We start from the raw sequence: 53,007 nt of genomic DNA on the forward strand, positions 1-53,007 counted from the left end.
CTGGGCAAAAGATGGCCCTGAACTATTTTTATTTATTTATTTATTTATTACCATATTTATATCCCGCCCTTGTCACCCAACAGGGGACTCAGGGCAGCTTACAATAAAACACACATATAAAAACTGTACCATACATTATAAATTAGTTAAAAAATTAACTTACATAAGACATTCATAAAACGCATTATGTGATGGATGCCATGGGACATGTTATTATGAACTAGTGTGCAACAATATTAACATGAATACTGCTAATAATAATTTATTACAACCTCTCCTTGTGGTTCGAAGAGGGGTATAACATAATAAAACCAAACACAATTAAAATACTGTACATATAACAAAAATACACAGGTAAAATGCAGATTAAAATTACCAAAATGCAGGTTAAAATTCATAAGTTAAAATTGGCTGGGTTGGCCTGCCGGAGGAGATGAGTTTTTAATTTCAGAAGGTGATTTAGCTGTCAGATATATCCTGACAGATCACACATCCTATAAGTCTGCTCTCCTGAGCAACCAAATCCACTAAAGAATAGGACCAAAGCAATGGATGTCCTTGAGGAAGAATTCTTACCTCCATAGATTTCCAGGCTGAAGCACATACCATCGTGAACATGACAGGTAGCTTTCAGAGGAATGCATGGTGCCAGTGGCCAAGCAGACAAACAGTTTCGGCAAATCAAGGTGCCTGGTGCTAGAGAAACAGACATCTGTTTATATATATACTTGTATTGTAATTGCTCCCTGGGCACATCTTGCTTACCAAAAGTAAGCAAGGTGAGGCCACATACCACAAAAGTGTTTTCTCTACAGTGCATTTCCTACATTGTGTCTAATCAGAAGCATGTCCCATTGAGTTCAGTGGGGCTTATTCCAAAGGAAGTGGGTATAGTCTTAGAACTTCAAATTATCAATGAAAAATAGTTGAAATTTATAAAGGCAAATTTATTTCAAGACTTGGCAAAGTAGCACTGGAGCTTCACACGCATCTGAGGGTCTCATAACAGCAAAGCTGATCCTCCACATTCGCAGATTTGACTTTTACGTATCAGCAGACCTAGGAATCTCTAGGTTCTCTGGTATGATCTAGAAGAAATTGATCATTGAAAAAGTGGAAAAAGAAGTTGGTGAAAAAGAAGATATTCCAAGAGAGGTGATATATCGGGTAAAAACAAATAGCAATTTTATGAAATGTAGTTTCTCACTTTTGCATGGCTCCTGTGTTTCAAATGTGAAGGGTTGACTGGAGAGACCTTAACTGATGCCAACCAAGTATCCAAGCCAAAATGCATAGATAGATAGATTTCTGTTTTCCATAAGTATAACACAAAATTTAGAAAATGGAATGGAGGATTGGAATACACAATTGGAATATGAATTTTTGACATCTATAATTAGTGTGCTATAGATCTCTGACTGCATCAATCTGTGGGAAGAGGAAAGTGAAATAATAATGGTGGTGATGATGAATATTGAATATATTAGTTGCTACATCTATTTACAATATGGTTTTTTAAGGCAATGAATGGTTGGATATGATATACTGCAAAGAAATGTACGCATGTGGTTTGACAAAACCATGCCTTCCACTTTTGCTATTGTGGTCTTTCCTTCAGTGAGCCATTCCCACGATTTGGAAAAAGCAAGGAATTTAGTTATTGTTTGATTGGCTTTATTAAAATGTTTATATCCTGTTCTGTATCATAGTTCTCAAGGCAATATACAATAACAGATTAAACAAAGGCTTATGACCGCATAAGTCTCAGTCTTCTCTGTGTCTTCTCCCCATTTTCTGTGTCTCCGAAACCAAGTCCCATGGCATCCATCACATGATGCAAGGCAAGTTCCAGCAGGATTCATTGGGGCTCCGTTTCAACAGCATAGAGAAACGGAGCCCCGAATGCCTTTTGAGGAGGCAGAGAACACGAAGAGGAAGTGGGGAAAGGATAGGAAACAGCATGGGATGGGAGGCCATCTAAGAAGACAGGGAACAAAGGGGGACAATTCCGTTAATTTCCCTCCTGTTGTCCTCCTCTTTCCCCCTGCCCATCTGATGAGGTCCTAAGAGCATATTAAACAATTTAACATATTTAAACAGTCAGTGGCAGAGCAAGGAGTGATGGCATGGTAACAGAGACAGTCATGCTGGATCTGGGACTTTGCGATTTATGTAATCTGGGGCATACTTCCCACTTTTTTAATCTATAGAGTCCTTATTGGATGCCCTTCCATGGCATCCAATAATGATTAATTAAGCTGGGATTGTCTGTTGATTTATGGTGACCCCATGAATTTCTTATGGTTTTCTTAGACAATGAATATTCCAAAGTGTTTTTGCAAGTTTCTTCCTCTGAAATATAGCCCACAGCACCTGATCATTACTGGCGGTGTCCCATCTATATACTGACTTTGTTTATCTTCCAAGATCAGACAGAATCTGGTGCATTTTGGGTATACAGGTAGAGTATTTCCTATCTGAAATTCTTAGGGCCAGGGGTGGTTTAAATTCTAGAAGACCTGTATTTGTATATATGTACATAATGAGATAGCTTTGAGATGGAATCCAAGTCTCAAAATCCAAAACACTTCTGGTCCCTAGCATTCTGGATAAGGAATGCACTTCCCATAGTTCCCAGTAGCCCTAGATGTTAAGCTATGCCCTTATATCTATTCATAGATATGTTTGATATACATTCCATCTTTCTCACAGAACTGAGACCCAAGTTGGCTGAAATTATTGAGAGGTGGGTAACTGTACAGTGATAGAGTTGCATGGTAGTTGAAAAATGTACACTCAATAGTGAGGAGTGCATTAAAATATATACATGTATACGTCACCAATGGGAATTTACCAAAGTACAAGTGAAAATCTAGTAAATGTGAACATTAAAACACAGCTGAACAAACACAGTTTAAAAGCACCAATTAAAATAGTCACAAAAATTAACAAAGTATAATATAAACCAACAACACTCCAACTTTATCAGTTAGATAGTTGCTAAAAGCCTGTCTGAATAGACAATCGTGAATTACTGTTATTATTGTTCATAAAGAATCTAGGTAAGGGACAATATAACACATGGCCATCCCCTTCTTTGTCTTTCAGCTGAGACTTACCTCTTCTCAGGAGGCACAGGAAAATATAAAGTGAGAGTAGCCAGCCCTGAGCCATATGTCCTCCCATGTGGATAGACGAAGATCTACCCCATTCATCAGACCTTTGGCATTGAAGGAATGAACCACTGGCTGCTCCTTAAAAGCTGCTTTTTTATCTACAAAACTTGCCTATGCTCCAGAGATCAATGTGTCCACATGGAGGTGGAACAAGAATTGGGTTGATGGGCCATGATATCATTGCATGTCTTTTAAGAACTGCTTCACAGCGGAATAGACTGCCTCAGAGTCTCATTCTTTGTGGAAGTCTTTCTATAGAAGCTAGATGACCAGCTATTAGGATTATAGAGTTATAGAATCATAGAGTTAGAAGAGACCACAAAGGGCATCCAGTCCAACCCTTCGCCATTCAGGAAGACTCAATCAAAGCACCCCTGACAGATGGCCATCCACTCTGTTTAAACACCTCCAGAGAAGGAGATTCCACTACACTCCCAGGCAGCATATTCTACTGTTGAACAGCTCTTCCCATCAACAAGTTCTTCCTAGTGTTCAGGTGGAATCTTTTTTCCTGAAATTTGAATCCATTGCTCTGTGTCCTAGTCTCCAGAGCAGCATTTCTCAACCTGGGGGTCGGGACCCCTTGGGGGGTTGCAAGGGGGTATCAAAGGGTTGCTAAAGACCATCAGAAAACACATTCACATTTGGACATATTGAGTATTCATACCAAGTTTGGTCCAGATCCATCATTGTTTGAGCTCTCTGGATGTAGGTGAACTACAACTCCAAAACTCAAGGTCAGTGTCCACCAAATCCTTCCAGTATTTTCTGTTGGTCGTGGGAGTTTTGTATGCCAAGTTTGGATCAATTCCATCATTGGTGGATTTCAGAATGCTCTTTGATTGTAGGTGAACTATAAATCCCAGCAACTACATCTCCCAAATGACAAAATCTATCCCCCTCAACCAGGGCCATAGCCAGAAAAAAACTGGGGGGAGGGGGAATGAAACTTTTTTTTAGCAAACCATGAAGAGTGGTTCCATAAGGCAAAATAATTTAGAAATCAGGCTCCATCAATAAATTTCAGTGGACATTCAGGACAGATAAACTTCAGTGGACACTCATGGGGATTTGGTTAATTGGTTAAAATTCATGAGTAAACCAGTTTAAAAAAAAAACAAACCCTGGTTTACTCCACCACCACCACCACCCTTGGCTATAGCCCTGCCCTCAACCCCACCAGTATTCAAACTTGAGCATATCAGGTATTTGTGCCAAATTTGGTCCAGTGAATGAAAATACATCCTGCATATCACATATTTACATTGCTATTCATAACAGTAGCAAAATGACAGTTATGAAGTATCAACAAAAATAATTTTGTGGTTGGGGGTCACCACAACATGAGGAACTGTATCAAGGGATCATTGTATTAGGAAGGTTGAGAACCATCGCTCCAGAACAACAAACAAGCTTGCCCCCTCCTCAATGTTACATCATTTTAAATATTTCAACATGGCCATTATGACCCCTCTCAACCTTCTCTTCTCCAGGCTAAATATACCCAGCTTCCAAAACTGCTCCTCATAAGGCTTGGTTTCCAAACTGTTCGTCATGTTGATCACCCTTCTCTGAACATCTTCCAGCTTGTCAAGATCCTTCTTAAAGGGCTGTGCATGTTTAGCCTACAGAAGAGAAGGCTGAGAGGAGACATGATGACCATGTATACATATTTGAGAGTAAGTCACAGGGAGGAGGGAGCAAGCTTGTTTTCTGCTGTCCTGGAGACTAGGACTCGGAACAATGGCTTCAAACTACAGGAAAGGAGATTCCACCTGAACATCAGGAAGAACTTCCTCACTGTGAGAGCTGTTTGACAGTGGAATTCTCTCCCCCGGACTGTGGTGGAGGCTCCTTCTTTGGAGGCTTTTCAACAGAGGCTGGATGGCCATCTGTCAGGAATGCTTTGAATGCGATTTTCTGCTTTTTGGCAGTGGGTTGGACTGGAAGGCCCAAAAGGTCTCTTCCAACTCTATGATTCTATGATTCTTGAATTGTGATGCCCAGAACTGGACACAGTGTTATTTCAGATGAGGTTTGACCAAAGCATAATAGAGCAGGACTGTGACTTCCTTCGATCCTGACATTATACTTCTGCTGATGCAGCCTAGAATTGCTTTGACTTTTTAAGTTGCTGCATCACACTGTTGACTCATGTTCAGCTTGTGGTCTAGTACGGGCCCTTCCACACAGCCATATAACCCTGAATATCAAGGCAGAAAATCCCACAATATTTGTTTTGAACACGGTTATCTGAGTCCACACTTAGAGATTTAAGCCAGAGAGCTTCTCTAATGCCTCAGCAAACAGCAAATCCCATGATGGAACCATGGCAGTTAAAACGGAATAATAGCACTATCACTGTATAATGTGAATGGGCATCAGGTGAAACAGACTTAGGAGAGTGAGTTGGGCTATTCATTGAGAGCATGGAGTGTTATTTTGAAAAGAACCTACCGAAATTCATCAATTCTAAGATGCCATTGATTGTAAGACGCACACTAATTTCAGTACCCTCAATAGGATATTAAATCTTGATTTATAAATAACCTTGAGGCGAGACCGTTAAGAAATCATCATCATCACTGTCATCATCCACCTACAATTCTAAGACACACTCCATTTTTAGATATGTTTATATGGGGGGAGTGCGTCACAGGCCCCATCTGCACTGCTATTATAATGCAGATTGAACTGTATTATGTGGTCAGTGTAGACACATATAGTTTGGTTTAACTGCATTGAACTGGATTATATGACTCTGCATGAGTCTAATTTAGCTCCATCTGCATTATAATGGCAGTGTAGATGGGGCTGTAGAATCGAGGAAATACACTACAGTCAGTCCCCAAGTTCTTAAGATGAATTTGTTTGTAAATCAGAACAAGTGCACTTAAAAGTGTAACTCCATACACACACACACACACACACACACACACAGTAGTATTTATATTCCGCACTTCTCACCCCGAAGGGGAATCAGAGCGGATTACAATGAACATGTATGTGGCAAATATTCAATGCCATCAGACGAACATCATACAGTATAGATACACACAGAGGCAATTTTAACATTTCCAGCCTCATGAGGGTATCCTCGATTCTGGCCACAGGGGGAGCTGTTGCTTCATCATCCACAAGTGACACCGAGTGCTGTACTTCCTCATTCCTTTCCATGTTCAGCTGGCAGTTTTATGGTGTTGTAAATTAGTTAAATTAGCCTCTTGCCTAAAGCATACCTAAATTTCCTAGTTGACAGGTGCAACTGTCTTTTGGGCTGCTTAGGTAAACAGCAAGCTGAGCTATTTAATGGTCGGGGGCTTAACCTGACCCGGGCTTCGAACTCATGACCTCGGCCAGTAGTAATTTATTGCAGCTGGTTACTAGTCAGCTGCGCCACGGCCCGGCTTTCGATAGTTTGTTTTATTGATTGTGTCCCTGTTCAGAAGATTTCATCTCACTTTTTTTCCCTGTGAAAATTGGATTTTGAAAAATTTAGCTTATTGCGAAAACAAGGATTGGTGAGGAAGCTTCAGTAGAGATATCTTTCTCCCATGATAACCCTTTCTTGCCCCTTCATCACCTAACTTAAATACGACTGAGTTCTACACTTAAAATCTGGTATTCTGTGGATCCACTACATTCGTTTTGGTTAACGTGCAGTTCTTGAGTCTTTTAAATGTTGAGGGCAGCATTTTTTTCCCCAACGTATCAGAAAGAGGTGAGTAAATTGATTTTTCTCAAAACTCCGGATATTTTGCCAAATTTTGAATGAAGTAACCCTCATTGCTCTCAGGTTAGGATCACCCAATTTGTGGGAGGAAAAATTGGGGAGGAGTCAAAATAAACCTTTTTGGGCAATTTCCGCCATTTCCTTTTGCTCCCCAAGCAGGAAGGTTTGGTTGTAAGCTACCTCATAACACTTTTACTTTGCAAAAAAAAACAAAGTAGCCTTTTAGGGTACCTTTTTCCTTCCTTCCACGATTTGTCTGTGTCCTGTGTTGGGAGGGCCAGTGCTGTTGCTGTTCCAAATGGGATTCCCTCCCACCCCTTCTCTCTCCCCTCTCTCTCTGCTGTTGGAAATTGTGGGAGTTGCAGTCCAAAACACCATCTGAGCCTCTGCTGCTGCCATTCCAAATGGGATTCCCTTCTGTAATGAAGTGTGGTTTTTTAAAGTTATAAAATCCATGTTTAACTGTGTTTTAAAAGGGTTAATGGAGAAGTAGGCAAAGTCAACTGCGCTTATATGAAGAGAGAGCAGAATTTGGAGGGAAACTCAGTCTGTGGTCAGAGAACCATAGGGAAGTTTTTAGATTCGGTGCCCTTATGAGGTACCGGGAGACTGATTCTGGTTGAGGGATCAGGGTGGCTCAAATGTTTGATTTTTGAGTCAATTTTTAAATAAGTTTGGTGACTTATTTTAAGGTAGTCTGTTTCCAGATAAGGAACAGATAGTCTGTGACTGAAATTCACAGGGTGACTGCAGGTTAAAGCAGTGGAGAAAGAAGTGACATTTTAGGAAGTTTGAATCACCTCATTCTAGCTTTGCAACTGTCAATCAAAGTGCCTCTAAGTGAGAATTGTAACCATTAAGCTTGTGCCTCAATAAACGTGTTATTGTTCTCTGAAACATCTCAGTCTCTGTCATATATACACATATTCATCAAGAATAAACAAGCAGAAGAAAGAAGAAACATAGAATTTTAAAAGTCTCCTCTCTAAGTAGCCAGTAGCTACATCTTCCAATAGTGGTGGCAAGAGTGGATAATCCCCTTAACATTTGGTGGCCGCATTATAAACATCTTTACCTCTGGTGGCAGCTTTTAAATAAAACATCTTTAATAACTGGTGGCAACAGATATAAAATATATATATAATAATTAATAAAAACAACCTCCATCTCCACATCTCCGCTATCGGTGGCAGCAGTGGGATTTAAAAGGATTCCCCCCTGCCTGAGTTCTTTACGATTTGGTGGCAGCAGTGGGATAAAAAAGTTTTTCCCCCTGCCTAAAAGGAACCTCAGTCATTCATAGCTCTTTACACCTCCCATCTCTTTTCTCTCTCTCTCTCTGCTTTTGGGAATTGTGGGAGTTGAAGTACCAAAAAGCACCGAGAGGGATGGTCTGTTTAAGGGGCCAAATGTCTGCAGTGTGGAAACCTCTTCATTGAAAAATATGCAAGACAACTGAGTGCACTAAACAGTGTGATTGTAAGGTAGGAGAAAACTTTTTATTACGGAATGGAGTTAGACTGAACTCTCTTCTTCTGAACTCTTCTGAACACTTCGCAGTGTAATCTGATGAAGTCCATAGTTTAGGTCCAGGTTCCGTACAGGATCGCCTTCTCCTGCTCTTTAGGACACACAGGTCTTCTGGGGGATGGCTACTCCAACCAGCCCGAACCCGACTGGCGACAGTCACTCAGAGGACCTTTTATTCAGCCCCCCAATGAGTGGAGTAGTACCTGCCAAAAGAAATCCGACAGGTAAATTATCTACTGGAATTTAAAACGCAATTGAAGACCCATTTCTTCCAGCATGCCTTCTCAGTAAACTTTCAATCATGAATTTTGATTTGCCTTCTATTACCACTATTTGTCAATTTTGTAACGGTGTTTTGTGTAAGTTTTTATAAATGCGTTTGTGTGTGTGCACGCACGTTTATCTATGTAATTTAGAAATTTATTGCATATTTATGTTCATTTGTTTTTTCATCTGTTATTCCCTGGCTTGAGCCATCAAGAGAGGCAGGTAACAATTATTATTATTATTATTATTATTATTATTATTATTATTATTATTATTATTATTATTATTATTTCAGGAGTAGATTTCCTTTCTGAGGGGTAGATTTATCTCACTTCCTGTTGTCTTACCCCCGTTTGTAACTATGAGTCCTTTGTAAGATTGGAATAGTGTTCTCTACTATATTCTCTCATGCAGCAGCTGGTTGAGAAAATCAAGACAGGTTATGTGACTTGTACAGTCTGCCATTGGCAAATGCTAGGGTTTCGTTCCATGTAGGCTGGAAATGCAATAGCAGTAGGAATAGGGGTAGACAGTTTGAGGAATCTGAAGAATCCTCCTGTCTTTTGTCAAACAACAACAACAACAGCAGCAGCAGCAGCAGCAGCAGCAGCAATACATTTTTTTTGTATGCCACCTCCCATCTCCCCAGGCGGTGACTCGGGGCAGCTCACACGGAGAACAAGCCCAATATAGTCACATAAAATCATAAAATACAACAATTTAGACATAACAAAACAAATTAAAACAAATTAAACAGGTCATAGTTAAAATTAAATATAGTTAAAATGTTAAACAATCATCCAAGGCATTAAAAATCCAATATAGGATGACATCTGGGCGATTCTACTCACATCTGTGATGTAGACTGATACTCTCAGGGATTTTTCATTTCTCCACCCCTTCTCATTCCCAGGAGTTCTTTTTGTCTTCCAAAATGGTTTAGATTATCTCCATGAGTAACTTTCCTATCCTAGAATGGAGTTTCTACAATAAAGCTTAGTTTCCTACTCCAAGCCTTTGAGAAGTCGATCTCTATCACTTGTCCACCAAATGGCCATGCTAACAACATGGATACTAAAAGCTTATGTCCCGTTATATACAACGATTTAGTAAAATAGTATCCCTTAAATAAAATGGGGAAATCAAGTTTTGCTTCTGGGATTTTTTTTTAAGCAGAGAGGGAGAAGGGCATGGAGCCCCCAAAATAGGCATGATGTTATCCAGTCTACCTAATGCCTGTTAACCTTAGCCCCACTCATCCTATCCTCCTTTCACATTTAAGCAACATGAACCAAAGATCAGATATCTTACTTTTGATTTATATTAATCTGTGAAACACCACACTTCTTCAAAATACTTCTACAACAAAAAGGCTAGAAATTCACAACAGGTTTTGCAAGAAACATGGGGTGTATCTACAATGTAGAATTAATGCAGTTTGACATTACTTTAACTGCCGTGGCTCAATGCTGGTGAAATCATGAGATTTGGAGTTTGTCTTTAGCTTTCTCTGCCAGAGTGCCGATGCTCACCAAACTACAAACCCCAGGATTCCATAGCATTCAGCCACAGTTGTTAAAGGGCTGTCAAACTGTATTATTTCTGAAGTGCAGATGTACTATCCATGGTCATGTAAGAGTCTGTTTTTACTCAACTTAAACAGACCTGCAAACTTTGATGGATATATGTATCAAAACCAAAATGAAACAGGGCAGCAATCCAGTCACCAGTAAAAACTATTTAATCTTACTTGCTTCAATGGTTGAGTTAGTAAAGGTAAAAGTTTCCCCTTGACATTAAGTCTAGTCGTGTCCAACTCTGGGGGTTGGTGCTCATCTCCATTTCTAAGCTGAAGAGCCGACATTGTCTCTAGATGCCTCCAAGGTCATGTGGCCGGCATGACTGCATGGAACACCATTACCTTCCTGCTGAAGCAATACCTATTGCTCTATTCACATTTGCATACTTTCAAACTGCTAGCTTGGCAGAAGCTGGGGCTAACAACGGGAGCTCACCCCGTTCCACAGATTTGAACCGCCGACCTTCCGGTCAGCAAATTCTGCAGCTTAGCGGTTTAACCTGATGCACCATCACAGCCCCATGGTTGAGTTAAAGATGAGTTAAACATTGCAGATTTGAGCCCTGTGTTTATGTCAAGGTGTGCTTGTGCCTATCTCCAAGTCCATGCAAACAGACAAAGAACCAATATAAAATTTGGGAACCAACAGATAAATAAGATGATATCACTATACATTATTTTAGCCATTGACTACCTTGCATCCTCAAGATGTTGGGGACACAACCCTATCATTTTTATCTTTTATGCTAAACCAGGTGAGGATAATAACCCTAAACCTCTGGAGGTAACAATTTATTTTCCCTTGCACTTTATCAATTAATTTGCAATACTTGTGTTTTACTGCTGCCAGTAATTCCAAATATAATTGGGATCCCTTTTGCCCCATAAGAATCCCACAAAGAAGAAAGCAGAAACAAAAAAGAACCAGGCTGCCAAATTAAGTTAGGAACTACGTGGTTTTACCATTGTAGGTGTCATCATTGCAGAAATTTTTTTTAGAACAGCAGCTGTATATATACATTCTCCCAGTACGCTCATCCAGGTACCAGTCTGTACATTTTGGATTATCCACGTTGGTGCAGCTCATGACGACTTGCCACTGTTCATGATCTAGGGTGGGAGAGAAAGAGAATGAAAAAAAAATGCATCTGTTAGTATTTGAATTCAGCCTTTTTTGCTAGGATATTTCTGAACAAATGTGTCTATACTGCTTTTAATGACTTAACTGTACCGTTGTCTTAAACTGCTTTTTGTCATTTTAACACGTTTTAAATTGCTGCTTTAAAGTCAGTTGGGAGCTGTTGGTAATTTAATCTCATTTTAATCTTGAATTTTTAGCAAGTTTTAACTGGATTGCACCTTAACTAATAAGTCACCTTGAGTAAGAACAATGAAAATATGCAATAATATAGAATGGAGGAATTGTGTGAGCTTTACATGTAAAAACCCTGCTTCCCCAAGATCTGTTCCAGATGTATATTAAATGAAGTCCTTGTATTCTCAACATGTGTTCAGTCCCTTTTGAAAGTCGTCAAACTCCAATGTGAATGAATTTACCATCGTACTGACATCAGAGCCACCATTCTTTATAATCTCAAAAGTTGTTATTTTTACAATCATATTGCAGAAATTACGTCTATACACATAATAAAAGTGAAAATGTGTGTGTATGTGGCAAGGCTGTCCACTTACACATACAGCCTCCGGCCTGCACAAACAGCTTTAATGCACATTGCTGGGGAGCCAACAAAGCCCTCCCTTCAAGGACATGGCAGGTTACAGTGAGCACTATGTCCCAGTTTCTCTCTCCATTGGTGTGGAATTTGCACGACCCCGCCCATTTCCTCTCCCTTAACCCAGTCTTGCACAGGCGAGGTTTGGGGGTGATTGTCCTTGGCATATGGGAGTTGCAGTTCACCCTTATCCAGAGAGCACTCAACCCAGCCGACAATGGATCGGAACCAAACCTGGCACAAAAACCCAACACAGCCAACTTTGCACACTGACGGGGTTTTGGGGGTGATTGACATTGGCATCAGGGAGTTATAGTTCACCTATATTCAGAGAACACTGAACCCAGCCAACAACATATCTTGGCCAAACCTAGCACACAGACCCAACATGGGCAACTACAAATGCTGGCAGGGATTGGCGGTGATTGTCCTTGACATATGGGAGTTGTAGTCCACCTGCATCTAGAGAGCACTGAAACCAGACAATGATGGATCTGCACCAAACTTGGCACACAGACCCAACACGGCCAACTTTGTATCCTGACAGGGTTTGGGGGTAATTGACATTGGCCTCAGGGAGTTATTGTTCACCTGTATTCAGAGAACACTGAACCCAGCAGATGACGGATCTGGACTGAACTTGGCACACAGACTCAAGATGGGTCTGTAAACATTGGTGGAGTTTATAGAGAATTGACCCAAGATTTTTGGGAATTGTAGTTCACCCGTATCCTTATTCATTTTCTGATGGGAGCAGTCATTAAAAACAACAGGGAAAACTGAGTTTTGTTAAAGAAATAATGTAATACATGTTGTTGTTTATTTGTTCAGTTATGAATGCCATTTTCCAAAAAAAGTTTTGTTTACTTTTCTTTTTATTCTCCTTTACAAGTCCCTGTCCTTTTGCCTTCTTTCCCTCCCTTCTCTGATGTTGCTTCCCCCTCTCTTCTTGCATATAGTGGTTTATCTAGTAGGCATGATCAAAATATCAAAATGATTCTTAATTCGGATTACTTTTGGATGTATCCGGCTTTTTGAACCAGTATCCGACGCGGGCTAGCACGGCCCATCAAGCTTGGTAATCCGAAGCATTGTTGCCCTACTCTCGTTATGTCTCTTTATTTTTTTCATTATTTTTCCCCCAAAATAATTTTTTAAAATATTTTTAAATTATGTTTAAAATAATTTTTTTAATGCAACGGAACCTCATTGGGATCACAGCACAGCCAAACATGGCTTCGACTCCCCAACCAATCAGAGAAATCCACGATGGACGCAAGGGTGGGGGCCAATGTCCTCTGCGTGCCCACGCTTTAGTTTTCTAGAAAAGCACGTGAGGGTGGGTGGGTGGATGAATGGTGTTATCTGTGGGCTGGAGACATATATTCTCCTCCTCCTCCTCCTCTTCCTCCTCCTCCTCGTTTGCAAGATCAGGCTGGATCTACACTGCCCTATATCCTAGGATCTTATCCCAGTTTATTTGATTTAAACTGGATTATATAAATCCCCACTGCCATATATTCTGGCATAAGAAGAAAAGTGATGGGTCTTGGCACACAGCTGTGAATCCTGGGGGAGTTTTGGGAAGGTTGACCCAAGAATTTTGGGAATTGTAGTTCAGCCATACATTTTCTCATGGAAGCATTCATAAAAAACAAAAGACTGAGGGTTTTTCCTAAAACATAGTGTAGCATCTAAAAAAACTCATTCCTGGTTTAAAAGCAGGACAGCGGGATTTTATATCAACCCAGGCCTCTTAAATATTATAAAAGAGTGACCAATGAATTTTTTTAAAAAATATTAATACGAAGGAATGAAAGTAAACTGTATTTTCTAAAGGAGAAAAGGAAAAAAAGAGGGGGAGAAGTGGGACGGAGCCGACCTCTTGAATCCCCCAATACAGAAAAGTAGAATCTCCACTGACCTTGACTACAAGATTGTTGTGTCTACTGTCCTCCTTTCTTTAAACAAATAGAAAGCGAAGTGCGCAGGCTTGTGCCAGTTCCAAACAACGTGGGACAAAGAAAAGGGAAACAAGAAGGAGTACTTTCACTTAAATTCGACCCAGGAAACTTCAATCCAAACAACATGGGATGTGAGTAAAGCTGTTATGCGGGGTCATTCGATCCAGCAGAATGCCAGAAAAAACAAACTTAGGAGAGAAAAATACGACAAAGTTGTGGAGAAATTTTCTGGCCAATGAACTGAGGAAAAGAGATATCCACTTCCGTTGGGAGAAGAGCGAAGGAATGATGGTATAGAGAACAGAGATTTTGGGTTACCTCAGAGGACAAGGCTAAGACATTTTATGAGAGACTGATGAAGGACCAAGATAAGGAGTTGTCACCAGAAGAAGAAGAAGAAAGAAAGAAGTGAGCTAGATTCCTCTCACCGACTCTCACAAATAAGAATATGCCTCAACCAGATTTGAAACCGACTCTCACGAACAAGAATATACCTCAACCGGACTTGGAGACAAATAAATCATAGTTTGTATAATATTAAATAAAGAGTCATTATGCAACTTAGGTGTTGGAGTAAAAACGTTAATGGACTGAACTCCCCAAATAAGAGGAGGAAACTATTTAACCAAATTAAAAGAGCGCCACGATATCGTGGCGCTCCAAGAAATGCATATTTGTCAAAAACATGTTTCAAATTTAATTCAAAAAAATATTGGGAAAGAATTTCATTCCTCAGCCAGTGAAAAAAAGAGAGGAGTTGTAGTCTATACCAATTCGAGACTTGATTCTAAATTAGCTTTCAGGGACCAAGAGGGCCGAGTAATAGCGATTACTTTAAAACACAACAATCAGACCACACTATTTTGTAATATCTATGCCCCGAATGGTGCCAAAGCCTTTTTTGTGAAGGATCTAAGAGAAAAAATATTGAGCCAACATTTTGACAATTTGATAATAGTGGGAGATTTTAATGGGGTATTAGACTCACAGTTGGATAAATCCCAAAATCAGAAAAATAGGACAGGGAATAAAATGAACCAACTTAGAAAACAATTTGTGAATTTAATGAAAGAATTTTTTTTAATTGACATTTGGAGAATATCATACAAAAAAGATAAAGATTTCACTTTCTTCTCAGATAAACATCAGTCATGGTCGAGGATTGATATGGTATGGGCTACGCATTCCATTTCAACAAGAGTATCTAAAGTTAAAATTTTGCCCAGAAGTATCTCCAACCACTGCCTGATTGAATTTAGATTAGATGAGAGGAGAAATCATTTTAAATGGAGATTCAATGAAAACATGTTAAAATCTGAAGAGGATATCAAAAAAATAGGGAAATTTTAAAGGAGTACTTTCACTTAAATTCGACCCAGGAAACTTCAATCCAAACAACATGGGATGTGAGTAAAGCTGTTATGCAGGGTCATTCGATCCAGCAGAATGCCAGAAAAAACAAACTTAGGAGAGAAAAATATGACAAAGTTGTGGAGAAAATAATTAAACAAGAAGCAGGTCTAAAAGAGAATCCCTCAGATAAAAAACTTAAAACAAGATTTGAATTTCTGGTTAACACAGAAAGATTATTTAGAAATGGAACAAACAGTTAAACAATTGAAGTTTATCAAGCAATATAATTTTCAGAATGCAAATAAACCAGGCCAATGGTTTACTTTCCATAAAATTAGAAAAAAGAAACAAGTGCAGTTTATTACAAAAATTGAGTCAGAGGGTAAAATCCACATGACCAAGACATACTGAAACATTTTTTTTTAATTTTACAAGAAATTATATACCAAAGACATAATAAAAAAGAGAGTATCATGTCTTTTTTGAACAAGTAGAATCTTGAAAAAAATAACGGAACAACAAAGGGAGAGATTAAATAAAGAGATCACAGCAGATGAAATAAAAAAGGCCATAAGGGCAATGGACTCAAACAAGGCCCCAGGCCCAGATGGTTTTTCGACCAGCTATTACAAGACTATGATTGATGAAGTAATGCCATACCTCCACAAAATCATGAATGCGATACTCCGAGGACAAAAGCCCCCTGACTTGTGGCAAAAGGCTACCATTACAATGTTAAAGAAAGAAAGTCAAGACTCTAAAGATGTAAGGAACTATAGGCCAATCTCACTTCTTAATGTAGATTATAAATCTTTTGCAAACATTTTAGCAGGAAGACTTAAAACTTTTCTAAATGACTGGATAAAGGAAGAGCAGGTGGACTTTCTTCCCTTTCATCAAGTTAGAGACAACGTAAGAATGATCCTAAATGTAATTGAATATTATGAGAAAAACAATCAAGAAGGGTTAGTTCTACTACATTTGGATGCAGAAAAAGCATTTGACAATTTAAATGGGGACAAGATTCTAGACTTAGGGGTTTAAAAATAAAAAGTGAAGAATTCAAGATAAGAGCCTATACTGATAATGTGATTTGTATTATTAGCAATCCATTAGAAAGCATAACAAACTGGATTGAAAAAATAGAAGAGTATGGCAAAGTTGCAGGTCTTAAACTAAATAAAAGGAAATCGATGGCCCTGACCAAAAATATGACAAAGGAAAAAAAGGAAGAATTATCCAAATCTACTGGACTTCAGGTGGTTGAACAAATTCAATATTTAGGTTTAACAATAACAGGCAAAAATTCCCTATTGGTGAAAAATAATTATGAAAAAAATGGAAGGAAGTTAAAAAAGAGATCTGGACAATTGTAAAAATTTGAAGGTATTTCTTCTTGGAAGAATTTCAATTATCAAAATGAATGTGCTACCCAAACTGCTCTACCTATTCCAGTCTCTCCCAATTATAAGGAATCTAAGTATTTTTAATATTTGGCTTAAAGACATTTCTAAATTTATATGGCAAAACAAAAAGCCTAGGATAAATCGGACGAATTTAATAGATGATAAAAAAGAGGTGGATTTGGCCTACCGGACTTACGACTCTACTATGAAGCTGCGGCCTTAAGTTGGATTAGAGAATGGACGACTCTAAAAAGGCGAAGCATTTTGACCTTGGAGGGATTTGACTTACGGAGGGGGTGGCACGCCTATATATGGTACAATAAGTTAAAGATAGAAAGAAACTTCTCTAAACATTTTATTTGAGCGGGCCTGATAAAAATTTGGGATAGATTTAAATTTTATACGCAAACCCCTTTATGGGTATCTCCTTTGGAAGTCTTCCAAAGGAGAGAATTGGGATGGCGAACTTGGCCTACCTATGACGATTTGTTAACAAAACAAAAAGGAAAATTTGAATTAATGAAAGCCTTCGACAACACCAAGGTGAAATACTTTGTAAAACCACAACTCCCATACTTCCATGGATTGAGTGATGGCAGTAAAGTAAACGGTTTGGGACATGCCTATTGTGATGCCCAGAGCACCTTTGGCCCTGGACCCTGTGTCATTTCCTGACCAAGATGAAGAAAATTTGGATTTTCTTCCAAGTCAGCAAGTTTTGCAACTCTTCCAGATGCCTCATGTTGACATTCCCAAGCCAGAGCAAATTAAGGATGCCCTTGAAACAATGTCGGTTTTCCCAGATTCTCGGGAAAACTTGGCATTTGATCGCAGGGCATTTGTGTATTCTGACAGGTCAAACAGACAGAGCCTCTGGAGAAGCGCCAGATTAGTGGAGCGTGGTGACTATGGTTAAGCCCAGTTCTCTTGGGAAGAATTGGGGAGTTTAGGCACCTGGTTTGGGGGAGCTTATGAACTTCAATAAAAGTGTTGTGTTAAGAAATTGCCTTTGCGGTGACAACTTTACATCTCACTGTGAAACATCATCGTCTCCAGCTCCTGAATTCCAAGCGGCCTGACGACGCGCTTACTCTCGAGTAGACCGGGTGCCAGTCTACCTCCTTTCCAAGTTTGGACTGCATTTCAGCTCCAGAACTCCTAGTTCTTGCCTTGCCTCGAAATCTTGTCTTTGGACATTTATTCAAGAGAACTTTTCTTGCTACTTGCTCTTTTCCCCACTCAAACTCAGGCGGAGTTTGAGTTTGTTTCGGTTTCTGGAGTTTGAACTCTAATACTGGACATAAGACTTATACTTATTGGACAAAAACTGATCTTTCCTGAAAAGTCATTTGCTTCTTCAACTTTGCTGCTTAATTCCTTTTGGAACCTTATTTGCTTTAATGAAGATATTATATTGTTATTGGTCTTTGTGTTGGTTTTCAGTGCTCCAGCTGCCTTGGGTGTAACACCTACCTTTGTGACCGCGTCGTTCCCTATGAACCCACCCGATCTCTGAGATCTTCCGGGGAGGCCCTCCTCTCGCTTCCACCCTCCTCACAACTGCGTTTGGTGGGGACGAGAGAGAGGGCCTTCTCGGCCGTGGCCCCTCGGCTCTGGAACTCCCTCCCCAGGGATATTAGGTTGGCTCCCTCTCTATCTTCCTTCAGAAAACAACTGAAGACTTAGATGTTTCAGCAGGCCTTTGGTGGGACAGTCATTAAGTAATCAGCCCCAGAGGGTTTTTAATAATCTATCCTGTATTTATTATGGTCTTACCATTTATGTATTTTAAATGCAATTTTTTTTAATCCTTGTATTGTTGTTTTAATTGATTGGTTTCAACTGTTATAATACTCTTGTTCATATTGTTTTACTGTTTTATCTTTTTTATATTGTGATTTGTATTATGTTGCTTTTATTTTGTCCTTATGTTGTTTGGGCCTCTGCCCCATGTAAGCCGCCCGAGTCCCCGTGGGGAGATGGTGGCGGGGTATAAATAAAGTATTTATTTATTTATTTACAGCATTTATATTCCGTCCTTCTCACCCCGAAGGGGACTCAGGGCAGATCACATTACACATATAGGCAAACATTCAATGCCTTTTAACATAGGACAAAGACAAACAAACATAGCTCCGAGCGGGCCTCGATCTCATGACCTCCTGGTCAGATTGATTAATTGCAGTTAATTGCAGCTGGCCATATAATCCAAATCAAATAATCTGGATTCAGAAACTGGATTATATGGCAGTGTAGATGGAGCCCCAAAAGCCAGTCCTAGCCAAATCAACTTGAAAACATGTACAAGCTAGCAAGGGGAGAGAAAGAGCACCATGGCCTTGATCTAATTCTGAGAACAGTGGAGGAGTTCAAGTTGTACTCCTCACCTTTATAAACTTTCAACGTCATGCAGACATGCATACTGTTGATAGCAGCACAAATGGAGTTTGGGGGATAGCATGGTAACCAAGGCCTCGTGCTGGTACATCGTCGGCAGAGCACAGCATCTAATTTGTAAAAAGAAAAGGATTTTTTAAAAAAATCTAGAGTAGCCCAAAAGTTATGCTTAAAAATGAAATAATTTCTAATACAAATCTAAGCCTTAACTACCAACCTCCAGTTGGGTCTGATAATTGTTATAATGATTCAACTGTATGATGTGGCAGCTAAAGTCAGTGTGATTCTAGGTGGCATTAATAGGAGTGAAATGTTTAGATTAAGGAAAATAATCGTCCCACTCTAATCTGCTTTGATCAGACCTCACCTAAAATGCTGTGTCCAGTTCTAGGCATCATACTTCAAAAAGGATGTTGACATAGTGGAAGGTGTCCAGAGAAGGGCGAGCAATATGCTCAAAGGTCTGGAAACCAAACCCTATAGTTGTCAAAGAACGCAACCCCAACCCCAGAGATTTATAGGACACCTAAACAAAACAAGATGAAATAATTTCTTTTCCCTTTTCTGCAAGGTCTCCGCGATCCCCGGGATGGACCGGCAGCCACAGCAAACCTCCCTCAAAGGTTTGTTATATATATTTAGAATTTGTAGATCTATGCTAATTCGTATCAAAACACGTACAGACCAGATGAGGCCTGCAGTGGTGAATCTCTTGCAAAAGCAAAGCTCCTCAGCCCTTTAACAGAATGTATCCTTCTTTACAACTTCGGCCTACATTGTATCCCTTCCTTGTAGTCTTTTGTCCATATTATATCTTTTATTCCTTTTCTCTCTATATATATAACAAAAATATATTAAATTATATGACTTCTGCCAGAGACAGCTAAAGGATCATTGCCTTCCTGTTGACCCCAGGAAATTTCCGGGACAATTGGGTTGGGCTAATCCTTTGGACAATGGTGACTTAGGCCCCTTCTACACAGCTGTATAAAATACACATTGAACTGGCTTATATGACAGTGTGGACTCAGATAATCCAGTTCAAAGCAGATATTGAGGATTATCCACCTTGATATTCTGGGGTATATGGCTGTGTGGAAAGACTCGTGTGCATGTGTGTGTGTGTGTGTGTATTCAGACCAGCAAGTGGTCTCCGCTCTGGATCTAATATTGTTGGATCGGTTCTTATCCTACTGACTGTCTCAATCAGTTGAGAGGTTGGTAGCCACAGAAACATGAACTCATCTGAATTCCCTTGTTTGACAGCCAAAAAGCTTGATTACAGGAAATCATCACCCTTTTGTTTCACCTTTTTGCCCTACAGTAACTTTTCTATGAAATTCACTGGAAATTCCCAAGAATGGTACCTCATCTCGGCCCCACCCAGAGGAAACTATCATGAACCTCACAAAACAAACTGAGACAAATGGGAGAGGGACACACAATGACTTTGTGTCAAAGCCTTTAGGCCCCCTTTATCTGTTTTATCTGATATGGTCTGGGCTAACCTGGGAATAGTCCCTTTCCCTGTATTGGGCCCCTGTGGAGAGACCTATTTACTTGGTCGCCTTGAAGCGCCCTATTATTTATCAAGCCCAACGCCATTGTTCACACTGGAGCTAAAGATATGGGGACCCATCCCAGCCAATTATCATCAGACACACCACATTCCTTCTCGATGGCACCCCTCTCTTGAGCAAATCAATAAACAGACTGACACTTCAAATGCTCCAATGACTGTTTATCCAATTATCCGCCACTACGGATATACCAACCAATGACGATACTGGATGGAGTCCTGAGCTACTTCGGGCATGGATCCCAGCTGGACAGTTTCTAAATCAACCAAGAGCTTGTATGGGTTTTTGGATAGCTGTCAGAATTAAATATGTAATAAGGATGACTGGATCATTATGCATTGCAACTAAAGACTGGTATAGAAGTACTGTCCTTTCTTTTTCTCCTTTGATCATACCATAACTTTTACTGTGAGAATTCAACTACATAATTCTTATCTGCACATATGCTGAATGTTGTATGAAGTTACTGCACTCTGAACTTTTCAAAATTCTTTATATTCTCCAATAAACCATTCATCTCTTGTCTTCATCAAAAAGCAGTAGGGCTACTTGTTCTTGAAGGGGAGAAGTGGCCCTTTGATCAAAACTTTAGAAGTTGCTCAGAGTGTACACTCACAACCCACACATCTGTGAAAGATCTGGTTAGGATTTTAGATCTAGACATTGTGGGTAGGATTTGGGGAAGGGGGAGTGTTAATTTTTAAATTGACTTTTAACGGTATTTTTATTTTAACTATATTTTAACTTTTGTTTTCATGACACAAAGGGTTAACTGCATTTTATTTTTTTATTCATATGTATATGTATTTGCCATATAACCCAGAATATCAGGCAAATAATCCACAAGATCTGCTGTGAACTGGGTTATATGAGTCCACATTGCCATATAATCCAGTTCAATGTGGATTTTATACAGCAGTATGGAAAGGGCCTTAGAGCAGTGGTTCTCAACCTGTGGATCACCAGATGTTTTTGCCTACAACTCCCAGAAATCCCAGCCAGTTTACTAGCTGTTGGGGTTTCTGGGATTTGAAGGCTAAAACATCTGGGGATCCACAGGTTGAGAACCACTGCCTTAGAGCAAACCAAGTTGAATTCTCATTAGAAGATGAATAAAGTCAAGCTGTCATACTTTGGACATAGCCTGAAATAGAATACTGAGAAAGCTAGCAATATTTGGAAAAGTGGAAGGCACAAAGCAAAGAAGTGAATGGCACTACAGCAGGTATGGGCAAACTTCGGCCCTCTGGGTGTTTTGAACTTCAACTCCCCCAATTCCTAACAGCAGGTAGGGTGTTAGGAATTGTAGGAGTTGATGTCCAAAACAAATGGAGGTCTAAAGTTTGCCCATGTCTGAAATACAGGGATATGGATTCAACAAAGAAACCTCAGTACTTTGTCTGCAAGAACTAGGCTGGGCAGTGGGTGATCAGGTTTTTGGACATCTCTTATTCATAGGATCCCCATAAATTGACGTTGACTTGATGTCAAATAACAAACATGGGTTTGTTTGAGGATTAAAAATACAGACTGTTCAAAGATGGGAAGTCAAAAATTGTCATTTTTGTTGGGGAACTTACCTTCTTCTGTGAGGAAAAGAAAAATACAGGACGCAAACAGCCAGATTTGAGTCATACTGAGTTTCTGTTGTCCTTGAGCAGAAACAGTGTCCCTTGAGTTGTCTTTTGAAACTGATTTCTCATCTGTGAGCAGCCTGGATTTTAAATCCCCAAACACACCCACACCCAGACACCAACTTGGTTTCTTTAGAGACATAGAGAATGGGTCGTAGATTATTATTTTAAATATTTGGGGGAAATGTTAAAATTCAGTGCTCCCTTCTTCCATCTCTTGCTCCAGTTGTGCAGCTTCTGTGGGCAGGAGGTCCAGTCAGCACCCTGTTTTCTTGAGTGCTTCTACGTTACTGCATAGGTGAATATAATGTCCTCATTCTGATTAAAATTTATTGTGTTCTCCGTTAATCCAAGTAAATAAGATTCTGGCTTCATTGGAAATGATTTTTGTAGTATTTTCTGTGTTTCCTCATGTATTATTTTCCAAAAAATTTTTCGTTTCTGGGCAAGACCACCAAATATGGAAATAAGACCCTTCTTGTTTTTTGCATTTCCAGCATTTGTTTTGAGTGTTTTTGTACATAATTCCTAATTTTTTTGGTGTAATGTGCCATCGGTGAAACATTTTAAGCCAGTTTTCTTGTAGGTCTGAGGCATATGTATACTTTTGCCCAATCTTTTATCCACACTAAGGCGCATGCTTCGTAGTATAATTTCAAATTTGGGAGACCAAATCCACCTCTTTTCTTTTCATCTGTCATTATCGTATAATTTATTCTTGGCTTTTTTCCCCCTCCAAATAAATTTTGCAATATCTTTATTCCATTCCATAAACAGTTTATTATTCCTTAATACTGGTAAGTTTTGGAATAGGTACAGTAATTTTGGTAAGACGTTCATTTTGCTTGTTGCTATTCGGCCGAGGAGGGAAATTTTCAGGTGTTTCCAATTTTGAAGGTCCTTTTTGATTTCATTCCATTTTAATTGATAGTTATTCTTCAATAATTGTGCATTCTTCGCTGTTAGCCAAATCCCCAGATATTTTATTTTGGATACTATTTGAATGTCTATCTTGTTCTCTATTTCTTCTTGAATCCTCTTTGATATATTTTTTGTTAAGATTTTTGTTTTCTTTTTATTTAGGTAGAAACCCGCCACTGATCCATATTCTTCTATTTTCTTTATCCACTTTTGAATTTGGTATTTTGGATTCTCAATAATACAGATAAGATCATCTGCAAAAGCCCTCATTTTAAATTTGTAATTTGTTACTTGAGTTCCTTTTAATTGGTTATCATTTCTTATGTTCCTTATTAGAATTTCCATTGCAAAGATAAAAATTAGAGGCGAAAGAGGGCACCCCTGGCGAGTTCCTTTGTTAATCTGTATTTCTTTTATATATTGTCCGTTTACTAATATAAATTGCATCAATGGTATTATAGAATTTATGTCCTATATCAATTTCTTTAAATAAGAGTTTAATAAACATCCAGTTCAAATTATCAAATGACTTCTCCGCATCGATCGAAAGTAAGGCCAATTCTTTTTGGTGATGCGTTTCATAATATTCTATAACGTCTACTATACATCTTACGTTTTCTTTCATGTATCTTCCCGGGAGAAATCCTTTTTGTTCTGGCCCTATCCAAGTGATTAAAAATTCTTTAAATCAGTTTGCCAATATATTAGTAAAAATTTTGTAATCCACATTTAATAAAGATATTGGGCGATAATTTTTAACCTCTGATTTGTCTGTGTCCTCTTTGTGGATTGTAATGATGTCCCCTTCTTTCCAAGATTCCAGAATGATTTTCTTTTCCAAAGCTTGATTCATTAATGTTTTTAAGAATGGAGTTATCTTATCTTTCATAACTTTATAGAAGCTTGCCGTATATCCATCCGGTCCCAGAGCTTTATTAGGTTTTAGGTTTTTTATCGCCTTCTTAATTTCCTCTTCTGTAATTTCCTTATTAAGATGCTCTCTTTGGGCTTCAGTAATTTTATCTAATTTTTGTTCTCCTAAATAATTTGATATTTTGTCCGGATCTTCCTCTTTTTGATTATATAATTGGCTGTAATAATTTCTGAATTCCTCTCTTATATCTTCATCCATCATGCATTCTTTGTCTTTACCTTTAATTTTTTTTATTTGTTGTTCTTGCTTTTTCTTTCTTATCTTTCTTGCCAGCCAAGCCCCTGGTTTATTGGCATTTTTGAAATTATATTGTTTCACAAATTTTAATGACTTCACTATTTTCTCCAGCTCTAGATGGTGTTTATCTCTTTTTAGTTCTCTTAATACATTTGCTAGTTTTTGATTCTTGGGCTGTTGTTTAAGCATCATTTCATTTTTATCTATTTACTTATTTATTTGTTCTATTTTAGAATTCCTTTTTTTGTTGATTCTTGCTTTCTGCTGTATGACGTAACCTCTCATTACAGCCTTGTATGAATCCCATATTATTTGTTTTGTTACATCATCTCTGCCATTTAATATAAAAAATTCTTTTTCTTATTTTCCAAGATTTCACCTTCCGATTTTATAAGATTATCATCTAGTCTCCACCTTTTATAATTCCTTTTATAATTCATTATTACTTCCAGTGGGCTGTGGTCCATTTTGTCTCTTGTCAGGATGTTTATCTTGTCCATTTTGGTTATCAGTGAGTTTGTGGCCCAGATCATATCAATTCTGGACCACGATTCGTGTCTGTTTGAGTAGTACGTGTAGTCTCTTGTGTTTGGGTTTTTGATTCTCCACGCGTCCTGAAGGTCCAGCTCTTTTTTCAAATTTAAAAAATGTATTGGAAGTTGGCCAATTTTTTCTTTGCTCTTCCTATTCTTCTTTTTGGATTTGTCCATTTTTTGATCTATCACCCCATTAAAATATCCTAAAATAATTATATGATCAGTATTCACTTTTGATATTTGTTCTCTTAGGTTATTTACAAATTGTGTTTTAGGTCCATTCCTAATAAGTGGCCATTCCTAATGAGTGACTAGTTGCAGGTATCCAAGTGTTCCTGGTGCCTTTTCACAGTCCCTGCTACTGAGGACTGGTGTCTCCTATCATCATTCTGTCACCCCAACCTCTTAAAGATGCAGCTTTTAAACCCAAATAGGCAACAGTCAGGCATTTCTTGGTCTCAAGAGAAATGATTTATTTTGGAAAAGTAACAAAGAAAAAGGGGGGGGGATCGTATATAGGACCCCATGAGTGCCGAGCAAGCTGGAACAATCAATGATGGAGCTACAATTACATTTATAGGTAAAATAATGCAATGGTGCCCTTTGAGACATTTCTCAGTTAATTTCTAGCATAATTGTTCAAAAGCGAAAAAAGGTGAGATTACAACATGCATATTATTGATATCTTACACTTTATTTGTGTCCTTTGTTCTTTTAATTAGGAGACACTTTCTACATTAGCTCATTTTCTTATCTTGTTATTTTCAAGGCCAAAAATGGCTCATCTTAGCAGAGAGGAGACAGCTCCTGGCTTCTGGAGAATTCGAGTTCCCAATGGGGAGGGCTATTGTCCACTCTCAAGCCCCATCTGATTTCTCTGCAAAAGAAAGAAAGGAGAGCAATGAAGAATAATGAGACCTTCTCCAAGTATGGCTAAAAAACTAAGAAGACACTGAATTAAAGAGGAATCTGCACAGATTCTGCAAAATAAGTATACTTCTAAACAATATGTCTCCAAAGAATTGTAGGAAGAATCCCATTTTGCCAAACAGCTGGGGATGTTTTGTTATGACCTCCCTTCAGTATCAAACATGTGCACATTATAGAAGTATGCTTCCTTCATAAGGAGGAGGGACTTAGCCCAAATTGGTACTGTAGTTTGTGTGTTTTCTAGGTTATCTAGGGGAAAAAATATGTGTACAAAGCCCAAAAAACCAGCTAAGCCAGTGGTTCTCAATCTGTGAGTCCCCAGCTGTTTTGGCCCACAACTCCCAGAAATCCCAGCCAGTTTATCAGCTATTAGGATTTCTGGGAGTTGAAGGCCAAAACATCTGGGGACTCACAGGTTTCTATTAACTATTGAATATACATTATTATTATGTTTTGGGCCCCTGGTGGTGGCACAGTGTGTTAAAGCGCTGAGCTGCTGAACTTGCAGACCGAAAGGTCCCAGGTTGAAATCCCAGGAGCGGAATGAGCGCCCGCTGTTAGCCCCAGCTCCTGCCAACTTAGCAGTTCAAAAACATGCAAATGTGAGTAGATCAATAGGTACCACTCCGGCTGGAAGGTAATGCCGCTCCATGCAGTCATGCCAGCCACATGACCTTGGAGGTGTCTACGGACAATGCCGGCTCTTCGGCTTAGAAATGGAGATGAGCACCAACCCCCAGTCAGTCACGACTGGACTTAATGTCAAGGGAAAACCTTTTACCTTTTTATTATTATGTTTATTTATATCCCACTTTTTCTCTCCACAAGGAAACTCAAAGCAGCTTACATTAAAAGCATTTCAGTACAATTTAAAATTTATGAATATACAAACATTAAACTAGAATTAATATCGTTGGTATTTTTTGTTTAAATCAGTTAATATCCATGAAAACATATTCAAAGCAAAAAACCACAGCACCCCCTAAACTGATCTTAAAAACCTTTTTTAAAAGCCTGCCTGAATAAAAAGATATTGGCCTGCCACTGGAAGAGGGAGCCGTTCTGGCTTCCCTGGGAAGAAGGCAGTTCCAGAGTTGAGGCTCAGCCACCGAGAAAGAAGGCCCACTCTCTTGTTCCCACCAAGCTTGAGATGAAGAAGATCTCAGAGCCGGGCAGATTCGTACAAGGGGATGCAATCAGCCAAACAGCCTGGACCTGAACCGTCTAGGGCTTTAAAGGTCATAACCAGCACTTTGAATTGTGCCTGGTAACAGATTGACAGTCAGTGGAGCTGCTTCAATAGGGTGTTGTCCGCTCCCTGTAGCCAGCCCCAGTGAGCAACCTGGCTGCAGCTCTTTGGGCCAGCTGAAGTTTTTGAGCACTCTTAGAGACAGCCCCACATAGAGTGCATTACATTAATCTAGACAGAATATAAGTAAAGCATGTACAACAGTGACCATATCTGGGTTCTCAAGGAACGGGCGCAATTGGTGCACAAATTTTAATTGTACAAAGCCCCTCCCAGCCACCGCAAATACCTGGGCCTCCAGGAGGACCCTCAAACTGAAGACCTGTGTCTTCAGGGGGAGTGTGACCCCATTCAACACAGGCTGGATCCCTATTCCCTGGTTTGCTTTCTGACTGACCAGGAGTACCTGTGTCTTGTCTAGATTAAGTTTCAGTATGTTTGCCCTCATCCAGTCCATTACTGATGACAGGCACACATTTAGAACAGGTTCCTTGCCATTATTTGGAAATAATGAGCTGGCTGTTATCTGCATCTATGTGATTCCATACTCCAAAACTCCAGATGACCTCTCTCAGCAGTTTCATGTACAGTAGAGTCTCACTTATCCAAGCCTCACTTATCCAAGCTTCCAGATTATCCAAGCCATTTTTGTAGTCAATATTTTCAATATATCATGATATTTTGGTGCTAAATTCGTAAATACAGTAACATTGCTGCATATTGAACTATTTTTTCTGTCAAATTTGTTGTATAACATGATGTTTTTGTGCTTAATTTGTAAAATCATAACCTAATTAGATGTTTAATAGGCTTTTCCTTAATCCCTCCTTATTATCCAAGATGTTCGCTTATCCAAGCTTCTGCCGGCCCGTTTAGCTTTGATAAGTGAGACTCTACTGTATATGTTAAACATCATGGAAGACACAATGGAAACCTGAGGAACCCCACAGGTCAACGGCAGGGGGTTGAACAGGAGCCCCCCAGCACCACCTTCTGGATACAGTCCTCCAAGAAGGACCAGAGCCACTGTTAAGACAGTGCCTCCCAGTCCCATCCCAGTGAAGTGACACAGAAGGATATCATGGCCAGTGGTATCAAAGGCCGCAGAAAAAGCCAGGAAAACCACAGAGACACACTCCCCCTGTCTATGTAGGTCATCCACCAAGGCGACCAAAGCTGTATCTGTTCCATAGCCAGACCTGAAAACAGATTGAAATGGATCTAGATTAATCCATTTCATTCAGAAGTCAAAGTCATGTCAAGCTGCATTCTTTCTATAGCGTATATGCATCCCAAATCAGTGGCATAATGGTGATACAATTCAGGAATCCCCTCTCCTACTCATGAACATGAGACAGACCAACACATATGACAATTAGATTAAAGAGATAGCTGATCCAATACGAACTAAACCTATTAGATAAACCAGTGGCATGGCCCACAGAGTTATAAGGCATAAGATGACAAGTAGGACTCACTTGGATTTGCAATATACGTTTCAAAAAGATTGCAGTGTCGAGTAGGCGATACCGGCATAACCTGAGCTGGCTGAGTGCTAAGGTTGAAGAAGTTCTTCAGTGTAGCATTATAGAGTGGCCACTCCACTCCTTTCTTCTCTGATCCTGTGGGTTTGCTATGAGGGGAAATAATAATACGTTTATAACCAGCAGGCTGTGGTGTTGCATGTAAACTCTGGAAGAGATTTCAAAGTTTGGAGGTTCTTTGAGATATGAACAAGTAACAACAGGAAGTTCACAACTGAAATGAATAGAATTCTTCAGATGTAAAAACAAATCAAGATACATTTTTTCTTCCTCTAAATGCAATCTGGTTATCCGCTGTGGCAACAGAGTAGTAGAAAACATTGGTCTTTGCCTGAACTAGCATAGCATTTTATATTCTCACTAATGACATACCTTATAGCCGTCCCATTTTCATAGAGACCATCCTGATTATTCCTGTCATCTCACTTTTTAGATGCTTTTTAAAAGTACCAATTTCTCTCTCTTCCTCCTATGATCTATCTCCACTTGTTTTCAGTTTACTTCCATTACTTCAAATTGAATAAAAAATCTGAATAGCGTTAGTGCAGAGTTATCTCCAAAAGAGGCAAAATCCTGCCTTTCCTAGTAAGCTTGGTAAACTCTGCTAGCTTGTCTGTTTTCCATCATAATGATTTTTGACACCTTGACCATATTCTGATGTTGTTTGACCACACATGTCTAGGTTTGCATCTGTGAAACATTGGAGGAATGGCATTTAATGAAGGTATCCGGCTGCAGCTGAGTTGAAAAACAGAGCATCCTATTCCCATCCTAGTACTATCCCCAGTCCAAACCTCACTCAGCCAGTACTAGCTGCACCTTTTAGAAAATCTTTAGCCCACAATATTGTTTCCTTTCTTCAACCCTCTTATGTTTAACTCTTTTTTCTTCCTGGCTAGATTTTCATTCCCACCCAAACCACCAAGCTCTCTCAACCTCTCTTATTCCAATTATTCTCTTTACCTTTTTCAGAAACCATGGGTAATTTTCCTGTTGTCAAGGTTGCCATATCTTATGTTCTCAAATCAAGTCAACTCGTTTGCATATAATGCAACCTATTTGCTTAATTTCACATCAGGACATGAGTCATGAGAAGATCTTAACAATGCAACTATGGTTGGTAGCTCAGTCTTATATTCACTGATTCAGTTGAGTCAGAGAGATGTAAGAGACCACAATGGTTATCCAATCCAATTCCCATCTGCCATGCAGCTACACAAAATCGAATCGGTCCTGATAGATGGCCATTCAGTCTCTGCTTAAGAAGACTTCACTACACTCCCAGGAAGCATATTCCAGTTTCAAACAGGTCTTACAATCAGGTCTTTCTTTCTAAGATTTAGGTGGAACATTTTTCCTGCAATTTGAATCCCCTGTTCTGTGTCCAATTCAAGCTTGTCTCCTCCTTAATGTGACATCCTTTCAAATATTCAAAGATGGATATCACATCTCCACTCAGACATCTTTTCTCCAAGCTAAACCTACACAATTCCCTAAACATTACATGTGATGATCTGCTGATTTGGATCTAGAAATGCTCTGATAACAACACCAGACTTTGTCAGTAGGCGAAAAAGACTTCTTTGCAGATTCTTGTATGAAACAACACTTGCTATTACTATTCTAACCGTCGTCGTCAATCATCTCGGTTTTTACTGATTGGTGTTTTAAACCATCAGTATTTTGGATTATGTCCAAGAGTCCAGGAGTCAGTGAGATTTCATTGGGTAACATGAAATATTCCAAGTGATGTAATGTTTTGTAGCCCTATTATTCTGATTCTATCTTTAGTTCTATCTTGTTCCTCTTCATCCCCTTCTTTTTCTCTGTTTTTCAATGTACATTTTGCAAAAATACATATAAAGGAAGCCCCCAAATTACGAACAAGATAGGTTCTATAGGTTTGTTCTTAAACTAAATTTGTATATAAGTCAGAATAGGTCCATTTTTAAGTGTAACTCTAGCCGTGTGTGTGTGTGTGTATGTGTGCGTGTAAACATACATACAAGTTTTGGAAATCATAAGAAAAGGTTAACATTCTGTGGTGTATGTTTTTCTGTCTGTGCTCCACTCAGAAAATTTCATTTCACTTTCTGTCCCTCTGTTAATTGGATTTTGAAAAAAAAATGGCTTGCTGTGGAAACATGGAATGGTGCAAAGGTTTCAGTGGAGCCACCTTTTCCCCATGATAACTCTTTCAGGGGTGAATTTCCCTTCCTTGGTATAGATTTTCCCACATCCTGCTGTCTCACTCCCATTCTTAACCATGAGTTTTTTGTAAGTTGGATGTTTGTAACTCAGGAATTGCCTGTAATCTACTTTACTTGGTTCTGATCTGTTTGAGATACACAATTTGTGACATTGTTTTCTGCTTCCCTTTGCACAACAGTTAACAAAAGCTGAATGCTTTTGCTGCCCAAATTTCTTCTATCTGTGACTCTCCGGAGTCAAAACCTTATTCAACTGCATTTTGTAATATGATGTAAGGTACTGAGCAGCCCTTCAGATGTTCTTGGACTCCACTTCCTAGCAATCCAAACCAACAGTAAGGAATAGGAACTGAATTTCAATATCATCTAGTGGATGGTATAGTCCCATTCCCACAATTAAGTGTTGGCAATAGTCTGCAACAGATGAAATCTACATAAAGCAATTCAAATAAATACAAAGAAGAGTATCCCACATGTGGATTGATTGACCCAAGAAGTCTTTTGATTACATTCTTTTCAGATTTTGGAATGCCTGTATTTGCAAATACATACATCTTGAGAGATCTTGGAGATGGGACACAAGTCTAAAGAGAAATTCATTCCTGTGTCCTATACAACTGGCTTCCCTGGAAAGAAGTGAGTTTCAGAGTCGAGGAGAAGCCACTGAGTAGAATAGAATGAACTCATTTTCTGAAAAATGCAGAGGAGAATAAAAATATATGCCTTACCCGGTTCTGGCAAACTCTGCCCAATATCGCATTATCCTACGGCTGAGCGCTGCCTCTGCCACTGTGTGTGTTTTGTTGGCCTGAAATGATGCCTTAAAGCTTCCAAACAGATAAATGAGTTCAGCTCCATGAGGGGCCCCTGCCCACTCAGGCCAGACAGTACCAGAGGTGTGATGTGTAAAAATGTAAACATACACAGGACTCCCAGCTTTTCTGATCTGGCCAGCAAATTTGGCTGCAGGACATACAAAGAAACAATCACCCAAAGATTGCACCACGGCTGAACGGTACTTTGCTGGGCCATGACTCTCTTTACTGTACTTCAGGGCCACAGCTTGAATATCTTCTTCAGTTGCATTTCGCAATGTAATTCTTAATACATTTAGAAAATGTTCCCGAGTGATTTGGCTGTGATTGTTTACACGAGAAATAAAATCCACCAAAGAAGCTGCTTCATCTGAGGTGACACCAGTGAGAACTGGTTTGATCTGAACACGTTGAGAATTCAAAAGACTCTGAGGATCATCGGTCAAAAATTCCCCATCTGCTGTTGGTGCAAAGATAGGATCCAAAAGAAACTTATTTTTCAGAAACAGAGCTGTTTCATATTGAGGAAATTCCTTTGCATCCTTCTCCTGAAGACAGCTCACGATTTCATTTTCATTGCCTTCTCCACATCCCATCAGCTGACTAAGTTCAAGGGACTTGTTCTTGGCGTTCTCAGGATTCAACCAAGAAATAGGAACTCCACTCTGAAGCACAGCTTGGGCAAAAAGGGGCTCACTTTTGGGTGAAAGGAGATGGAAGCCAACAGAGGCTGCTCCAGCACTGTGGCCAAAAATCGTCACCCGCTTTGGATCTCCACCAAAGGCAGCTGCATTCTCCTTGATCCAGGTCAGGGCCAGGTGTTGGTCCCACAGACCCATGTTTCCTGGGACGGCTGGTGGCAAGTAAATGAAGCCCAGAGACCCCAGGCGGTAATTCATGGAGGCCACAATGACATTCTCAGTCACAGCTAAGGAAGCCCCATTGTACAAGTCCAGAGAACTTGTACCTGCAACAAAGCCCCCTCCGTGTATCCAGACAAGGATAGGAATTGGTACAGAGGGCTGTGGATGGGGCACCCAGATGTTGAGGAAGAGACAATCTTCTGATAGGGGCCTATTAGGATTCACCATTTTTGCCTCAGGTGTTTGAGAAAGAACTGACTGAGAACATGCATTTCCAAAGTTGGTGGCCTTGAAGATTTGACTCCATGGCTGATGTGGAAGAGGCTTCTGGAATCGCAGTTTCCCCAAAGGAGGCCTTGCATAGGGGATGCCAAGATAAGCTCTCACAGAGCCAGAGCCAACAGTGAAAGATTTGCCCTTGATGGGACCACTGCTGGTGTTCACCACAAGGTCATCTTTGGAGGCAGCATTGGAGGTCGGTGAAAACAGGATGAAGAGGGAGCATGATATGGTAGAGGTAAGACCAAGCATTGCAGCAACTAAAAGAAGAAAAGTCCAGGTGAGATAACAATAAATACAAAGGAAGCCATTTTCCATTCTCACTCAGTGGATGGCCATGTTCAGGTTGCCAACTCCAGTATATTGATACCATTTGTACAATAAACCTTTCCAAAGGTATGCAATATAAAATATAGGTGCTGATACACACACACACAAATACACACACAATATAAAACAAACTGACCAATACATGTTGTCCAGTGGTTGTCAACAATTGGTCTCCAAGTATTTTGGATTTCACCATTCCTAATAGCTGGTAAGTTCATTGGGATTTCTGGGAGTTGAAGTCCATAACAACTGGAGGACCAAAGGTTGGAAACCACTGATGTAGTGAAATTATACAAGACTGCGAAATAATAGTGAACTAAGAACACATCTATATTGCAGAGTTGATGTAGTCTGAACCCATTTTAACTACCATGGATCAATGCTGCAGAATCCTGGGATTTGTCACTTCGCTAAGCTCCAGCATTTATTGGTAGAGAAGGTTGAAGACATTGTAAAGCTACAGCTCCTAGCATTGCGATACAACTAAACAAGACATTCAGTTGTATTGCAATGTACAACAATGTGGATACATTTGCATCCACATTAGATTCTTGGAATGTTTGTGACAGTGCATGCGTACATATGTGTTCCATTTCATATATATACTTTGTTGTATTTTTTATACATATATACACATATGTATATATTTATATATTTATATATTTATCTATACACAAACATGCATACACACACATACATACACACACTGGTACACACAAAGTCGCCCCTCCATATTTGTGGGTTTAACTTTTGCAGAGTTGATTGTTCTCTGATTTGATTAAATTAGGGCCTCGTCACATTCAGTCAGCAATGCAGGAGACAGCGATAGATTCACCAAGCAGCATGGTGAATCTGGTGGGCGGGGGAATCCAGTGCCCCATGTCCTACATCGATGCTTTCCCCATCCATTGGGGGAAAGGTCGTTACCCAACTTCCCCCACGCTCACCCTGTTCTCATTGCTCCATCTTACATCACTTTCACCACAGTTTGAGACAGAGCCCCGTTAGAAATAGAGGCACATTGCTTTCATGGGATCCATTAGGCTCCATCCCTGAACTGTGGTGAAAATGTCATGTGATGGGTAAATTTACCTGTGTGATGAAGTCCTAAGTCTTTCTAAAAATCTCTAGGAATTCAGATGCCACTTTACATCCAAGAGTACTGAAGGAACTAGCTGAAGTAATTTCAGAACCACTGGCAATCATATTTGAGAGTTCTTGGAGAACGGGAGAAGTCCCAGAAGATTGGAGGAGGGCAAATGTGGTCCCTATCTTCAAGAGGGGAAAAAAGAACGACCCAAACAATTACTGTCCGGTCAGCCTCACGTCGATACCAGGCAAGATTCTGAAAAAGATCGTTAAGGAAGTGGTCTGCAAACACTTAGAAACAAATGCAGTCATTGCTAATAGTCAACACGGATTTACCAAAAACAAGTCATGCCAGACTAATCAGATCTCTTTTTCCGATAGAGTTACGAGTTGGGTCGATACAGGGAATGCCGTGCATGTAGCCTACCTGGATTTCAGTAAGGCCTTCGACAAAGTCCCTCACAACCAACAAACTAGTAAAATGTGGGCTAGACAAAACTACGGTTAGGTGGATCTGTAATTTGCTAAGCAAACGAACCCAAAGGCTGCTCAACAATGTGTCGTCTTCATCTTGGAAAGAAGTCACGAGTGGAGTGCCGCAGGGTTCCATCCTGGGCCTGGTTCTGTTTAACATCTTTATTAATGTGATGTCCCATGGACCCCCGGGCCGTGAACCTGACTCCATTGTGGACAATAGCAATGAGGAAACAGGTTTAGTGCCAATTCAGCAAGACTCTGCCCCATTCCAGATGTTCCCTATTGACAATTCCAGTTCGGTGCTCATTAAAAAGGACCTTGGAACTGAGTTTTCTCTTCCCAGCTCTCCCCCCTTTGATCAGAAAATGTTTGTGCAAACGGACAGACAGGAGAGAGTGGGACAAAGACGAAGTGCGAGATTAGCAGCAAAGGAATCTCTTGATTAACCTATTTTCCCCTGAGAACTCTTGGGGAGGATCGCATCTGTGGAGATGTTTGCTTTAGCTCTTTTCCCTTGGGAAAAGAGTAGTTGGACACCTGCTCTGTGCAGAGATTTGAAGTTCCTTAAAAGTTTTGTGCGCTGGCAAGTCAGCGCGGAGTCAACAAGTCAGTTCGAAGGATTAGCTTCGTTTCCAGCCAAGTGTGGACTGCGTTTAAGTCCGCTACCTTCCAGTCTTGTCGTGCCTTGCCTTGCCGTGTTCCTTGCTTTGTTTCGCCATGATTCCAGCCTTGCATCATCGTGTCGAGTATCCAGTCTTGTCTTCAGTTCCTTGCCTTGGACTTACTTTGAACTCTAGTAAAATCTTGGACGTTTTCCCCACTCAAACTGCTTGGAAGTTTGAGTGTGTTTCGGTTTGGATTATAACTTTGAACTCTAATATTATAAACTGGACAATATATTACTGGACTATATTTGACCTTCCCTGAAAGGTCTATTGATGAACTATATTTTCTGCTTATTTTTGTTCTAATTTACTAATTCCTTAATAAAGATATTAGACTGTTATTGGCCTCAGTGTATTGGTTTCCAGTGCTCTCGCAGCCAGGGGCGTGGCAATTAACGACTTAGACGAAGGGTTAGAAAGCACAATCATCAAGTTTGCAGATGACACCAAACTGGGAGGGATAGCTAACACTCCAGAAGACAGGAGCAGAATTCAAAACGATCTTGACAGACTAGAGAGATGGGCCGAAACTAACAAAATGAAGTTCAACAGGGACAAATGCAAGATACTTCACTTCGGCAGAAAAAAATGGAAATCAAAGATACAGAATGGGGGACACCTGGCTCGACAGCAGTGTGTGCGAAAAAGATCTTGGAGTCCTTGTGGACAACAAGTTAAACATGAGCCAGCAATGTGATGCGGCTGCTAAGAAAGCCAATGGGATTCTGACCTGCATCAATAGGGGTATAGCATCTAGATCCAGGGAAGTCCTGCTCCCCCTCTATTCTGCCTTGGTCAGACCACACCTGGAATCACACTGTGTCTAATTCTGGGCACTGCAGTTGAAGGGAGATGTTGACAAGCTGGAATGTGTCCAGAGGAGGGCAACTAAAATGATCAAAGGTCTGGAGAACAAGCCCTATGAGGAGCGGCTTAAAGAACTGGGCATGTTTAGCCTGCAGAAGAGAAGGCTAAGAGGAGACATGATAGCCATGTACAAATACGTGAAGGGAAGTCATAGGGAGGAGGGAGCAAGCTTGTTTTCTGCTGCCCTGCAGACTAGGACACGGAACAATGGCTTCAAACTACAGGAAAGGAGATTCCACCTGAACATCAGGAAGAACTTCCTGACTGTGAGAGCTGTTCAGCAGTGGAACTCTCTCACCCGGACTGTGGTGGAGACTCCTTCTTTGGAGGCTTTTAAACAGAGGCTGGATGGCCATCTGTCGGGGGTGCTTTGAATGCTATTTCCTGCTTCTTGGCAGGGAGTTGGACTGGATGGCCCATGAGGTCTATTCCAACTCTACTATTCTATGATTCTATGATTCTATGTTCAACATCTGCTTGAAGTTAACCATAGAGTCACAATGGAGGACCGAGAGATTCCTATAGAGTGAGTTGTTCTCAATATATAATTAATGATACAGTAGAGTCTCACTTATCCAACATAAACGGGCCGGCAGAATGTTGGATAAGCAAATATGTTGGATAATAAGGAGGGATTAAGGAAAAGCCTATTAAACATCAAATTAGGTTATGATTTTACAAATTAAGCACCAAAACATCATGTTATACAACAAAATTGACAGAAAAAGTAGTTTAATACACAGTAATGCTATGTAGTAATTACTGTATTTACGAATTTAGCACCAAAATATCACGATGTATTGAAAACATTTACTACAAAAATGCGTTGGATAATCCAGAATGTTGGATAAGCGAGTGTTGGATAAGTGAGACTCTACTGTATTACTAACGAATTGGCCAGGCTTTAGCACAGCAGGTTAAAACCACTAGCTGCAGTAAAACTTGTCAGTCGAAAGGTAATAATAATAATAATAATAATAATAATAATAATAATAATAATAATAATAAACACTTTATTTATATACAGCCATCATCTCCCCGAAGGGACTTGGGACAACTTACAAGGCACTCCAGGATGTACATATGACATACAATAGGTAAAAAGGTACAAAAGTATAAAACAGGTCACATAAAATTACAACAACAACCCCCTGGGTCAGGATGGGCTCCTGGCCTTTAGCACAGTATCTGCCTACCTAGATGTTCAAAAGCAAAATGTGAGTAGATAAATAGGTACCGCTTTAAAGCAGGAAGGTATTTTAAGCCACCCATAAGGAAATACCAGAAAAATGCCAGTGATTAAGGGGGAAGTTTACAATCAACACTCTTTGACAGGGAAATGGAGCCAAAACACACACATCCCAACCTCCGTGACCAGAACCGAGCACAAGACTCCAAGATGCCAAAGATGGGGAAAGTCTATATATGTACCTCTATGTTCTATTATCTGTCTTGTTGTTGTATAAACGGCATTAAATGATTGCAGCATATGTATGTTCTGTGATCCGCCCTGAGTGAGGAGGGTGGAATATAAATACTGCAAATAAATAAATTAATTAATATTATTGCTAAAAATATATATTGGAATTTCAACTGTGATTGTATCTGCAATATACAATTATTCAACCCAGGTGGAGGTACATTAGCACCATCTCTACATTTATAAAGAAACGTGGCCGCTGCTTAAAAAGAGGTGTTAATCAATGTATAACATTTCTAAATAGCTACAAGATGCGCAATCTAATACAACTCACTCGGGGAAACAACCGTTCCTTCCACATTTTGGTGATTTCGGAACCAGCATAATAATGGCATTACCCTCATAGGAATTTTGTTGTTTTTATGGACAAAGCAGCCTTTTCCTGGTACAGATTTCTCTCTCCCCATACCTTTCCCTATTATTGATAGCATTTATCACTCACCCCTTCCTTGTTTTACTCTTATCAGCTGCTATCGCAGCCTCTTCTATTTCCTCTTCACTTTTTCTTGCTCTCAGACTTTTTCTCAGCTCCCTGACTCTCAATCCAATCAAGATCAGGATGAACACTTGTCCCTTTCAGGCAGCCCTTTCCCTTTTGGGACTTTTATAGCCTATGTTACTAATGAAGAAGCCCCAGTCACAGCCTTCCTGGAAGGCTGGGGAAAGAAGGGAGGGTGTGGATTAGCAGCTACGTTTTAAGAAAGACTTGCTAACCTGGTTATACTTGTTGGGGATGAGTGGAGGAAGGAGAAATCCAAAGAGTTACCTTAGGGCTGTTTGAAGAAGAAATTGAAGGGATTTAAAGTGAAGAAAGGGAAGAAAGAAGTAAGCGGAAGCAGAGAGGGACAGAGGGAGGGAGGTCAAATGCCACAAAGGCGGCAAAATGAGATTACTGCTCTTCCAAATGGGAATTATTCCTTCCCATGAAGTTTATGATTGCAGAGTGTGAGGCCTAGGACCTCTCTGACTGAGCAGTTTAAAGGTCCTTCCCTAAACTACAAACCCCAGAATTCTGCAGAAGGCAGCAACTGGATTTACTATTATAAGATAGATATGCTAGATTTCGTATCACAAAATCACAAGTCAAACACTTCCCAAGTGTCTAGGACTGTGTGATGTATTTTCGGATGATGCGTGCAGATCCCAGCAGGGTGGCATTTTGCAGTTGGGCAGATCATAATTTTGTCAATGTCTATTGTTTCCAAATGCTGGCTGAGATCTTTTGGCATGGCACCCAATGTGCCCATCACTACCGGGACCACCTGTACTGGTTTCTGCCAGAGTCTTTGAAGTTCAGTCTTGAGGTCCTGATAGCGGCTGAGTTTTTCCTGTTGTTTTTCGTCGCTGTGACTGTCACCTGGTATGGTGACATCAATGATCCAAACGTTTTTCTTTTCCACAACTGTGATGTCTGGTGTGTTGTGTTCCAGAACTTTGTCAGTCTGGATTCGGAAGTCCCACAGCATCTTTGCGTGCTCATTTTCCATTACCTTTGCAGGTTTGTGATCCCACCAGTTATTTACTGCTGGGAGGTGGTACTTGAGGCATAAGTTCCAATGAATCATTTGAGCCACATAGTTGTGCCTCTGTTTGTAGTCTATCTTTGCAATTTTCTTACAGCAGCTGAGGATATGATCAATGGTTTTGTCGGTTTCCTTATTATTATTATTATTTTCACTATTCATATTCTGCCCTTCTCATCCCGAAGGGAACTCAGAGCTGATCACAATGCACATGTACATGGCAAACATTCAGTGCCATTATTAGACATACAACATAGACAAACACGAATAGAGGTAATTCAACATTTTCCAAATTCCAGCTTCAGGAGGTTATGCTCTATTCCAGCCACAGGGGGAGCTGTGGCTTCATCCACTATGATGCTGAGTCCCTTTTGATTGTAGTCTTTCCTCCTTGCTCTTCAATCGCCAGCAGTTTTATGGTGTCGTAAATTAAATTACCTCCTGCTTAAGCGGTCCCTAATTTCTCTACTCACAGCTGCAGCTGTTTTCCAACTGCTTAGGCGGACAGTAAGCTAGGCTAATAAATGGCCAGGTGCTTAATGTGACACAGGCTTCGAATTTGCAACCTTTTGGTCAACAGTGATTTATTGCTGCTGGCAATTAACCAGCTTGATAGATACTCTGGTGCAGGCATAGGCAAACTTTGGCCCTCCAGGTGTTTTGGACTTCACCTCCCACAATTCCTAACAGCCGGTAGGAGGGCTGAAGTTTGCATATTGCCTGCTCTAATGTGATGAGGTCCTTATTATTTGCTATGTGTGCACTTTCTTTGTAACTATTCCTGACCTTTTCTTTTGGTTGCCTGAACTGTTTCTAAATGTTCTGTGGAAGTTTTATGTTTCTGTAATTCTGACAATTTCAGAAGTAATGAAATTTTACTGTGGGAGAAGAATCTATTCTATGAGGGCTATCCAGAAAGTAGATTACATTTTGGAATTAAAAATGAATAAAGTATAGGAGAAAACATTTACCATATGCAGTTGAAAGCCAGACCCAAATACCACTTCTCAGCATAGTCCCCATTGAAATCTAGGCACTTATCATAGCGATAAAAGAGTTTGGAAAGTCCTTCCCCACCAAACTTTGCCGCTTGGCTTGTGTCCTCAACCAGGCAGGCATCTCTTCCCACAGCTGCACATGTGCATGCGCTCAACTTTCCCCCACGCTCATCCTGGATCGCTCTCTTGTTTTGCAAATGCTTGCAAGGAAGGTTATGGCGACCGTTTTTTGGGACAGGAAAGGTGTGCTTCTTGCAAAACCTTAGAAGAGCGATCCAGGACGCTATGAGAAGTGCCTTGATTTCAATGGGGACTATTGAGCAATGGATTGAAATGGCAGCAAATATATTCCATCTAAACAACAGGAAGAACTTCCTGACAATTAGAGCTGTTTGGCAGTGGAATATGCTGTCTGGGAGGGTGGTGGGGTCTCCTTCTCTGTAGGTTTTTAAGCAGAGGCTGGATGGAGTGCTGATTGCATTTTCTCACGTGGCAGGGGATTGGACTGGATGGCCCTTGTGATCTCTTCCAGCTCTTGGATTCTAATCCTTATTACAAGGCAAAGTCCACAATTTGCCAATAGATTCCTGAGGAGGTAGGAAATAGAAGGACTTGAAAGAGAAGGAGCCACGGGACACATGTTTGTGGCTTGCTAATGACTGTAAATGTTGCTTTTCATATGACATTGTTTCAAACCAGGGGCATTCCAGTTTTCACTTCATTCTTTGGCCATACCTTTTATAATATTAGGAAACCTGTGACTAGCTTCCTGTGACTAGCACTTTGTTCCAGTGTTGATAATGGTGTGCTAAGTCATTAGCATTGCAGCAACAAGATTGGGACAATCCACATGAATTGTGGGCATGTCATCGGCATCACACTTCTCTACTTTACTTCCCTGTTGTTGCTGCTGTTATATTTATATCTGGGGGTTGTTGCTCATCTCCATTTCTAAGCCGAAGAGCCGGCGTTGTCCATAGACATCTCCAAGGTCATGTGGCCAGCATGACTGCATGGAGCGCCGTTACCTTCCCGACAGAGCGGTACCTATTGATCTACTCACATTGGCATGTTTTCGAACTGCTAGGTTGGCAGAAGCTGGAGCTAACAGCGGCCGCTCACACCGCTCCCGAGGTTTGAACCTGGAACCTTTCGGCCTGCAAGTTCAGCAGCTCAGTGCTTTAACACACTTCGCCACCGGGGCCCGTGTAATTAAGAAGGGGAAATTGCTAATTTTGTGTGTTTTGTAGCAATATTGAAAGCCAGTGTGGGACATGGATTATAGCCAATGGAGTTACTAGTCGAGTTCAGGGAGGAGGGGTTCACATGGGGTGACACCATGGGGGTAACAGATGGCAGAGCCATTGCTCATTGACCATCTCAAGGCCCACTAGTTTCCCCCTCCTCTGCCCAGGACACCCCATCATCCATATGTTGAGGCCACTGGTGGAATGGGGTGCTGTTTCTGCCTGGTGCCTCCTTCCATAGAATCAAAGAACAGGAGACTCATAGAGCTGGAAGAGACTACAGTGTGATCCATTCCAACCACCTGCTATGCAGGAACACGCTATCAAAGCACTCCCAACAGATGACCATCTAGTTTTTGCTTAAAAACATGCAGAGAAGAAGACTCCACCACACTACAAGGCAGCAACAGCTGTTACTATCAGGAAGTTCTTTTTAATGTTTAGGTGGAATCTCTTTTCTTTCAGTTTGAATATATTGCACTGTTTCCTAGTCTCTAAAGCAGAAGAAAGTAAGCTTGCCCCCTCCTCAATATGACATTATTTCAAATATTTAAACATAACATTTATGTCCCCTCTCAGCCTTCTTTTCTCCGAACTAAACATACCCAGCTCTTAAGTCAGTCCTCATAGGGCATGGCATCTAGACCTTTAGCCATTTCTGTTACCATACTCTAGAAAACATCCTTGAATTTTGGTGTCTAGAAATTGACACAGTATTTCAGGTGAGGCCTGACCAAAACAGAATAGTGTGGCACTATTCATTGCCTAGAGCCCCTGATGGCGCAGCAGATTAAACTGCTGAGCTGCTGAACTTGCTGACCAAAAGGTCAGTGGTTCGAATCCGAGGAGTGGAGTGAGCTCCCGCTGTTAGCCCCAGCTTCTGCCAACCTAGTAGTTCAAAAATATGCAAATGTGAGTAGATCAATAGGTACCACTCTGGTGGGAAGGTAACGGCACTCCATGCAGTCATGCCAACAACCTTGGAGGTGTCTCCAGACAACGCCAGGTCTTCAACTTAGAAATGGAGATGAGCACCAACCCCCAGAGTCAGACATGACTAGACTTAATGTCAGGGGAAAACCTTTACCTACCTATTAATTCCTTCAGTCTAGACACTGGATTCTTATTGATGTAGCCCAAAATTCCATTGGCATGATGATGACGATGGTGATGATGATGATGATGATGATGATGATGATGATGATGATGATGGACAGTAGCATGCCAAACTGCTTTGATGGACTGGGGTGGTAAGGTGGGCAGGAGAAGAAGAGCATCCCTCTCCATCTGCTACTCCTTCATCCGCTGCTCCTCTTCTCATCACCTTTCTCTAGGGTTCTTTAGGGTTCTTCATCCAGGCCAACTTATTTCCACTCATTGTACCAAGGACTTACATCATGGCTAAAATTTAGTATTCAATATATTTAATTTAATTTTAAAAATACAGTAGAGTCTCACTTATACAATACTCGCTTATCCAAGTTCTGGATTATCCAACGCACTTTTGTAGTCAATCTTTTCAATACGTCGTGATATTTTGGTGCTAAATTCGTAAATACAGTAATTACTACATAGCATTACTGCGTATTGAACTACTTTTTCTGTCAAATTTGTTGTTAAACATTATGTTTTAGTGCTTAATTTGTAAAATCATAACGTAATTTGATGTGTAATAGGCTTTTCCTTAATCCCTCCTTATTATCCAACATATTCACTTATCCAATGTTCTGCTGGCCCGTTTATGTTGGATAAGTGAGACTCTACTATATAACAAATGAAAAGAGAAGGGAAAACAGATACGTCCAGAAATTTCATAACTCACATCAAAGACAGCCGAGAACATTTGCAAGTGTAAAACTTTTAAAATGCTTTTATTGATGTTCAAGATAGTGAAACAACTACGCAAGAAGAAAAACATATGTAATACCCTTACACAGAAAAATGTATGGGCATATTCTATCATCCATCTAATTTTAGATCAAATCATTTTCTAATTGATATTAAAGTCTCTGCACATTCCTGTAATTAAATATAAGATTCTTCCAAAAGGGGATTCAAAATTTTCAGTTCTTTCTGGAATTTAATGCATTAGCCAACATGGTATAGTGATTTGAGCACTGAACCATGAATGTGGAGACTTATGATTCAATTCCCAGATCAGCAATGGAAACCTACTGGGCAACCGTGAACTCAGCCCCACAAAATAACATAATAGTTTCACCTTATAGTCACCATAAGTCACAACTAAAACATCATATTTCTTTCGCTGGATTTAACCACTCTACAATTACATATTGATCTCAGGGCTTCGGCTGATAATACACAAGCATGATATAATTGTTTTGTAAATTATTGGTTTCTGATTTGAGATGTTGCTAAACTATGTACGTAATGAAAGGATTCAGCTGTAAAATCCAGGCCTGTAATTGTCTTGATAGTAGTTACAGTCATAATCTAATATTGTTTTGCCAGAAGACAGTACAACCAAACATGAGTATATATACCATTTCAATTTTTTTAATGCCAACAAAGTAAATAAGCATGGGTTTTTTTTCTTTGAGTTGTGTAATACACAGTCCCTTTATATATTGAAGATTGTGAGTTTCCAAACAAAGTATAATCTCTATACAGGTCCATTCTTCCAATTACTTTCAGTTTGCTTCTTGATTGTAATTTTGGTCTGTAGAGACATGGGAAAATAGGTATCATTTCACTTTATTCCTTTAAACTTATTAATATTTGCTCTGCAAACAGTAAAATCTGCAAATTAGCAGAATCAAATACTTCTCCTTCAAAACACATACTACTAATAATTGGGCAAGGGGGAATATGCAAAAACAAAATCAAACTTGTGATACTTATACTGAATGGGTCTTCAATAAATCAAAAATATTTACTTTATTTTTGAGAAATGATTTTGACCACTTCTAACTTCATCTTGATTACAGCAAATACGGCCATGCAAATCATAAACAAATTAAAAGCCCATTACAACACATATGATAATATAACGATAACTAATCCAACACAATTGATCTGATTAGAAACATCAACATCATGGCCCACAGAGATATGCAACATGTGATGGAGCTGGCCTCACTTCAATTTGTAGCCTGTTTTTTAAAAAGACCACAGTGTCGAGTAGGCGATACTGGTATAACCTCAGCTGGCTCAGTGCTAAGACGGAAGAAGTTCTGCTGTGCAGCATTAAAAGGCAGCCACTCCACTTCTTTCTTCTCTGATCCTGTGGGATTCCTATAGAGGAGAAAATAATATATTTATAATCAGCAGGCTGTAATGTTACATGTAAACTCAGGAAAAAATGGTAGAAAAGATCACAAAGTTTGGAGGTTCTTTTAGGTTTGAACAAGGAGGATGAATAAAATTCTTCAGGGAACAGAAAAAAGGGATCAAGCTACTTTTTCCCTCTCAAAACCAATGCAGCCTGGTTGCCTGCTGTGACAACAGAGTGCTAGAAAAGACTAGGCTTTGGCATGATCCAGAAAAGTCCTTTTTATGTTTTCCGTAATTTGACAGGGACTGTCCCCATTACACTTTGGCCATCTCACTTTTTTGGAAATTTCAATTTCCCTCTTCTTCTCCCACTGTTTCCTTTTTTCTTAGCTTACTTCAAGTATTGCAAATTAAGTTCAAGATGCAAAAGGACTTTGTGCTATATTATCTCCGCAGTGGGCAAAATCTCACCCTTCCTAGTAAGCATTGGCAAAGGCAAACTGCTGCAGCCTCTCCTGGTTTGTGTGTTTAAGCTCACTGTGAAACATATATGCCTCCCAGCATATAATGAAGGTATCCAGCTGCAGCTGAGGGAAAACCCAGCATCTTATTGCAATTCAAATACTCTGATCCCTCCAAGCTTCACTCAGTCATACACAGCTTCACCTTTTTAAAAGCCTTTTGTCCCACACCACCTGTTCCTTTCTTTAAGCGTCTTGTATTTTAATCTTTTTCTTCCTGGCTAGTTTTTTATTCCCACCCCAACTACCATATTCTTTCAGCATCTACCCTCCTAACTGTTCTCTTCACCTTTATGAGGAACCAGGGGTGTTTTTCCTGCTCTCAGGGTTGCCATCTCTTAAATGTTTACATCCAGTTGCCTTATTTGCATATAATGCAACCTATTTGCTCAATATGCAAGTCAGGACATGAGTCAAGAGAGGATTTGATGAGTGCCCAAATGATGGGTTAACCCAGTTTTCCAGTTTGAAAACATTGTCAACAGTAAAGGTTTTCTGAACATCACCTAATGGCTGTTTTTCACATTTTATTAATCTGTTTTGCAGTGTTTATGATGGACTCTGCAGAAGATACTGCAACTGTACTTCATAAAAAGGAAAAACAGCCTGTTTAGCAAGGCTTCTAAATGCTTATTTGTTATCAGCAAATGTTTAATTTTTATACCTGTTTTATATGCCTATTTACATGGCCAGGAAGTCTATTGATTTAATATTTTCTTTCACATTTTGGAATACATGTATTTGGAAATATATACATAATTAGCCATCTTGGACCTGGAACTCAAGTTTAAATACAACATTCATTTATACTTCCTGCACACTTTATATGCAGGGCTTGAAGATAATTGCATACAATATTTTTAGTAATCAGGAGCATGAAACAAAATTTGTGTACACTGAACCATCAGAAAAGAAATGTATGGCTATCTCAAACACCAATGTGGATAATTTTGGCTGATGGAGTATTTCAGAATTTCAGTTAAGGGATGCTCAACCTGTAACTTAAAAATTCATTAGTTGTTCCTATTACAAGGTACCAAGCACTGTTTCTTAGGATACATAATGCAGAATATAATACCAGAGAAGAAAACAGTTTACATTCTCCTACTCAGATTGAACTGATGTTTTGAATAAAGCAGAGGAGAATGAGAAAGAAAAATGCCTTACCCAGTTCTGGCGAAATCTGCCCAATATCGCATTATCTTACGGCTGAACGCTGCATCCGCTTCTGTTTGTGTTTTGTTGGCCTCCAATGCTGCCTTAAAGCTTCCAAACAGATAAATGAGTTCAGCTCCATGGTCTGCCTTTGCCCACTCAGGCCAGACAGTGCCAGAGGTGTGATGTGCAAAAAGGTAAACGTACACAGGACTCCCAGCTTTTCTGACCTGGGCAGCAAATTCAGCTGCAGGGCATACAAAGAAATAATCACTTGAAGATTGCACCAAGGCTGAACGGTACTTTGCTGGGCCATGACTTTCTTCACTGTACTGCAGGGCCACAGCCTGAATATCTTCTTCAGTTGCATTTCGCACTGTACTTCTTAATGTATTTAGAAATTGTTCCTGAGTGATTAGGCTGTGATTGACTCCAGGAAAAATAAAAGCCACAAAGGAAGCCAGCTCATCTGAGGTGACACCAGTGAGAATTGGTTTGGTCTGCACAAGCTGAGGATCATCAGTCAAAAATTCCCCATCTGTTGTTGGTGCAAAAGCACCATCCAGATGATACTTACTATTCTGAAACAAAGGTTTTTCATATGGAGGCAATTCCATTGCCTCTTTTTTCTGAAGGCAATTCACAATTTCATTTTCATTGCCTTCTCCACATCCCAGCAGCCGGCTAAATTCAAGCGATTTATTCTTGGCCTTTTCGGGACTTGCCCAAGAAAAGACAGCATTGGGTGTTCCACTCTGAAGCACAGCCTGGGCAAATAGGGACTCACTTTTGGGTGAAAAGAGATGGAAGCCAACAGAGACTGCTCCAGCACTGTGACCAAAAATCGTCACCCGCTTTGGATCTCCACCAAAGGCAGCTGCATTCTCCTTGATCCAGGTCAGGGCCAGGTGTTGGTCCCACAGACCCATGTTTCCTGGGACAGCTGGTGGCAAGTAAATGAAGCCCAGAGCCCCCAGGCGGTAATTCATGGAGGCCACAATGACATTCTCAGTCGCAGCTAAAGAAGCCCCATTGTACAAATCCAGGGAACTTGTACCTGCAACAAAGCCCCCTCCATGTATCCAGACAAGAATGGGAATAGGTTCAGAGGGCTGTGGATGGGGCACCCAGATGTTGAGGAAGAGACAATCTTCTGACAGGGGCCTATTGGGATTCCACAATTTTGCGTCAGGAGCTATAAGTAACTGAGGACAGGCATTGCCAAAGTTGGTGGCCTCGAGGATTTGACTCCATGGCTGATGTGGGAGAGGCTTCTGGAATCGCAATTTCCCCAAGGCAGGCTTTGCATAGGGGATGCCAAGATAAGCTCTCACAGAGCCAGAGCCAGCTTTGAGAGATTTACCTTTGACAGGGCCACTGCTGGTGTTCACCACAAGGCTATCATTGGAGGCAGCATTGGAGGCCAGAGAAAACAGGATGAAGAGGGAGCATGATATGGAAGAGGCAAGACCAAGCATTGCAGCAACTGGAAGGAGAAAGTTCCAAGTGAGATAACATTAAATACAAAGGAAGGCACTGAGTGGAGTCCAAGGTCCACAGAAAAATGAAGTAGGACTAACATCTTGTCCACTTTAGATTATAGTCACATTATGTACACAGGCTAGCCTTTGAAATCACAGAAATTTCATTCAATGTTGAGGGAAGGCTGATCCACCATAGACCAAAGTCCAATATTACAACTCTTCCCATAACACATCTTCACTCTATGTCACTTCATAGACTCTAAAGCAGCTTTTGATTCCATTACCCAAGTTAAGCCATGGGAAAAGCTGGAGGCCTCCTCAATCAATCGATGACTTCTGTCTGAGCAAATTAAGTCTTTGGACCGTAATAAAGATTGAGGATTATGATGTAATATTTATGTATTAATTATTTCTCTTATGTACATTGAAGCCTGAAGGCAAATTAACATTTTGTATGCTGCTCTGAATGCCTTTGTGCCCAAAAAACAGGGGGGAAATTATCTAAATAATAACATAAATAACAATACAGTAGAGTCTTGCTTATCCAACATAAACAGGCTGGCAGAACATTGGATAAACTAAAATGTTGGATCATAAGGAGGGATTAAGGAAAAGCCTAATAAATGTCAAATGACGTTATGATTTTAAGCACCAAAACATCATGTTTTACAACAAATCGACAGAAAAAGCAGTTCAATACACGGTAACGTTATGTAGTAATTACTGTATTTATAAATTTAGCACCAAAGCATTGCAATGTATTGAAAACAATGACTATAAAAACATTGACTACTAAAAAATTGACTACAAATAAAGATAGAATTGCATAAAATGAATTTACAGTAACAACACTGTCAGAAGTTAAATCAGTAAAAAATCCTTGTTGCCTAGAAAAATAGCTGTGGATATGGGCGGGAGGCAGACTGCGCTGGATAATCCAGAACATTGGATAAGCAAAGGTTGGATAAGTGAGACTCTACTGTACATTGTTGCTAGAAATATATTGGGATTTCAACTGTGATTGTGTTTGCAATATATCGTTATTCAATCCAGATGAATGTGTATTGGCACCATTTGTACACTTATAAGGAAACTTAGCCACTGCTCAAAGGAGGTGATGAAAATTCATCAATATATAACATTTTCAAATAATCTCAAGGTACAGGTCCCAACACAAATTAAACTCAACTGGAAGAAACTACAGTTCTTTCCACATTTTTGTGATTTCTGAAACAGCATAATAAAAGTATTTACCCTTCACTGAATTTGCTATTTTTCTTATGGACACAACAGCATTTTCCTCCTGTAGATTTCCCTCCCCAGTACCTTTATTATTGATAGCATTTGTCACTCACCCTTTGCTTGCTTTACTCTGATCAGCTGCTATCGCAGCCTCTTCTATTTCCTCTTCAACTTTACTTGCTCTCAAACTTTTTCTCTCCGTTTCCCGACTCCAGTCAAGACTTGAATGAACCGTTGTCCCTTTCAGACAGCCCTCTCCTTTTTGCAGAGACTTTTATAGCTTATGTTACTAATGAGGAAGACCCAATCGCATCCTTCCTGGCAAGGCTACGGGAAGCAGGGAGAGATTGTAAGGGATGCTGGATTAGCAGCTGCCTATTAGGAGAGACTTGCTAATCTGGTTATACCAGTTGGGGATGAGTGGAAGAAGGAGAAATACTAAGAGGCACTTCAGGGTTACTCCATGGACCTCTTCACATGGGGAATTTCACAGGATGCATGGCAGACCCTGCCCACATTCCTCCCAAAGTGGAGGGAAAACACTGAAAGGCGCTTCCTCCACCATTACAGGGAGGAAAGTGTGTTTTGAGTAGTTCTGATGGAGCTACCCACACTTTCCTCCCCTATTCATAGAATCATAGAATAGTAGAGTTGGAAGAGACCTCATGGGCCATCCAGTCCAACCCCCTGCCAAGAAGCAGGAAATCGCATTCAAAGCACCCCCGACAGATGGCCATCTGCTGTGTATGCATGCTCTTCAAATGTCTAGCCAGCTTCCTAAACCATGTTTAAATATTTGAAGTGATATCACATTGGGAAAGGGGAAGGCTTGTTTTCTGCTACTCCAGAGACTAGGATTCCCGTTACATTAAATCAGCTCTAAAGGGATTTGCCAGGCAGTCTGGCGAATCTGGCAGGCAGTGAGGGAATCCATTGCCCCGCACCCCGCAGTACCCGCAGCACCGCCTTCCACATCACACGAGGAAAAGCGTCACTCATCCTGTTGCTGGCAACGAGAACACAGGAAGGCTCCCATGTTCTCCTTGCCTCTTTTTCAGCACAGTTCGGGATGGAGCTCTGCTGGAAATAACTCTACGTTGTTTGATGGGATCCGGTGGGTTCCATCCCCGAACTGTCCTGGATGCATCCTAAGACAGGTAAGACAGGTCTGTGTCATGAAGTGATAAGACAGAGAGAAAGGGATTCAAATTACAAGTATAGGGATTCCACCTGAACATTAGAAAGACCTTCCTGATGTTAACAGCTGTTGCCACCCATATATATTATAATGGGATGGACTGAAAGATTTGTGTGTTCATAGCAACTGCACAGTAAGCGGAGCTGCGTGACTGTGCAACCATGAAGTGGTGCAACAATGAGAACATGAAATGGCAGGCACTCACAATAACAAATTGTACAATTCGTTTGATTACATAGCCAAAAAAGGGCAATGCATGAGTTCAGATGAGTTATCTATGATAAGATGTGCTAAGCAGATAGCAACACCTGTATTTTGATAGTGCTATTAAGTGTAATGTGCAATAAGAAAAATAACTATAAGGCCATGTTTTTGCTTTCTGCTAGGATGGGGTTGTGACAACAGAGAAAGAAAGGAGTAAAATGTCTCCTAGGATGATTAAACAAATCATTCAAAGCTCTTTTCCTGTAGGCAGGATTGTCTGCTGCTGCCCAAAACATTTTCTGGACAGATCCACTAAGCAGAGAGGTCTTGTCTGTGCCACTTAATGGATTTTTCAAAGTTTTATGAAATTGTAGGATGAACAGGCCCACAATGTAATACAGTCAGCTCTCTGTATCAACAGATTCTGCATCTACAAAATCTATCATCCATTGGTTGAAAATATCCCCCCCCCCAATTAAAAAGAAATTCAAAATGCAACGCTTGATTTTGCCATTTTATATATGCGACTCCATTTTGCTATGCCATTATATATAATGGGACTTGAGCATCTACCGATGCTGATAACCATTTTAGCAAAACCCCAGTTGATGCCAAAACCCACTGTACTGATAGCCACCAAGAGTCCTACATTAAGTAGTGTTAAGCAAAAGTTGCTCAGAGCTGAAAATCATCCTACTATATCTATTCAGATAGATCTATTTTCAGATATTGCCTTCCTTCCTTCCATCCCTCCCTCTTGAAAAAGGCAGAAGGGCTTTCATACCCAGAAGTGCAGAATAGTGAGTCTGTGCCTGTTAGTAGACCGGAAACCTTGCAAACATTGAGTATGGGGCTGTGGTTTCCACTATAATGCATATTAGATATCCCACCTAACTACAAATCGGGAATTAATTGAAGTAAATCAGGATTTACCTGCTTGCACCAACAAAGGGCCTGCCAATTAATTGTCTTGCTCAACTGAGACTGTGGTCAGTTTCCGCTCTTCTGAATATCTTCCCCTTCATGTCGCATTGCACACAAATATTTTTTTATAGCGGCAAGTATCTTGCTCTATCCTTCAGTGCAAATAGATCTTGCCTTAGAACATTTTTGAGGAAGTAAATACATACTTACTAAGTTTTACAGTAACAGCAGAATTGCCCTTTACAAAAACACCTCACAATTCACTGAAACTGAATAAACAGGTCATGTTAGTTTGGGGAAGGGGGAAAATAAATATGTAAGTGAATGAGTAGGCCATATTATTTCATCTACCACTTTTTGGGGAAGGGGAAAAATATGAACTTTAACTGCTAGGGCAACATTGTATGGAATTCATTTCAGCTTTGACAGCAGTAACACCCTTATTGGTATGGTGTGTGGTAGGGCCATATGGTCTTCCCAGGAAAGAAACATTTCAAAGTTACCAGAAATGTCTATTGTTGATGCTGACAAATGTCATGTGCATAGTTCACAAGACAAAGGTAGATCAGAAGTGTTCCTCCAATCATCCATAACATGCTGCTTCCTGGGATAAAGTGTGCAACCATGCACACTAATAACTGCCATGATGGGTGACAGATGACAGCAAAACCTATTATATGAAACCTGAAAAAGAACAGCATTGCCAACACTTCCTTGTTGTGACATTTCTGATTTCTGGCAGAAACCCTCAAGCAAAGATATTATATTTCTTTTCTTGACAAAATTTGTTCAGAGGTGGGTTGCCATTGCTTTCCACTGAGGCTTAGCAAGTATGACTTGATCAAGTATGCATGCCTGAGAAGTGATATGTTCTGCCAAATCTTTGCATGCATCTACACTGTAGAATCAGTGCAGTTTGCAACACTTCAACTACTATGGTTCAATGCTGTAGAATTCTGGCAGTTGCAGTTTTGTGAAGCACCAGCACTCTTGGGCAGAGAAAGCTAAAGACCTTGAAAAACTGCAGCTTCCATGATTCCGTAGCATTGAGCCATGACAGTTAAAGTGGCATCAAACTACATTCATTCTACAAGGTAGATCGAGCTTCAGTGCTGGGAGAAAGTCAAAAGATATATAAAATAAAAATAAGAAAACGACTCAGTTTTATAATGTATTTCAGGATTTTTATTTAGTTCTCCAGTAACCTACTAGAAATGCTTTCTTCAGATAATAGAAAAGATGCATTGCTCAGAGTTCAGTGGGAAAAGTGTAGATCGCAGGTGTACAAAAAGTGGATTATTAATGAGGTTCTGGTTAAAGCATCACATTTGCAACAAAGTTTCCCAAAACAATGGGGCGTATTATTCAGCATGAAAGGATGTTTGGAGGCTTTGGTGGGGGAGGGATGTTTTGTGCATGTGTGGGTGTGTTTTGTTCTTGTTTTGTTTTGTAATAGCTTGTCATTTCTTAAGGCTTCCAGGAAATGTTTTGATCTGTTC

General features: G+C 40.1%; 3 protein-coding genes and 1 long non-coding RNA gene across 4 annotated transcripts in view; all 4 read right to left on the bottom strand.

The window, feature by feature from the left end:
* Positions 1-8,386: 8,386 nt before the first annotated feature.
* Positions 8,387-21,092, bottom strand: LOC134295962 (uncharacterized). Its single transcript, XR_010002491.1, has 3 exons — positions 19,129-21,092; positions 11,249-11,395; positions 8,387-8,642 (listed from the first exon to the last, which is right to left on the bottom strand). It is a non-coding gene; the product is annotated as an uncharacterized LOC134295962 (long non-coding RNA).
* A 4,346-nt stretch (positions 21,093-25,438) lies between these two features.
* LOC100557484 (cholinesterase) lies at positions 25,439-33,220 on the bottom strand. Its single transcript, XM_016991728.2, has 3 exons — positions 31,642-33,220; positions 28,638-28,792; positions 25,439-25,857 (listed from the first exon to the last, which is right to left on the bottom strand). The coding sequence occupies exons 1-3, from the start codon at positions 33,186-33,188 to the stop codon at positions 25,838-25,840; spliced, it is 1,722 nt and encodes a 573-aa protein (XP_016847217.2). The 5' UTR covers positions 33,189-33,220; the 3' UTR covers positions 25,439-25,837.
* Positions 33,221-43,401: 10,181 nt separating this feature from the next.
* On the bottom strand, positions 43,402-49,615 carry LOC100562739 (cholinesterase). Its single transcript, XM_008105618.2, has 4 exons — positions 49,296-49,615; positions 46,469-47,942; positions 44,647-44,801; positions 43,402-44,226 (listed from the first exon to the last, which is right to left on the bottom strand). Exons 2-3 carry the CDS (start codon positions 47,932-47,934, stop codon positions 44,648-44,650), a joined length of 1,620 nt encoding a protein of 539 aa, XP_008103825.2. The 5' UTR covers positions 47,935-47,942; positions 49,296-49,615; the 3' UTR covers positions 43,402-44,226; position 44,647.
* A 3,055-nt stretch (positions 49,616-52,670) lies between these two features.
* LOC100557286 (acetylcholinesterase) overlaps positions 52,671-53,007 on the bottom strand; it is a 10,140-nt gene continuing 9,803 nt past the window's right edge. The window contains exon 4 of the mRNA XM_003217926.4: positions 52,671-53,007. This exon is cut by the window's right edge and continues 273 nt beyond it. The gene's annotated coding sequence lies outside the window, so the exon portion shown is untranslated.

Source organism: Anolis carolinensis, chromosome 2 (assembly GCF_035594765.1).
Source record: "Anolis carolinensis isolate JA03-04 chromosome 2, rAnoCar3.1.pri, whole genome shotgun sequence".
NCBI lineage: Eukaryota > Metazoa > Chordata > Lepidosauria > Squamata > Dactyloidae > Anolis > Anolis carolinensis.

Excerpts from the sequence above, each read along its gene's own strand:
- LOC100557484 (XM_016991728.2), bottom strand. The coding sequence starts at position 33,188 with ATGGAAAATGGCTTCCTTTGTATTTATTGTTATCTCACCTGGACTTTT. Across the intron at positions 28,793-31,641 it reads GCAGAGTTTGCCAGAACCGG|CAAACCCACAGGATCAGAGA; the intron begins GTAAGGCATATA and ends TTCCCCTCATAG. Across the intron at positions 25,858-28,637 it reads AACGTATATTGCAAATCCAA|AGAAATCAGATGGGGCTTGA; the intron begins GTGAGTCCTACT and ends TTTCTTTTGCAG.
- LOC100562739 (XM_008105618.2), bottom strand. The coding sequence starts at position 47,934 with ATGCTTGGTCTTGCCTCTTCCATATCATGCTCCCTCTTCATCCTGTTT. Across the intron at positions 44,802-46,468 it reads GCAGATTTCGCCAGAACTGG|GAATCCCACAGGATCAGAGA; the intron begins GTAAGGCATTTT and ends TCTCCTCTATAG.